Below are 54,723 nucleotides of genomic sequence, written 5' to 3' on the forward strand. Positions count from 1 at the left end.
CTCTGTGCTTTTCTTTAATCTTTTGTGCTTCATCGTAATAAGGTTTCTTTTGTTCTTCACTAAGTTTGTTCCACTCCAACCCAAGCTGAACACTGATTTCTGCATTGTTGGCTGCTGGGTTAGCTTTGGCTAGTGCTGGCCTGTGGATCCTCGCCCAAACCATAAATGCATTCATGGGTCGCTTCACATGACCATTTCTGTCCTTACTGAAGGGAGTATCTGGTATTCCTACATGACAAAAATTAAGACACTAAATTAACATGTCACAGACATACGCACAATTTCAAAGTGAAATGCACCATTTACATTGATTTTTTTTTAAGTAGCTGGAGCAAATACACACTTAAATAGCCAGAGAGTTGCCAGTGTTCCAGAACTCCTCATCACCCCTAAGCTCAGCATTCTAAACTGTAGCTAGGATAGCTCAGTACCTCAACATAATGTGTTGCTGAAGAAATTGTGGGGTAGTGTTGAAGACAGTAAATTGCTGGCTTATTACTTCTTTGGACTTTATCATTACCTCTAAAAATCATTAACATTTACTTTATTTCCCACTAAAAATATTCTATTAATGGGGGACAAGAACTATGATTTATTAATGACTATAATCCTAGCACTAGGTAGTTGTTTTCAAAATGTTGAAAGGAACTCATTTATATGCTGCTATAGTGTCCATTCAAGCAAAAATATTTATAATATTATAATATTAGTTTTATTCAATAATGAAGGGGAAGCTCCTGTCAAAATGGGTCACCAACACTATTCCCATGTCCTGGGAGAAAATTAATCAAAGTGACTTTTTAAGAGTCACAGATCCAGCTGAAATCAAAATAAAGAAAGTTGATGAAATTCGCATCTCTTATATAATTTATCAAAAACAATTTCTATAAACTTCTTATATTGTTTCTTTTTTAGGGTTACTTAATATATAAATTTTTTAAAGTGCACAAAGAATGAAATAAGTATTGTGAAGAAAGTCTTCCCTTTCTTTCCTTTAGAAAATAAAAACATTTAAAAACTACTGACGATAAAAGCAAGAAGGTGGGGTAAGAAGAATCAGTAAAGAAAATAACAAAAACAATAAATATAAAAGTTCATGAAAATTTGAAGATTAATGACTTCCCAAGACATTCATTGGCATAGTGTTTTATCTGAATTAAACCTTAAAATAAGAATTTTCTAACTCTATATTTGGAAATAATGGATAGAAATAAAATATTTACTTATAGTTGTTACCACAGTTAACTATAGTCATTTCTTTGAAAACAATTTTTCTAACTTATTCTATAGTACTTTCATTTTCCAAATTTCTCTAAGTCCTTAGCTTTTACAAAACTGAAATGTTACTGTCTTCTCCTAAAAGAATGTTTACTATAAATTTTTAAAGAAGAAAAATAAACTCTAAGTTCAGTAAAACTTCCCCGTTTAATAATAACCGTTTTTTCATTAAGCACCATTTTTCTTCTGCTTCTTGTTACACATAAAAATATTGAGCTACTATAATACAATATTTTAATTTTGTTATCTGCAGCATATAAACCAAGGGTTTATATTATACAACAAAAATATTTCTATTTTTGTGTGTAAACTTTAGTCACATCTAAATCTCAGCTACAATGGGTCTTAAAACAGATTTAAAAAAAAATGTTTGGTAATCTTGAACGTGTTAGTGTATTTTACTGGAATATGTACAAGTCAATCAGAAGTGATACCTGTGCAGGCTTTGCCCTGAAAAGAATCGGTTCCATGATTTTATTTTTCTAGTTTAGGCTTCTGAACCGCTGACAAGTCAGCTATGGGGCAACACAGACGAAATCTGAAAACCAGATTCCCCTGGCGTCTAATACCTGCATCTGAGGGAAGCACGGTGAGCGGGACATCTTTGGTTTCAATTTTTACAGAAGGCTCCAGTAAGGATTGCATTTTAAGAGGCACTGGTGTCAAGGGGACCTTGGTCAATCGTATCAGCTCTGAAGGTGGAGGTCCCTGGAATTGGATCTGGGCCCCAGGGGAGACGGTGTGGACAGTCAAAGGGATCCTAAGGTCTTGCTGGTGCGGCCCAAAGGCGCCGGACGGTTGGGCCAGGAAGACCTCCTTGCTACCATGGAGCAGCCCATTGGACGCGGGCTCCCTGTCAAGCCTGCAGTCCTCGTGGAGTTTCTCAGGCTCCTCGGTTTTGATGATTCCTTCTCTGATGGCCGTCAGACTTTTGCCTTCCCAGCCTTTCTCCGTGTTCTTCATTACCTCCTCCGCGTCCAACTTGCTCTTCTTCCGGTCCCCTCGGCGACTCTCCAGAGCCGACCCAGGGCCTTCGGCCTTGGCCGTCCTGGAGGTCCTCGGGCCCACCTCGACTGGCCTCCGAGGCTCCACCGAAGGATCCAAGTCCAGCCCGAGCTCCTGCTTCTCCACCTTGACCTGCAGCGCCCTGGGCTGCAACGTGTGCAACTCGGGCCTGCAGGGGGCGCCCTCGGATGTGGGCGGTGGCGGTAGCAGCAGCAGTTCGGGCCTGAGCTGCAGCAGCCGCGCCTGCGCGGGCGATGCCTTGGCATCTTCGTCCTGGGCCTGAGGCAGTGGAGGCCCTGGTGGCAGCACTAAGACCTGCTCCGACTTCACCTTTAACAGCCGCCTTGCTGAGGGCTGTACGCCCGACGCCGGTGCCTCCCCGCACGGCGAGGCCACAGTCGCAATGGCGGCCGCGCACGGGGCTGGAGGTGACAAAGGGGGCTCCGTGGCCGCTGCCCGAAAGGGGGTGCCCTCGACCAGCGGCTGGGGCGGAGCGGGGCGCAGTGGACGTGGCTGGGTGGCCCGTGGCAGTTGGCGTGGCTGAGGCGGCGGCTCCCGCCTGGCTCTCTCCATAGGGGCAGAGGGTCGCCCCGGCCTAGTCCAGGACCGGATTGTGAGCTCAGCCGTTTGTTGGCGACCTCCCCCCTCCCTCTTTCGGTTAAGACCCTTCCAAGGCCTTTGCTACCCAGAACCCCATGCGGTTCAAAAAGAAGCCCTCTGTTGTGGCCTCGCCCAATCACAAGCGTCCCAGTCCCCCTGTACCGCCAATTACAGGCGCGTTCCTCGGATCCTCCCGCCCTCCACTCTCGCCTGGTGCGGAGCTTCGAATCACCCGCAATGGGCAGGGCCGCGCCCACGGCACGTGCTGCCCGTTTTTCCCATTTTTCTGTGACTCTCCCTTTCTTCCGGAGTTCTCTTAGGGCTGGCCGTTGTCCCTAGTTACCCCTCCCCCGCCCAGAGTGCCAGACAATGGTGTTGCCCAGGAAACTGTGGTTCTGTGTCGATGACCGCCAGGTGATAAAGTCGCGTGAGTCCCTTACATGGTCTGGGGAACCCGGCCTTGTACCTGGGGATTGCTTGCGCTGGAAGGGTACACGATGGACCCTGACCGTCACAGGGGCCTTTGGGTCTTTGCCAGAGGGAAAAGGAGGAAGTTTTACAACTTCTCAATAATCCCATAGTCAGTTCCCTTGCTGGGGAGGGTGTTTGTGTGATTGTGGTAGTTAAACTTTAATCTCCAGTCCTGTGGACCCTGTTTGCATATTACATCTCAAATTCACCCACTTCTTTCCGTTTTCTCACCACTGCTCTGTTCCAAGCATCCATCATCTTTCACCTGGATATTGCTGTAGCCCTGTGAATAGTATCCCTACTTTCTACTTTTGTCCCACCTGCCAGGAATCTTACAAAAATACAAATGCAGTTCTGTCACACTCCACTCTCTTCAATCTTTCCATGGCAGCCCATTGGCCACCTGATCAAGGTCTTCGTTACCTTTAGTAATGAAGGTAATGAACTTGACAAAGTACCTAATGTACTTGACAAAGCCCATAAAGCCCCAAATAGCTTGGGCTCTAGCAGTACTCCTAGTCACCATTCTAGCACTGGAAGGGGTCCAGCCACACTGGCTTTTAGTCATACTGTCTCCTACTTCAAGGTCTTTGGATGTGTCCCCATTGCTAGTCCTCCCCTAACTCCTTCAGCTTATCTTTCAAATTGAGCTCAATTGGCACCCATTCAGAGAAGTATTCTGTGACTCTGAAAATTGGGTCGAATCTTCTTTACCTCTAACCCTTCTTTTAAAGCTCTTACCACTATTATCACCACAATAGTATCTATTATTAAATATCCCCAAGGGAAACAAAAAGGTCTTGTCTTTTTTAACACTTGCTGTATTCTAAATGATGTACTATCTAAAAGCTATAAATTTATCTTGAAACAGATATTTTTAACTAAGACACGTTTTCTCTGAAAGTAGACCTGCCCCAATTCTCTTATTTATTTTGAAGACGTTTTTGAAAAAGCTTTACTGAGATATCATTAATATACCATAAAATTCATCCACTTAAAGTGTACGAATCAATGCCTTTTGTATGTTGTGACTGAGTTTTGCATGCATCACAAAAATCAATTTTAGAACATTTTAATGACCACCACCCCCCCCCCCCCAGTAAATCCTGCACTTCTTAGCCTCACCTGCTAATCCTTCATTCCCCCTAGCCATTGACAAGCACTTTCTGTCTGGATGGATTTGTCTATTCTGGACATTTTATGTAAGTGCAATTATATATTGTTATGTGGTCCTTTGTGACTGACTTCTGTCACTTATCATAAAGTTCTCAAGACTTGTCTGTGTTGTAACATATGTCAGAACCTCATTTCTCTTTATTGCTGAAAATACTCTATTGTATACATATACTACATTTTAATTATGTATTCATCAGTTGATGGATATTTGGGTTTTATCTCCTTTTGGCTATTATGAACAATGCTGCTACAACTGTTTGTGTACAACTTAGTGTATGACATATGTTTTAATCATATTTTTATTACATTTATCCCCCTTATACACTCTTCTACCTCCACCCTGCCCTCCCCCTACTTCCCCTGCACTTACCACACTGTTGTCTGTGTCCATGAGCCCTTTTTCTCTTTTTGCTCAATCCTTCCACCCCTCAACTTCCCCCTCAGAACTGTAACTTGCTTTCCATTTATGGGTCTGTCCCTGTTTTGCTTGTTAGTTCAGTTAGTTCAGAAATCTTGAGAAAGAATGACAAAGTTGGAGGACTCCTGATACCTAATATCAGACTCTTTTATAAAGCCATAATAATCAAAACAGCATGGTGCTGGCATAAAAACAGACACATAGATCAATGGAACAGAACAGAGACCCCAGAAATAAACCCATAACTTTATGGTCAATTAGTATTTGACTGAAGATGTAAGCACATAAAATAGGCTGAAAAGAGTTTATTCAATAAATGCTGTTGGGAAAATTGGACAGATAGGCACAGAAAAATGAAACCAGTCCACCTTCTTACACGACATACAAGAATACATTCAACATGGATTTAAGATTTAAATGTCAGGCCTGAAGCCATAAAAATCATAGAATATAACATAGGCAACAAAATCTGAGACATTGCTCATAGCAATATTTTATCTGATATATCATTCCAGGCAAGGGAAACAAAATAAAATAAATAAATAAATGGGACTACATCAAACTAAAATGTTGTTGTCCAGCAAAGGAAACCATCAACAAAATAAAAAGACAATCTACAGAATGGGAGAATATATTCACTGATACAGCTGATAAAGGCTTAATATTCAAGACTTATAAAGAACTTATAAAACTCAACACCAAAATAAAACAACCCAATTAAAAAATTGGCAAAGGACCTGAATAGACACTTCTCCAAAGAAGTCATAAACATATGACTCCAATAGACGAATGAAAAGGTGTTCCACATCACTAATCATCAGAGAATTGCAAATTAAAACCACAATGAGATATCATCTCACACCCAGCAGAATGGCTACCATCATTAAATCAACAAACAGCAAGTACCAGCAAGGATGGAGAGAAAGGGGAATCCTTTTGCACTGTCGGTGGGAGCACAGCCTGGTTCAGCCACTGAGGAAAGCAATATGGAGTTACATCAAAAAATTAAGTGTGTTGGACGGGCAGCTTAAATGAAGCTGCCTTATGATCCAGTGGTTCCATTCTGGTAAATTATCCAAAGAAACTCAGAACACTAATTTGAAAGAATATAAACACCGTATATTCACTGCAGCATTATTTACTATAGCCAAGATGTGGAGCAGCCCCAGTGTCCATCAGTTTCAGAAGAGTGGATAAGACAACTGTGGTACATTTACACCATGGAATACTATTTGGACATAAAAAATAAGAAAATTTTACCCTTTGCAACAGCATGGATGGATCTGGAGAACATTACGCTAAGTGAAATAAGCCAGTCAGAGAAAGACAAATACCATGTGATTTCACTCATATGTTGAATTTAATGAACAAACTGAACGAACAAGCAAATAAAGACAGACTATCTTTTAGGGAGGGAGAGAGAGAGAGAGAGAGACATCAGTTATTTGCCTCTCATAACATGCCATCCCCCCCAACTGGGAATCAGACACAACCTGGGCATGTGCCCTGACCAGGATTTGAACCAGCAACCTTTCACTTTGTGGAATAATGCTCAACCAACTGAGCCACAGTGGTCAGGGCTACCCCAATTTTCTTTCTTTTTTTTTAAATTTATTTTTTAAAAGATTTTATTTATTTATTTTTAGAGAGGAAGGGAGGGAGAAAGAGAAACTCTAATTTTCTCTAAATTTCTAATTTCTGTTGTCAAATGTAGCAAACAGGAGTTTTTACACTTGGCAGGTACACAGGGGTAGTGGTTCTCAAACTTTTCTATCTCATTGAAACTGGAAAAGTTGCTGTTTGTGCTCTCTGTCACTACCAGAACCAATAAGTAGACAGGGATTGAATCTTAATGGGCGCTTTATTCAGATGCTGTTGATCTGAGAATATGATGGGTTATACTCCCTAAAATTCATCTTAACATCTCACCTCAAACTGAACTTTTGAGAAGAAGAAAAGGGTAAGTAAGGGGTTCAGGGAAAAAGGTTAATCAGGTAAGAGGTGCAGTCTCCAGGCAATTTTACTGGTATTTATCTGATGATCAACAATTCATCTTCCTCACCACTGTTTCCTCCCTGGAACACCTTGACTCAGACCCTATTGCTTGCAGACCCCCTGGGGCACAAAGGTTGAATTGCTTGTCTACCACCTGGAGTCACATAGGTCCCTGGAACACCTTGACTCAGACCCTATTGCTTGCAGACCCCCTGGGGCACAAAGGTTGAATTGCTTGTCTACCACCAGGAGTCACATAGGTCACGTATTCCAGTTCCTGGACTAACAGCTTTCCACAAGTATTAGTCATATAAGCCTGTCAAAATACTACAGCTAAAATCTTTAACTGTTTATGTGGTGAATCGCATGTATTGATTTTTAAATGTTGTACCAACTTTGCATTCCTGGAATAAATCCCACTTGATCATGGTGTATGATTTTTTCGATGCATTGCTGTATAAAACCTTTAACTCTTTAGTTCCCCTATCATCCGGAAACTTTTACATGCCAATGATTGAAGAGTACAAAGAGCTTTTATTTATGTGGTTTTTATCTATCAGTAGTTGCTATATTATAAATAAAAACTGAGGACTTTAAAAATATTTAATTATCAATTAATTAAGATATCAATTACTAAACCATTACATGTTAACATATTTTCATGATAAAACTGTTTTCCAAAAAATTAGGAGAGTGGCATTGTGAGTCTAATGTCTGGCTTAATTAAAAAAATACAGTTGTATTCTCATGTCTGCTTCCGCTTTCAATCTGTTGTGATTCACATGTCATATAGGCTCTAGAAAGCTTCTTTGTACATTCGTGACCAATTATAGTGAAAAGGCTAATATTATTTTAGAATTATCATGAAAATTGTGTTAACATAGTGAACTAGGGTTTAACTGATAAAGCCAAGCATGGGCATAAACAGAAGCTGATAAAAGAGGCAGAGAAATAAATTAAGTTAGTGTTGATTTGGGGCAAGGCCAGTTAATTCAATTTGAATCAGTAATTCAAAAAAAGTGATACGACAGTCCTCTGTGACAGCAATGCAAACAGTGAATGAGAAGTGTGTTTTCAGCAGAAAGCAATTTTTAAAATAGAAAACAGCTTTACTGAAGTTTGATTTATATAATTAAATGTAAAATTCAGTGAGTTTTAATAAATTTATGGAGTTCCGTAACAATCATTACAGTCCAGTTAGAGAGCGTGGTCTTTTTCTTGACAGTGTTTTGTAATTCCCAGTGAACACTTCTTTTGTTAAATGTATTCCTGAATATTTTTTGATGCTGTTCTGAATGTATTTGTTTTCTTTCTTTTTTGTATTTTATTTATTTGTTTTTAGACAGAGGGGGAGGGAAGGAGAAAGAGAGGGAGAGAAACATCAGTGTGTGTTCGCCTCTCACGAACCCGCTGCTGAGGACCTGGCCCACAGCCCAGGCATGTGCCCTGACTGTGAATTGAACCGGCGACCCTTTGGTTCACAGGCTGGCACTCAATGCACTGAGCCACACCAGCAGGGCTGTAACTGTTTTCTTAACTTCATTTTCTGTTGGTTGTATATTTTCATTGCCTTCTTGCACTAGATAAAACCTCCAGTTCAGTGTTGAAGTGATGAGAGTGGACATCCCTGTTTTGGATCCAATGTTAGGGGGAAAGCATTATCTTCAATCTTTACGTTTGATGATAATTGTAGGTTTCATGTAGAAGTTTCCTTCTATTCCTAGTTTGTGGAGAACTCAATCATGTATGTTTGTTGCATTTTATCAAATGCTTTTTCTACATCTACTGAGATGATTATATGGCTTTCTACATTATTCCAGGAGTCAGCATCATTTTACAGAAAGAGACAAACAATAAAAAGTTTTCTGGTTTTGTGAGCTCTGTGATCTCTGTTGCAACCAATCAACTCTGTTGTAGCATGAAACCAGTTATAGACAACATGTCAATGAATGGGTGTGACTGTGTTTCGGTAAACCTTCATTTACAAAAATGAAAGCATGCCAGATTTGGCTAATGGGCTGTAGTTTGCTGATCCCTGCTTTATCCTATTTATATGTGCATTACATTAATTGATATTCATATATTATGCTAACTTGCATTCCACTTGATCATGATGTATAATCCTTTCTATACATGACTGGATCCAATTGCCATTCCTTTAAGAATTTTAGCATTTATATTCGTGAAGGGTATTGTTCTGTAGTTTCTTGGGATGTCCTTGTCTGTGGCTTTTGTATCAAGGTAGAATGAGGTTGAAATGTTCCTTTCTATCATTTTTGAAAGGGTTTGTGTTTGATTGGTATTATTAGTTCCTTAAATGTTGATAGAATTCAGGCCCTGGCTGGTGTAGCTCAGTGGATTGAGCACAGGCCTACGAAGCACAGGATCATGGTTCCATTCCCAGTCAGGGCACATGCAGACCGGTTGCAGACCGGTTCTCTGCAGGCCAGTTCCCAGCAGGGGACGCCCGAAAGGCAACCGTACATTGATGTTTCTCTCCCTCTCTCCTTCCCCTCTAAAGATAAATAAATAAATAAATAAAATCTTTAAAAAAATGTTGATAGAATTCACCAGTAAAGAAATCATAGGTGTATGGACTTTCCTTTGTAGGAAGTTTTTTTAATATCTAAATTAAATAATTTAATGTCTTTGTTAAATGTCTATTCAGATTTAATATTTCTCCTTGAGTCAATTTTATCTTTTCTGTCTACAAATTTGCCCATTTCAACAGTTGTCAAATTGTTGGCATGAAATTGTTTAGAATATTCCTTTATAATCCTTTCAGTTTTAGTAGGGTTGAGAGTGTTTCCTCTTTCATTCTTAATTTTAGTAATTTGTATCTTTTCCCCTTTTTCTTAGTCATTTTACTAAAATTTCATCAACTGCATAGATCTTTTCACAGAGCCAACTGTCAGTTCCCCTGATTTTCTTGTTTCATTGATTTTTGAAAGCTGATTCTGCTATGGTCTCTGAATTTGAATTGGGAAATAATTTTTCCCAAGCAAATTACTCAAAAATGTATAGATTTTCTTTTAACCTTAACTTTTTTTCCTTAAAAATGAGTAACAGCATAAATAGAAAAGCAGCTCACATTCCAGATTCCACTTTTATATGGATAGAAGGCGAATTCCTTCTTCAATAAACTGGCCGAGCCATTGGAAAAGAAATTGAAAAATACATCTGCCTGTATAAATTTTACTACCAACCTATGGCACATTCAGGGCCAGGTTATTAGGGGTCACTCAATATGTAGCCTTATAAATAAATCCTGGTTAGTTATGTGGTGAACATGGTGCTGTCTCCATATGAATAGTAACATCTACGTTATTTCAAGATGTCTTAATGCCTTTGTTTCTAAAAAGGATTAAAGCTTTTTGTGATTTAGGACCTCTACCTATTTTCTTTCCTTTTTCATCATCTCTTCCTTTGAGTCAGTGCCGTGTATCAGAAATAGCGAAGTAGAGACCCTCAGTCGGCTGGCTGCCTCCGGGTGTCTTCACTCTCATCCGCCCTTCACACCGGAGCCAGATTAACTTTCCATCTCTCTGTGGGTCTTCACGCCGCTCAATCTACCTCGAAGATATTACACACATTCCTGAATTTATCCAAAATGTCAAGTTCATCTCATCTGTGTGAATTACTTTTTGATCCAACTCCATCCCAATAAACAAGATGTTGAGTTGGATTTTTCCTGTTGTTTGGAAGTTATACCTAAGGCCCAAAATTGAGACGGTAAGATGTGAAGTAGCCCACTTCTAAGTTCAAAGAACCCCTACAAGTTTAAGCCCTGAAACACTTGTGTTAAAAAGTCCAGAACCAGATCTGTTATGTAAACCACCTTTCTATCCTGAGGTGATGCAGGCTCGAAGGGGACTGAGGGAGAAAGCTGCCCGCCTTGGGGGAGCCCAGTCCTCTTGACCAGCATTTGAATACTGACACTAATACATTTCACTGGCTGGGAAGGTATGGGATCTGCTCAAGATTCTTTATGGGAATTGCTAACCAGCAGGAGAGGAGGACGTGAGGGAGCAGTTATTAGGGGAAATGAAGTCATTTATTTTTACCCCAGTGAATTAAGATTTCTAAAAACCCGCTTTCATTTACAAAAAAGGACTTTATTGTCATAATTTCTCAACTAATATTTGTTGATTGCTTCCCACGTGTCTGGCACTGTTCTAGGCATAGGGGATACAGCTTAGGAAAACGCTGAGGTCCCTGCCCTCCTGGAACTTGGAGGAGTCTAGGAGTAGTGCTGGCTCCAGGCGGATGCTCAGTGTCATCAGAGATATTTTTTTCTCCATCTCTCAGATTTTTATCCATTGCTATATAGGCCTAACTCATGGGCAGACTGTTCCCTCTTGAAGGCAATGTGGCCAGCGGTGTAGCAATTCTAATAGGAAGAGAGACTGTTTTTCCTGGTCATTCCAGCAGAGTATCCAGATGGTCTCACTGACCTACCTGGGACCGGTGCACGTCTCTGAGCCGACTGGCCAAGTCTAGGTTACTGGTGAGGCCACCAGAAATATTTGTGCAAATGTTCAATTCAAAGAGCACAAGCAGGGCCTGAACTCCAATTGGGGAATACTTACCAATCCTTTGACTGGGGCACTACTATGCCTGCTGGAGAGGGGGCCCTTTTTGTAACTCACTGAGGCACTGCAGACACTAAGTGGTCTGGTCATGGGCTCACCTCAGAGCAAAGGTGAGATGGTGTTATCCTCATATAAACCAGATGGCCTGAGGGTGGGGAAAGGACAACTGGGGTGCCATTGCCAGAAGACAGGACAAGGGATCCTCGGCAGGCAGAACTGTAAGTTCAAAACCATGACAGAACAGGCAGTTCATTCCTGGAAGCAATACTGTGTATTACTTCCAGCCAGAAATTTGATTAGGGTGATTCAGAGTGGGGAAGGAGACTTTAGAGACGAATTAGTCGTTCTTCTTACCCCAACCATGAATTTCATTTACATAATGCAGCTCTTAGTACAAATGAAATGAGTCAGCATCAGGGAAGACAAATTGAAATATGACTTCCATACCAAAGGCAATTACTTTTCTTTCTGTCAGCCTCAGTGAGTAAGTGATCTCCTAAGTAATACAAATTTTTTGAAAACAGAGGTCAGCATCCAGTTAGGTCATAAATATCTGTTGTGCGCAGGATCTTTTTAATTGTGTAAAATACATATAACGTACAATGGAGCATCTTAACCATTTTTTTAAATGTATTCATTTTAGAGAGGAAGGGGAGAGAGAGAGAAACATTGATTTGCCCACTTATTCATGCATTCATTGGTTGCTTCTTGCATGCGCCCTGACCAGGGATGGAATCCACAACTTTGGTTCATCAAAGCAGCGTGCTAACCAACTGGGCTCCCTGGCCGGGGCCTACCATTTTCACCATTTTAAGTCTACAGTTTGGTAGTGTAAAGTGCAATCATGTCGTGCAACCAATCTCTAGAACTTTTCTGATCTTTCCCAAAATTGAAATTTGACACCTATTACACAACCATTCACCTTTTCCCACTCCCCTTAATCCAAACAGCTATCATTCTACTCTGTTTCTCTGTGAATCTGATTACTCCAAGCACCTCTTTGAGTACGCGGAACCATTCGGTATTTGTTTTTTTGTGACTAGCATTGTTATCTGCTCCCGGCTCCCTGGCCCAGAACAGGCCAGGCTCACTACTAAAGGGACATGGAGCAGGATGCCCTGCGTCTGCCCTTTTTCTCTGCCCCTTTTCTCTGCCCCCACTCCAACAACCTGGAATGGAGTGGGAGTATGGACTGGTTCTGAGATCCTCTGGATCAGCCCCCTCTTTTCAAGGCTTAATTCCCATCCCGTTGAAGGGTGGGCCAGGCTGTAGGTGAGTCAGAGGCCTCCTTATGTAATTGGCCTTTCAACCTGGTGGTTGTCTTCTCTCTTCCTGCTTGGCATGGTGCCTGGTTGTCCTGGGGCTACTCTTGGAATCAGCAGGATCTTCCTTTGATCCCTTGAAGAGGAGTAGCCTTGCTCTCTTTGGCTCTTCCAGTTCTGTCTCCAAACCCTCTTCAGCAGGATGACTTCACCGGCAACTTCTAGCTCCTCCCTCCTCCTGCTCCAAGGCTAGGGAGGACCTCAGGGAGTTCCCCTATTCTTTCCTCAGCACATTCCATTGCTGCTCCTTCTCATCTACTAGCTTAGATGGCTCTGGAAAAATCCAGGTGTGACATGGTCAGTGGTCTCTACATTCACATATATCCCAAACTTGAAGGGATCAGGAGAGATGACATCTATCAGAATCAGTGACTCTCTTGGTGCCCTCCGACAATGGCAGCACCAGGAAAACTCTGCAGCATCCCAGCTGGCAAGTGAGGAAGCCGTCCTCTCTACTTGCCTCCCCTTGAAGGCTCCACCCTCTGCCACTACTCGTTCTGGGTGTGGGGTGGGTGCGGAAGGCAGGCGGTAGAAAAGAGACATGTGGGAAGTAACATCCAGTTGCTCTGACATACATGCTTATATATAATATGTACTTATGTGTATCATCTATATATCTGTATCTCTCCCTGGATGGTTGTGTAAGAAACAGGAAATAGTAATTGCCTAAAGTAGGGAGTTAGGAGCTAGCAAGACACTTTCCACCATATATCCTTTTATATTGTTTGAATAATATTTTAAGGATAAAACCAATAATGTAAGTAATGAATCCAAGAGATTTATAAATCATAAAGCATAATACATAATAGTTTTTATTGTTACTATTGCATTATCTACCTACGGCAACAGTAAATAAAACATTGGGTCTTGGATTATTTAATTGTGAAAATGTTGACCAAGTTAATTTAGAGTCCATTTTCTTTGAATATTTAATGACATTTGAAAATACTAAAGGTGAATGGAAAAATATAAAAAATTATATGTGTATTACAGGTTTGTGTGGTCCCTGTGTAAAACACACCACAAAGAGAAAAGAGACTGGAAGAAAGCTTCAACAACTTTGACGTGGAGAGGGGAGATAAATGAAGTATTAATTATGCTTTTCTGTATATCTTACATTTTCTTTTTTTTAAATAACACTCATTTTATGTTTTACTTTTGGCGGGGGGCGGAGAGAGAAGGGAAGGGAGGGAGAGAGAAACATCAATGTGCAGAGAGAAATACATGGATCCATTGCTTCTCGCCTGCCCGCAACTGAAGACCTGACTCATGACCCAGGAACATGCCCTGACTGGGAATCCAACCAGAGACCTTTCGGTTTAGAAAGGTCAATTCACTGAGCCACAGCCAAGGACGTGTATTTTACATTTTCTAAAACAAATTAGTAAATTCTGCGACAAATTAGTAAATTTGAAAGAAAAAAGTCGTTAACACTTCAGACTTGGAAATTTCTTTTTAAACTTCATCACAACGATCTGTTGTAAGATAGGAAAAAAAGCCACAACCGCGGATCGTGGGAAGGGAAACACTGGAACCCTCCTTCCAGGCTCGGAAGTAGATTAAGGACTACAAGGAGAGGCGAGAAATATACCGACCTCCTCTAAGGCTAGAGAGGCCACGAAGGGACGTAGGAACTTCCGGGGGCGGGCTCTCTGGTGCTTTGGCGGGAGGTGGGGCGGGGAATGTGGGCGGTGTGCGCTGTGAAGGTTCGCGATTGCTGGGCTTCCACTTATGTTACTTTGAAACGGTGCCTGAAATTGGGGGTGATCATGGCAAAGAGCAAGTTTGAATACGTGCGGGAATTCGAGACGGACGACACCTGCCTGCCCCACTGCTGGGTAGTGGTGCGGCTGGACGGCAGGAATTTCCACCGGTGAGTGAGCGCGGCTCTGGGCCGCGCGGCCCGCCGAAGCTTCCGGGGAAATCCGACTGGCCACTCGGGCCCGGATTCCTGGTCACCGGAGTAACGCAGCAACCAATGAGCGCGCGGCATTGAGCGTCATTCTAGGTGCTGCCTATGACATGCTTGGACGCGAGCTGGTCTGGGTAGTAAAGGCGACAGGGTGTCCCGCTGGTGAGAAGCGGGCTGGGGTACTTGTGAGCAGAAACCTGGTGGCAAGGAGCTTGTGGGAAAAGTCACTTTCGGGCACAGTACGTCAGTTCTTCAGCCGGTTGCCCTGCTGTTTTTTTCTAGCTCTGACTGTTCAGAGGCCTACTTAGGCCTTGCAGTGGGCAACACTTGACAGTATGTTCTTGTTTCATTCTCAGTAGCAGGACTCACGGACTGGGCTCAGGAGGAAAAAAGTCAAAAAAGGCAGAAGTGTAATAAAGGTGGGAGTATAGTTTTTTAAAAAGTCCTATTTTAATAATGATTATTGTAATAAACACTTATTGAACACTTCTAAGAAGCCAGGCATAATTACATTTGTTACCTTCTCTTAATCATGAGGACAATTCTATAAATACTCTCTAATCCCAATTTTATAGAAAAGGGAATTGAGGTTTAACAATTACATCCCCTTTTCTTAGCTGGTCAAGACAAGAAAAACCTGAATTCCTAAAGTGATGGATTAGGTCGTGGCTGGTGGAATGTTTGGACTCGAGGCACCTTCCTCTTTGAACAGCCTCTTTGATCTATGGTGTCAATGATTAGCTCTCCTACATCCATGCCCTTTTCTCTTTCTCTCTCACGAAGGTTTTCTGAGAAGCACAATTTCACCAAACCTAATGACAGCCGTGCCCTGCACCTAATGACCAAATGTGCCCAGACGGTAATGGAAGAACTGGAGGACATTGTGATTGCGTATGGACAGAGCGACGAGTACAGCTTTGTGTTCAAGCAGAAAAGCAATTGGTTTAAGAGAAGAGCTAGGTAATGCAATAGCCCAGCTCCTTCAGAATCTGGTTTCTGCTTATCTTAAACTCAGACTCGCAGACCACAGATGATGCCTGTGGTATTTGCAAGGGCACAATGTTGTGTATTCCTGTTTGGACTGTTGTACTTTGATCTGTTGTCTGAGCATTCCATATCTCTTTGTATCTAATTCTCTCTGCTCCATTCCCCACCATCTCAGATTCGGGACTGATTTGGCATTGAACATTAGGACCAGAGAAATAGACCATGGAATATGATATTATGATTCACAGGGTTTGGCTTTAGCCAGTGACAGTCTACACAGGTATTGCAGTATTGCTTAAACTTTTAATAAAGGAGGATTTCAGACAAAACAGACAAATCTTGTATTTGAGTATTTTCAACTCTTACAGGAAATAAATCATATAATAAATTGGTATTTTTTATAACAATGATTTCTCTCCTTTCAAGATTTAGAAAAAAATACCTCTTAAACTATAAATTCACATTATATTGTACAGAGGAAAAAAATTCATGTAAGTAAATTATTTATAGGACTAGGGGGAGAGGCAGGCTACATTTCAAATATATAACTGAAATATTAAAGCAGTTTTTCTTGGTTCCTCATATTTTATCTGTAGGTTTGCTGGCCAGTTTGCGTAATCTCTCTGTTGCACCCACAGACCCTATCAGGGTGTTGAGTTAATGTTGTGTCTTTTCTCCTTTCTTGCTCCACCCACTGTGCCTTACACTCGCCTTATACTTGCAAGTAAGTTTATGACTCACGTGGCCTCCCAGTTCGCCTCCAGCTTCGTGTTTTATTGGCCGGATTACTTTGAGGACCAGCCCCTTCTGTATCCCCCGGGCTTTGATGGAAGAGTTGTGCTGTATCCTAACAACCAGACCTTAAAGGACTACCTCAGCTGGCGGCAGGCGGATTGTAAGTGAAAAGAGTTGAACAGATGCAGTTACACCACCAATTCCAGACTTGAGAGGTGGTGGTCTGGCACAAGTTTGGCTCACATGTATTTTTGTTTGGAATGAAATATTAAAAGTTTTTTCAATTAGTTGAAAGTAATTGAAAAATTGGAAGATTTCAGGTAAATACTATTTCCACCTTTTTTTAAAATTGGAAGTAGGTCTGTATTTCCACTTACCATTGGACAAAACCTCTGCAGTGGCTGCCTCCTTACACACACACACACACACACACACGCACACGAGTCAGTGTGCCACAGCCTCCACCAGTCCCTGTTCCCTCTCTGGGCGGGAGGCTGGTCACCTACTCCGGCAGTCTGAGATGTGACTCCTGCCCTACATGACTATATTGAAATATTTGTGAGACTTTCTCATTTGGTGTATCTTGATTTTGCCAGAAGAATTGGAAAAGAGGTGGGAACAGTGTAAATCCCATAACCTGGAAGGCATACCTAAGCTTAGTGCACAAGTGAACAGGTTTGGGTAAGGTATAACTGAAATGACAGAATAAAAACTCTTAGGAAATGAGTGCGTTTCTGGTTGCTCACTTCCCCCTGTGTTTCCTGTGTATGGTTTTGGGGAGGTCTCTTTAAATATCTCTTTAAATATCTTCGAGATCTCTTTCCTTTAAAGAGAGATCTCTTTCCTTTAAAAAAGGATAGAGGTGGGCCTCTTGGATTCTTTGAAGCATGAATACTGAGTAAAGATCGTATATGTATATATGTATAAACAGTGCTACTTTATTCTCTTGACAGGTCACATCAATAATCTTTATAATACAGTTTTCTGGGCACTTGTACAGCAGTCGGGACTAACACCAGTACAAGCCCAAGAGAGATTACAGGTATAAAAGTCTTACTGCAGTTAATGCTTAACTGCAGTCTCTACCGTGATATTTTGCATTCTTTTAAAGCTCCCTCTACAGCTTTTTTTTGAAAGCATATAGACATCAGATTAGTGGCTGCTCTGCTGCTCGCTTGTTCTGTGATGCTCTGTGAGTTATTTCTACTCCCTGAGCCTCAGTGTCCCGCCCTGGGAGATGGAAGCAGTGACATTGGCCCTGCATTCCCATGTGGTAGCGCTTGGCCGGAGCTGAGCTTTGACTGCCCTCTTTAGACAGGGCATGTGCGCTTCTTTTTCTGCCAGTCCCACCTGACCTCTGCCCTCATGGCCAGGAGCTGCAAGGCACCTGCAGTTTCTCAGGTCTGGGACCCCAATGTGTGGTAAAGCATCTAGGCTCTGGGAGTCAGGTAGTCATACTCATGTCATGTTCCTGTTTGATTTCATCCCTGCTGACTTAGGTTTTTAGAGGTAAAATGTAAAGAGTAATAGTTCCAGCCCCATCAGTTATGGTGAGAATTAAATGATGTGATGCATATAAAACACATAGGCTAGTGCAAAGCACATTGTAAGCACTTAGTAAACACTGGCTTTTGTTATTAGATGACAGTGCGACTTGTAGTATAACTAACTCTGAAATGAAATGATGAATTGTAACAGCTCTTAATACAATGTCTGGTCCTTTAAAATCAGTAAATGGTTACCATTACGAAAATGATGATGAAGATTTATATACAGGGTTTGGCACAAATACTGCCCCCTTTTTATTACACAATCATAAGCATGTGAGTATGTAACACAACATTATCACATTCAGGCACACTACATGACATTTTAGGTGAAATGTTCTAATTAAAAGTGTAAATTACTACACCCATACTATTACCTGCCAACCACACTCCAGCAGGTATCACTTCTGCTGTGTGCTGTGGAGCAGTAATAGGAATGCTCCAGCTTGGAGCATTCCATCCAGTAGACAGACCATCTGGTAGGTCTGTCCAGCTTGGAAGAGCCAAGTTTAGATTTTGATTCTACTTGGAGGAATAAGAGCAACCGATAGTCTTGGGCAATTCCTGTAAACTCTCTAAGCTTCAGAGTCCTCATTTCTAATGTGGAGATGGTTATGAGAGTCAAATAAGAAAATAAAGTGTCTAGTACAGAATAGGTTTCTCACTATTCCTGTCCCCCATCACGGCCATGACTTGTGAAGCCATTGTCTGCTACAGAAGAGATTTTTTTTCTTACAGTGAGTATTATTCTGTATTAGTTTCAGGAATACAGCATAGTGCTTAGCCGACGAGAATTTTTTGAATTTATACATCCAAAGATTGGAACTGCTCAGAAAATGCCAATTCTTCAGTATCAAAAGATGTTTGGTAAAACACTTCCCCTTCTTGGTTTGTTTGTGGCAGTTTAGGCCGAGGTGGAACGGTACGGTTAGGGTAGAGATAAGCCATACAAAGCTTTGTATATCTGTACTTTCGCAGGGAACTCTCGCAGCAGACAAGAACGAGATTTTGTTTTCCGAATTCAACATCAACTACAATAACGAGCCGCCGGTGTGTAGGAAAGGGACCGTGCTGATATGGCAGAAGGTAACGCTGTTGCGCCCTGAGAAAGATGGAGGGCAGGGGAGAAGGGTCGGGGCCTGTCCCCAGTTTGCCTTCCCTGCTCCCTGTGTGCTGCCGTGACGGCAGTTGCTAACACGGGTTAGATCCTTCGCAAAACGAGAAGCTGTAGATTACTATTCCAATGTGGGGTTTTTTTTTGGTCCAGGTTCATTGTATCAGTTTGTCAGTGAAATTTGTGATCTTGAATCTCTCCTGTAAGTAGAATCTCAGAATTTTAGACCTATGACACTTACTTTTCTGTATCATAATCTCTTCTCAGATCAAATAAAACCCTGTTAAAGGGTTACAGTGCAGGTGTAAGGAGTGTTGCATTCCTAACACATTTCAATAATGTTTTCTCCTACACTGGATAATACCACTAAATAGTCCATCCATCCTGTCATAGGGCACCTGTAATAGGAGGCCCTAGGAGATGTTGATGTTGATGTGGGGTTCTTGCAGAATACTCACGAGATTCCCCGGACATTCATACTTACCTTAATGTTCCGTAATGAGTCTGTGCATTTACCTAAATCCTCCACCAGTATTTTCCCTCTGTGACCAGCTCCTGGCCACAGTGATTTTCTCTAAATGTATTTCCTTCCATCCAAAGTAGTTTTTCTGAAATGAATGTTTTCAAGTATGTAAGGGGAACCTTGGGAGCTAGTCTGTCCTTCCACTGGCAACTGCAGCTCTTTTACTAGTTTTTTTAAAGCACATTTGTTCTTTGGAGACTTCTTAATGCAGGTGGGAAAACAAAACTACCATTCTATAGTTATTCTTAAAAATTTTATAGTTACTGCTAACAAGGAATAAGAAATCTCTGTTCCTAAGATGTTCTTTTAGAATATAGCAACATAACTCTTTCTGGAAGTATTTTTAATTATAAAGCAATTCATGTGTGTCAAGATATATGTGTATCTGTATATCTCTGATAAATACATGTATGTCAAAAGTATATAAAGTAAGAAAGCGAACCTCCCTCACATCTCCCCCTTCTCTCCCAAGCCCACTCTTGAGTTCATAGTGTCAATATTCTAACTTACCTGCAGGTGGGCGAAGTCACGACCAAAGAAGTTAAGCTGCCCACGGAAATGGAAGGGAAAAAGGTGGCGGTGACGCGCACCAGGACGAAGCCAGTGCCCTTGCACTGCGATATCATCGGGGATGCTTTCTGGAAGGAGCACCCAGAGATCCTAGACGAAGACAGCTGACCCTTTGCTTTCCTGCTCTGCTGCTCTTAACCACGAAGGCCCCCAAGTCTTCTGGCCTTAGGTGGCCCTAGTATCCCTACCACCCAGAAGAGTTTCCCGGATGTTACATGACTCTGGCTGGGAGGGGAGCAGGGAAAGAAGGCATGGAGGGGGTGAGGGGTCTTGTTCTTTAAGTGGAACACCTTTTTTGCAGTGTTAGAACGTGGTTCCTTTGGTAGAAGTGCATTTTTAAAAAAAATCATGGTACTATTTTTATAAAGTGAGAACTATTTTATGCCTTGCCGAATGAATCATTTTTAGATCATGGCACAATAACCTGCCAAGCTCTTTCCACCTATGATACAAGATGAGCCCAAAATTTACTCTGGCACACTTGTTCTTAACTAGAGAATCCAATGACCTTAAATCTCACCTTTCCCACCCATCTACTTGGCATTCATCTTTGGCAGATGGGAGATGAATGTAGGCCAATGCCTGCAGGCTGTCTCTGAATTCAGGAATTCCAAAGAAAACTTGGCTTGGTGTCAGTCTCCAAGTTGGCAACCTTGGCTGAAATAAATGAGTAGTTTGGATGTCCTTCTTAGACAGGCCATAGATTGATTTTGTGGAGTTAATCAGCATGACCATTGTCTTGCCAGGGGCATTGTTTGCAAGGCTACTTACGTCTTTCTAAGAAGAGTCATATGTATATTTGAGAAGAAAATGTGTGAGAATGAATGAACTAGCAGGGAGAAACATTCACTCCATGTCCTTTAGATACTTGTTTTTAAAGTCACCTTGTCACATGTTGGACTTGGTGAAAAAGATTCTGAGGTCACTTTTGTATAAGAACAATGACGTTTGAATTTGGAGAGCAGAGGGGTCAACACTCCCACTCCCCCCACACCCAGGTTACCCAGGGCAGGTGTCACTGGAGTCCCAACATCTCCACCTGGTGCTGGCCAGTGGAGGTGGCATGGGTGAGGTTCCCCGGGAAGTTGTCGTGGTAATTTCATGCTGCCCGGCTGTTGGCCTCTGAACTGGGAAGATAGTGGGGACAGGTGGTAGGAGAACTCACATTGCCTCTTGTCCTTGTTTCATATTTTAGAGGAAAGAAGTTAATTTGGCTTTATTGAGAGCTAATTAAGACACAGCCCATGTCCCAGTGCCTGGTCTTGCATTGCAGAATTTACAGCCAAGCAGAACATGTATCTTTGAAAGTGCAACGGCTGGTCTCATGCCTCACCAATTGATGCCCCATCTGTCCACGCCATGTTTTCCTTTCCTGTTCTTACTCCACAGGAACAGGAGATGTGGTTCATGTTTAGCAATTGATAAAATCTGTGTGAGAAGGAAAATAAAGGTTTCAGCTCCATAGGCCTAATTTTTCATTTATTTTTCTCACACAGTATATGAGTCCCACTTTGTGTGTGTGTGTGTGTGTGCCTTCGTAAGCCAGAACATACATACCTTTCATTACCGCAAGGGTTCACAGGTTTCTGGGTGCACAAAGGAACTTGGGATGCTTGTTTAAAATGACGACTCCATATTTCCCCATGAAGATAAGATTGGGGGTTCCGTAATTTGCTTTTTAACTCTAAAGAGTCCTGATGCCTATGGTCATCGATATACCACATTCTGGGTCACAAGGTATACTGTGATAGGGGAAGTAAGGCAATAAATAATGTAGCTCCTGACTAGCAAATAAAAGTGGTAAGTAAATTTATAGCACTTCATATCAAAACAGGCATTAAAGTACGAGTTTTCAAGACAAAGCCATCCAAAGAAAAGTGCTTTCAGCGGATGCTGTGTAATACTGCAAAGGCTATCATTTGATTTTGTCGTAAGATTCGGGGACAAACACTTGTTGCTTGAATTGCCAGCATTTTTCAGCTTTGGGTTCTGTTTTGGCACAGGGTTTTTGAGCGAATGAATATCCTGGACTTAATACTCATGCCATAACTAAATCTATAGTGCTATTATTGCTTGATGGTTTTTGTTATTTTGTGTGTGTATTCATTCCAATGTAGAGTGCAGTTTATAATCATTTTCATCTTGCTCTTTTAGGATAGAGAATAGTATTTTCTTGGGCTTCCTTTCCAAATCTAAAGAAACTAAGATACACAAAAAAGCAGCTGGTGTGGAGTTAATACTAGTTGATAGTTTTGAGGAGTGGTGCGATTAGATTTTTGTGGCCTGTGGGTAACTGGAGCATCTCATCTCTGCTGGGTGAGGGGGTAATTAATATCTGGGCCTTTAGAGAAGACTATCACTTTAATATTAAAAAATGTTTTGCTGAGCAGAGAGTATAAAGTACACCCAGTCTTGTGAATCCTTCATCCTGTGTTCCAAGAGCAGGATCATTTTTCCCAGTTGCTCAGCAATGCTTAAAAAGTCAGTGATGATAATGACTTTTCTTTAATACTAAGATTTCTGTGTTAGTGCAAATTACTTTTTAAATAGGATGTAGGAAATGGAGGACTGGAATCCGCCCCCTCTTCATTATTTCATTGTGCACTTAACCGGTATTAGCTAACATTCATAGAGCATTTATGCACTCTGCACTATATCTTCCTTGTTAGGGCAATTCTAGGACGTAGCAACTATTAGTCATATTGAAGATGAGAATGTGAAGACCCAGAGAAGTTAAGTAATTTGAGTCTAGGGAGGCTTAACCCCAAAGTACTTAGCATGAAAGCAAACAGGGACATTTCTAGCCCTCTTCCTGCCAGCTCAAGCTAGGAGTAAATAGCAGTCCCAGCGAAGAGACACGCCCGCAGAGTTAACATACTGGTCCCGGACTCGACCCCAGGGAATCTGGAGTATTAACGAACACGCCAAGTGATATACAGATGGGGAAACATAGCATTGAAACAGATTAACCCGTCATCCCCGCGCTAAGGCCCAAAGGAGCCCTGACGAGCCGCAGCTGCGCGCCACGCCTCCGGGGTAGCTGACCGCGGACAGGTGCTGCCCTCCCGCGGTCGCGCCGGCGCAATGCGACCCCGCCCCGCGGCTGCGCAGTACCGCCCTCTGGCGGCCCCGCTCCTCCTTCCCATCGGCCTCAGCTTGCGGGCCTTTCAAACATGGAGGAGCGGGAGCGGGGGGCGAGGTCGCCTGGCGCCGGGAGCCCGGGGCGCCCGCCCAGCCCGCGGTTGGATGTCAACTCGGACAGCTTCGACCCGCTGCTGGCCCTGTACTCGCCCCGCCTGCCTCCCATCCCCTATCCCAACGCGCCCTGCTTCAACAACGTGGCCGCGTATGAGACCTTCCTCAGGACAGGGTCCCGGGGCGGCGGGCGCGGGCGCGGGCGGGCGCGCGGCGCAGACCCAGCCTCGGGGGCCTCCGCCGCCGCTCGACCGTCCAGCAGGACCCGCCGCCGGGCGGACGCCCCCGCTCCGGACCCCGAGCGCATTGAGCGCCTCCGCCGCCTTATGGTGGTCAAGAAGGAAGGGGACGAGGCCGACCGGGACGGCCGCCGGCCTCCGGGCCGGAGCAGAAAGGCGCCGCGCAACGTGCTCACGCGAATGCCCTGTGAGTCTGGCGGGCGCGGACGAGGGACTGGCCGGCCGGCCGCGAGGTGGCAGCGGAAGGGGCACTTGCGGGTCGATGGGGGCTTGGCGTATTAGGTGGGGTCTGTACATTCTAGGGGGAGGGCCTCGTGAAGGTTTCCGAGGTAGTCAGCGACTGTTGGGGAGGGAGGTTGTGGCTGGAGTACTGTGGGAAATGGGAGCGGTCGTCCAGGGTGATAAAGGGTCCGCACCAGCCCTGAGGCCGAGTGGGAAAAGCCGGAGAGGGCATCGGGAGCTATGGGGAGGGTCTGCAAAGGTGGTGGGGTGAGGAGGAACCTACCGAGAGCATCCGCAGGAATGGGAGGGCGGGTCTGGAGAAGTGGGGCCTGGAAACCATAGGAAGGGCTTGCAGAGGTGACAGGGGGTCTTGGGGACCACAGACGGAGGAGGTGGTGCACAGCCAGCGTTAGGGGAGTGAGCGTTTGGGTCAGTGGGGTGTGGGGACGATGGGAGGGAGTGTGGGGAGATCTGTTCAGATGGCGCAGGGGACAGAACCTCAACCCCTGCACGTTAAGTGACGGCCCTTTCTTCGGTGCCCTTGGTAGAAGGGCCACAGGCTCTCGATGTGCACCTGTTCGCTTTGCCAGATCTCAAGTGCTAGAATGCAGCAGGCACAAATGCCACTAACACACAGACACTGTTTTACAGCTCTTGTAGCCTCCTAATAGATCCTTAGAGCAAAGCTGCACACAGCAGAGGTTGCTAGTGTGTGAATTAGGTCTTGTGTGAACGGAATAAAAACAGCCGAGGGTTGTATCTTTAGGCATCTGGCAAGCACTTCTGACATCTGCCGGGTGAGTGCAATGACCTGCTTAGCCATTCAGAGCATCTATATCCTGGTAGCTGAATCGTGACTTTATTAGATCCCTGCCTTCGGAATGGAGGGTTGTGCTAATAAGCAAGGGTGTATTTTGTTTTATTCCTAGAAACGTGTTTATTTAGACAGAAACATCCTGAAAAGCTGTGTGCTGTTGGGGGTGCCTCTGTCAGGCGATTCACCTAGCCAGAACATCCTTGCCCAAGCTTAGGGTTCACTCCAGGTTGCTTGTCCCACAGTAACACAAAGATGGGGGCGAGCATCATGTTCCTAAAGTAAAAGCAGTTTGGGGGACCTCATTTTGCCTCTACTTTCTGTCACATCAGGTCTTTGAAATGCGCCCCAGGTATCAGAATGTAACATTCCTTTCCATTTTTGCCAGTTATTGCTTTGCTATTGAGATTGTCAAGGAAAAGAAATATTTCTATGTGGTGGATGACTTTAGCTTTTCCCGGGGAGACCTTTGCTATATTGTTCTGGCACAGTGTGAAGCCCAGCTTTGTCAATTTACCACTTTAAAATATATGCTTGGAATCAAGGCCTCAGTTTGCTCTGAAATTTTTAGTCATGCCACTGGAACCAGTAGTGTGTGTGTGTGTGTGTGTGTGTACATGACAGAGATGGGTAGGCATCACAGAGAGTAATGACCTTCAGAAAGAAAAAAAAAAGCAAAAAACGAAAACAAGCATGGATGAAAACTAGATTTTTTCAAGAAAGAGTTTCTGTAAGTCTTTAGGTCTTCAAGGCAAGGAAGATCATGATTCCAGATAACAGTAATTATTTGAAAATCAGGCTGTTGAGGTGTAAAATACTCAACATATAGCAAAATACTCCCTTTCCATGTATTTTGAAATCACCACCACAGTTAAGATACAGAATACAGTTCTATCACCCCAAAATTTTCCTTATGCCCCTTTGTAAGCCAGGTGATAATTTTATTGCTGCTAATTGTAGCTACTATTATTGAGCACATGTGTGCTCTATATTTTGCTAAGCCTTTTAAATGCATTATGTCTCATTGTGCCCTTAGATACAACTTTGTAGATGAAGAAACTGAGGCTCAGTTATTACCTTTTAGAGCCTGGGTCACACAGCTGGTTAGTTTGCAGCTGAGAATCCTGGGTTTGTCCAACCCCGGGGCCTTTGTGCTTACCCTGTGCGCTCATCTCAGGGGAGGGGAAAGAGAGGATGTCATTCTCGTGTTTCCTTGAGTGCTCATTTTTGGTGTGTGGAGGGTGCTGTTCGTGTGAGGCTGAGGGCAGTGAGAGCAGAATTTGGGTCCAGAGAGGGACTTGTTGCTAGAATCCATGGAAGAGCCAGCCCAAAGGGTTTCTGTTAGACTTTGTGATGATGGAGAGTGGGAACCATGGAGTGTACTCTTAAGCAAAAGCTCTTTCAGGGCGGATGTTTCTAGGAGCTAAGTTTCTGGTGGTAAAACGCGTTTGGGGGTGGAGAGGAACGTCGGTCTGACGGCCTCTGTGTGAGCACCAGCTCCCCCACGGATAGCTGTTTTAGTTTAGGGGAGTCACTTAGACTCTTCAGGGCCCCAGCTTCTTCACCTGCAACGTGAGGACCTCGATAGACTCTATTGTGGTGAGGTTTAAATTAGTTAACACCTTGAAAGCATTTACAGCAATAGTCTTCCTTGACCTGCGGGATCATTCTCCGAGAATGTGAGCTGTCCCTGGTTGACTATCCTCAAAAGCTCTGGTCAGGGCGTGTGGGCCCTGCCTCTATTGATGGTTGGCTCAGCTGTTTACTAGGTAGGTGGGTAACTTTGAGCAAATTATTTCAACTTTCCTAAGCCTTGATTTCCTCATCTATGTATTGAGGGGAAATAAGGCTACTTATGTATTAGTTGTGACAATTAAAGAAAATAATGGTACATAAAGTTAAACTTAACCACAGGGTGTGGCCCATACTGAGGGCTTAGGAGTTGGTGATAATGATGGTGACAGTGATGATGGTGATATGATTGGTTGTGACGGAGAAAGATGAGTTACTGAGAATCTGTTGTTTGAATTTGGTAATGGCCATGAGCAGGGAGAAAAGAGTGGAGCTTAAAAAAGTGACCTGGATTTGGGAGGGTGGGGCCCAAGCACAGTGGCAATGGAAAGGGGGATTTAGAAGAAAAGTTTTCTGCAAAAAAGAGGCGTTTTTTTTTTTGCCTTTGGTCATATTAAGTTTTTATTAGCTTAGTTCATACTTATTTTGAGTTTGTCACAGAGGCTGCTGGAAAGAGGTTCAGAATGTGAAGCTCATTTTCGCCTTGGCAGGTTGCTCTGGTAGGTGGTGCTGGTGTTGTACCTTTGATCACAGAAGGAGAGAAATGCTTCCTGGAACTACACCTTATTACATTTTTGGAAGGAAAAAAAATGAAGGGAAAGACACAGATGTGAGAGACGAAAGACCTGAGTTTCCTATTGGTTTAATTAGAATAAGGGACTTGTTAAGCTACATGCTTGCCCTTCCTCTTTGATTTGGGGGTGTGCAGGGAGAAGCAGTGCCCTATTTTCTTTCAACTTAGAAACAGAATGGTCTTTCCACTCTTTGTGGAAACACATGTGTAAGGGAGTGAGGTGGGGGCTGTGTACGTGTAAAGGCAAAGCGAGTAATCCAGGCACTATGATCAGTTTCTAAGGGATTGAATTATGGAGATTTATTCCTGAATCTAGAAGCTAACTAGTCCTCTCACTTCATTTTATGAATGAGGAAACTTGGGCTTGTAGAGAGAAAATTATTTACCAAGGTCACACTGAAAGTTATTTACAATGTTGGGTTTAACACAGTTTGTAACACATATCCAGACATGTACACACACACACACACATACATACATACATCAAAGGGTCAAAGAATTGTAGACTATTGCTAGAGGAAGGGTGGATGATGAAGGTCAGACCAAGGCTCTCACGTTCCTTTCCAAGGCTGCTCTTTCTGCTACTCCGTATCATCTGTGCCTTCTTGTTGCATCTTCAGTCTGACATAAGCTCCTACTTCTCACCTTATGTCACTTCCTTCTAAGAGTATTTTCTTTTATTAATTTATCACTGCCATCATTTATAAGCCCATCCATGAGTGAAGAATGAGGTCAAGAAGGATGAGTTATCCAAACTGAACTGCAGAACTGTTGTTCTATTTTTGTGCCACTAGAAAGAAAACAGTCCTTTTTTGTTTGTTTACTTTCAGTGGCAGTAACCTCCAAAGAATTCTGCCTTGCAAACTTGGGAGGGAGGGAAAGACTGAGACTGTGTGTGCGTGAATGCAAGAGAGTGTGTGTGTGAGAGAGAGAAGGTGTATGTGTGATTTTCTTTTGAGAAGTTGTATACACTATGTAGTATAAGCAGCAAATTGTGAAGGGTAAATTAACATGAAGTAATAGAAAAATTCATCTCCGTTCCCAAGCTTTGCAAAAAGAATCCATCATAGTAAAAGCTGATAGTATAATCCCAGCATTCTTAGGCATCGCCACACTGCTCTTTTTACATGCTGCTCATCAGCAGTCTCATGGGAGCCAAATGTTCAGCAGGTGCCTTTCCCCCAGCAAGGCTTGGAATACAAGTAGGTTCGTGACTGCTAGTGTGAAGGTGATGTACATTGAAACACTTCAGACATATGAACAAGATTTTCAGTGATTTGGAGGGTTCAAGCTGGATATGTGGCTTATGAGAATTATCCTAAAAAAGGTTGTCTTAACAAGATACAGAATGAGAAGAATCTAGCTGCTGTGTACATTTAATGTGGGGTTTTTTGCCCAGAAAGGTTTTAAATGATGATGCATCTTAGAATCATAGACTCTGGGATGTACAGAAGGTGAAACTTTTGGATGATAGCCATTCACATGGTTTATCCACATTGTGGTGGAATCTGGTCTCATTCCAGTGTGTGTCGCCTATAACAGCCATATTGCCCATTGGGCCTTTCTGTTCCCACAATGTGGGAGGTTGCCACTGCACAGTGCTGCCTTGTGTTGCTGGAGATGGATGGGTGGTCTTGGTTATTAGTTCTGGGAATGAGAGCAGATGTTCATGCTATGCTGACTATTCTTCTCGTGTTTCAGTGCACGAAGGCAGCCCTCTGGGTGAACTCCATCGTTGTATCCGGGAAGGGGTGAAGGTGAATGTTCACATCCGCACTTTCAAGGGACTTCGGGGCGTCTGCACAGGCTTCCTCGTTGCATTTGACAAGTTCTGGAATATGGTAATTGAGCCTTCCTCAAGTGGCTGGGAGAACCTCTGGGGGATTAAATGTTTTATAAATTTAAAGGTCCCGAGTAACCTTATTCAGCAAAACCTACAAAATAACTTCCCAGAAAAAACAGAATCTTTACACTCTCTTGGGAAGCAACAAAAAGGTTCTTTTTATTGTTTTCTTTTCTCTAAGGCAGTGGCTTTCAGTTGGGTAATTTTACCCTCCTCTCCCTCCCAGGGACATTTGTCAGTGTCTGGGGACATTTTTTTAATTGTCACACTGTGGAATGGGGTGCTCCTGGCATCTAGTGGGTAGAGGCTGTGGATTTTGCTGTATGTCCTACAATGCAGGCAGCACCCCCAACAAGAAAAATGTATCCAGTGCAGAATGTTTTTAATGCCAAGGTTGAGAAACCCAGCCTTAAGGAATAAGATTTACTTCACCTGTTTAGTAATTTTACATTGATTTCCTATTAAAAATATTTATTGGCATCTCACTTTTGCTGGGCACAATGCTAAGTACAGAAGTTTCAGAAAGGAACCATCACTCTTCTGTTTTTGGAAAGATAGAAAAAATACAATAAAGATTACATTTTAAAAACAGAAGGATAAGGTTAGAGGGAATGCAGACATATTGATAAGCAAGATACTTTGCATGGTGTTTGCTTATGAAGAAGTGTACACACGCCCCCAGTCTTCTAGAGGCTGTTGTTTACTAGATACTTGAAGGAAGGAAGGGATATGTTGTGTCTTAGCACAATGTAATGTGAGGCAGGTAAAGTAGGAGCCACCCAGGCCTCCTAGTGTTTCTCTTCCTATGGTCGTCTGTCTCCAACTTTTCTTCTCCCTGCATACATGCATTCCCCTGGATAATAATAGTGGTTGCTAATACTTAGTAAGTGCTTATGTGCCAGATACTATAATAAGAACTTTACGTATATTATTTCAGTGGATGAATTGTAGATATGTTTCTGTTTCATTTCACAAATGAAGAGATTGGTCCAGATCACACTGTTAGTAAGTGGAAGTACTAGGACTTTATTTTAGTTCTTTCTGACTTTTAAAACCATGTTTTCAACCATCATGGACTCAGAAAACCTGGGTTTGAATCCTAACTTTACCACTTGGTAACTGTGTGGCTTTAGGCAAGGTAATTTCTGAGGCTCAGTTTTCTCACCTCTAAAATGTGAAGAAATATATTTTATTATTATAATTTTACTTTTGAAGGAAAAGGACTTAAGAGAACATATATAATGACAGGTACTCATGATGTTGTCAGCTTATATTTGTATGGTGATTGACACTTTTCAAAGCAGTTGCTCACACAGGATCTCCTTTGATTCTGACAGCTGTCCTGTGTGGCTGATCTCTCAGTGACGAGAGTTCACCAGTAATTCTTTGTGTAACTCTGGTCAGTCTCTCTTAATTGCTTCATAAAACTTAGAAACTGGAAAAGGAGAAGAATCAATAGTGTAGTGTTTCTCAAAGTGTGTCTGAAGCCGTCCTGCAGCAGAGTCACCTGGGATTTCTGGTTAAAACAGAAAGTTCCTAGGCTTCATCCCGACCTACTGAACCTGAATCTCTAAGAGAGTGGTGGCCTTGGAGTCGTACTACTCTAACGAGCGTCCTAGAATTCATGCACAGTGAGATTTAAGGACCTCGCCGTGGTTGGAAGGGCCCTTACCACAGTAGAAATTTGTCTTACATGGTCGAAGCCACTTGGAAATCCTACTCAGAGGGTGGCAGGTATTACCATTTTTTTTTCCTGCCCAGTAGCTGAGTCACCTCTTAAGTTTAATTATGCTACAATTAGATGTTATTCTGCCTTAAAAAATTTTTTTGAGAGCTATGGAAATAATATTTTTAACTCTGCTTTTTTTCCCCTTTGGGCTGTTTCTCTAGGCACTTACTGATGTGGATGAGACCTACCGAAAGCCTGTTCTGGGCAAAGCATATGAGCGGGATTCTTCATTGACTCTCACGAGGGTAGGCCATTTCTCCTCATTTCCTGGGCACCAGTATGCTTTCAGCTTAGGAATTAAAGTCACTGAGCCCAGTGAGCGTGTTTCCTAGTGGGAAGGCCCTAGTGCTGTCAGCCAGGTGTGTCTGGACCAAGGTCTCCATCAGTTAGTCTTCTTATGCATCCAGCTAATCTCACTGAGTTCCTGCTTCTGACCTGCAACAAGTTACCTCTTATAAGGCCTAAAAGTCTTTCTCTTTTACCCTGTAGAAATGAGCAGGTGCCTTTTCTCTTGACATACTTGCTGATTTATCTGAGTTATGGGTAGAAATAGAAAATTCATTGCTAACTTTTTAAAAGTTGCAAAGCAAATTGTCCACAGAGCACAATGAAAGACTTTGGTCTTTTTTTCTGTTAAGGGCTAATATTTGTCATTGCTTTCTTTGTAGCTATTTGATCGACTAAAACTTCAAGATTCTTCCAAGAAGGAGGCGGATTCTAAGTCTGCAGTTGAAGACTCCACTCTGTCCAGATACTCCCAGACATCCACTTGGAAGGTAGCTTCAGTGTGGGGAAGAGGAGACACTGACCGGGGTTCACGCAAACCTTCCCGCTCCAACCCTTCCTCCCTGCAGGCATCCACAAGGGAGGAGTCCCGGTCAGAGCTGTCAGGGAGGACTCTGCGGACAGAAGGGTCTAGTGTGGGAGGCACCTTCTCCAGAGCTACCACACTTTCTCGGGGCCAGTCCCGTAAGAAAAAGAGAAAGCCCAAAGTAGATTACCAGAAGGTATTCACTAGACACATAAATCAGATTTTCATTCGAGGAGAGAATGTCCTGCTGGTTCATCTGGCACAGTGACCAGCCCAGCCTTGAGCTTTGGCTTTTAGAAATAAAATGCATGAACTACTGCCATGCTGTGTCCTAATGTCCCAGTGAACCCTGAGTTGGAATGATTCCCTCTGGTACTGCATGTGTTGAGGAGGGAGCCAGGCTTGGGCTCTCTGGGAGTTGAGCACCCTCAAGGGGAGACGGGTCTCGGGAGAGTGGGCGTTTGCATTAATGTCAAGGCTAAAGCTGCAAGCTGCACATGGGCACACACATCTGATTTGGGATCATGGTCGACTTCAGACACTCAAACCAAAGATAAGACCTTCCGTTTGAATCAGGATTTATGATGTCAGTTGAGTTCACCCCATGGATTCTATAGCATGGGGGAAAGAAACTCTCATCGTATAAGCTGGTGTGCTGAGTACTCATGAATTTGAATTTAAGAGGAGAAGTATACCCTGCCATGGAGCCCTGCACCCACATTTTGTCTCTGACTGTTAAGTTTTGCTCTATACTGTTCTCTTTTAATCAGGAACTGTAATCTCTAGATATCTATGAGCTAAGAAAGCTGCCAACTTAGGTCAGAGTAAAATATGAATAGTTGGTGTGCTTAAAGCAGCCAGCAATGAATGCCCTGTTTTTATCCCTCTCCTTATAATGGAAAGGAGTAGGAGACCTCAGTGGTCTTTCCTTACCAGCGGTAACTTCTGTGAATGGCATACCAGGTGGGACTATAAGATGCTCACGTGGTGGCTTCTTGTCCTTCTCTCTAACTTCTGTGGCATGGTGCTAGTGCATGTACCCTGTGTATTGCCCCTTTGTGACCTGTCCTGTGAGCTTTATGGAAAGGGACTGGAACCTTTATGTCTGGCTTCAAAGAGAGTGCTGCATGAACTCAGTAATATACGTGCATCATACAGCCGAGAGTCCCCTTTGCAGGCAGGGCTGGCCCAGTGTGGAATGCCTTTCAGAACAGTTTTCCAGGAGACAGTGCAGGTAGTTTCATTATTCCCTTGTGTCAGGCTGAAGAGGTTCTCACAGGTGACAGTGGGTGCTGCCTGGAAGGGACCCCTTGTGCACAGCCTGGCTGCAGTCGCAGGAGCATCACAGCGCTCGCTAATACTGCTCGAGTCATAGTCACGGTAGAATAGGCAATATCTTGACACAGACTGTTAGGCAATATTGATTTTTTGTTTTGTTTATATTTGGTTTTATTATAGGTGACTCATGTCTAAAGCGAAAATAAGAAATAGTTACTAGTTAAAATTCTTGAAAAGAAAAATTTCTCCTGCTCTATTTGTTGTGTAACTTAAATAAGCCTTTGAAAAGTAGGGTGAGTAGAGTTTGTGGAGCTAGGATGCCTTGCCCTTCTGCCAGCTGGGTCATGGGCTCATTGTATAACGGAAGGAGAGCAGGCTCAGTCCCTCTGCGCCTCAGTTTTTCCCCATCAAACACTCACCTGACAGGAGCACAGAGACAATTTTAGGAAGGCATTTCAAACATTCTGAACATGTATAAGTGCCGTGAGTAGTTTTTATTAGCTTTATTTCATAATTCCGTAAGGATTCTTATGAGCAAGGCAGGTGCCACATAAGAAGTGATCTTCGTAGGTGTCATAGTTATGATCTGGCTGTGGTCAGAAGGCAGTGGGATCTTCAGGAACTGTTTCCCATGTTCCATTCCTTTCTCCTAAGGGACAGTGGATGTTTCAGAAGAATGTCTTCGGTAAGAGGAGAGTAGTGTTTCATTGCCACTCCCCTGCGTCCTAGCCCCCACCCTTTTCTGGTCATTATCAGAAAGAGTTCCCCTGCACTTCTTTGGGGTTTATATGACCGTACCAGAGGGAGAATGGGCATATAAAGACAACACATCTCCACAAAGGAATTTGTAGGAACTGTTTTGTTTATTTGTTTTTATTTTAAAATGTACCTTAAATATGCTTTTAGGGCCAGAGCAGACCCACTAGACATTCAAAGAGGTTCCACATCACAGACTTGGAACAGTCATCTTTGGGATCTGCCAGTCTAATCTCTGCTAAATAGTCTGTCTGAAGTCTTTGTTCTCCAGTTAGCAGTTGTGTAACCATCCGCCACCCAGGCCCTGCCTCTTCATCAGTCTCCCCGTTCGGCCGTCCCCATCTGTCTTCCCCCTTGTTCCTCAGCTGGAAGCCGTGATGGTTACTAGATTCTCCCAGTAAAGTAGAGCTTTGAAATGAAAAGGAATATAATCAGTTTCTGTTCATTCTAAAGAGTTAATCATGCCTGATTAAATCTAAGCTGATTTATTTTAAACACATGCTTTCATTCATGTTTGTGTACAATTTTCATATATCCATATAGGGTTGATGTACTTCTTTTCTGCCCAATTTGACAATCCCAGCTCTGAAAATTATTTTAAAACTGTGAGCTGTTTTATGTGCCCATTTATTTGTTTGGTTTGGACAGTGATTCCAGAATGAAGGAAGTGTCTAGTAATGTGCTTTTTGTACGAAGCCTACTTTTTTAGAGAAGTCAGTTTATAAAAGTCATTGCCTTTTTCCTTATTATTGGAGAAATTTTTCTTGAGGAAGAAAAAATAGGTCCTAACAATGTATATGCTGCTCCAAACAATGTGCTGATCCAGGCCTTACAGTGACTGCTGTGGAAACAGCTGAGTCTCCCTCAGGAGGAGAGGGGTGTCCTGGGGCCCCCGCCACTTACCCCCGGGGCTCAGAGCAGCTGCGGAGCAGCACAGCTGGCTTCCGTGTTCTCCGGAGACTTGGATTTGGGGAACGTGGTAGGAATAGCACTGATTTTTGAACATCCAACTTTGGGCCTTCATAGTAATCCCTAAACTTGGGAGTGTGTTTTCTAGACATTTTCACAGGGCATACCTGTTTTCCTGTTGAGGTGCTCTCAGGAGTTTCCAGCTTTGTTAGGGAGAATAAGGGATTGAGAAATGGAGGATAATGGTTTCAACACCCAGAAACCACGTGCACTCTTTGTACGTAGAAGTAATTCTGCTGGCCACCATGAGAACTTGCACTTCAGGTTGTTTGTTCTAGTGTCTGGGACGCATTTCTGCTTCCTTTCGGGACCATCTTATGGCAGAGGCAGGCCGTGGAGGAGGCGGCCAGAGTGAGCGGTGTCATCAGTACCCTGCTCTCTGTGCAGGGTGCGTGTCAGGTCAGAAAGCCCAGACGCCATTAGCGGTGAAGTGTAGGTGCATCGGAATTCTAGCTCTGAGTTGTCCGTGGATTGAGAAGGCTTTTTATCTATTTCTGTGGTGAAGCAGTCCAGGAGCACTTTCAGAGACTGTCAGGTCATGAGCTGTGAGCTGCCCTTAATCCACAGAAGCCTTTCAGAAATGTGGGTGTACTGCTTCTGTCCCTTGAGAAAAAATAGAAACCTGATTCAATGAAGAGGACATATTCGTGTTCCTGTTTGCACTTACCTACAGCAGCTGACACAGGTAAAATTGTGGAATAGACCAGATTCCGTAAATTACTTCTTTAAATTTTGTCTTTAGGGAGAAAAATAAATTATTCAAAGACAGCTGGCTGTCACTGGTGCTGCTGTAAAGTTTTCCAATCCTTTGTGTATTTTTTTATGAATGAGATGATTGCTGTGGGAAGGTCAAGGTTTATATAAGGGTATAATGTTATAAATATAATGGTTTCCCAACTGTTCTAATTGTTCTTTTCCTTTGTCAAATATAGGATGCAGTCAACCCCTTTTCAGTAACTTCTGTTCATCAGCCCATCTTTTTCTGGGCAGTAACCCCAGGAGGCTTTTCTTAGTGATTGTAAAGCAAGAATATCTTATCTGGGCTTGTGTTGCAAAGGTGTGTGGTCTGTCATTGCTTTCTGGCTAATTGAGTTGATGGATTTAAGATAAGCCTTTGGGGTTCCTTGTCACTGTTTCCTGGGCTCTGAGAAAGGGTTGGGCCTTCTTTACTCTCAGTGTTTTGAGTATTTTTTCAAATGTTTGTAAGTTCTCGTGCACCCCTCTAGTAGAAAGGAAAGCTCTCTGTCAAGAAATGGCTTTGGATGGTTTGGAGATTGGGGGTGGGGTGGGGGTGGGAGGCAGAATAAGTACACCTGAGACCTTCAGTTGGTCTTTTATTTATTGATAATAGAAAGTAGTTTGATGAATAACCGGAGTTGGTGCTTCTTTAAAAATACTCTGAGCCCTGACTGGTGTAGCTCAGTGGATTGAGCGTGGGCCTGTGAACCACAAGATCACGGTTCGATTCCCAGTCAGGGCACATGCCTGGGTTGCAAGCCAGTTCCCAGCGGGGGACACATGAGAGGCAACCATACATTGATATTTCTCTCCTTCTCTCCTTCCCTTCCCCTCTAAAGATAAATAAATAAAAAATCTACAAAAAAAATACTCTGAAAAGATGAAACTGCCCCTCAGGAAAGCTATAAAAGCTATTCCCAGGACATTGCAATTGCCTTTGATTTTTGGTCCTTTGGAACAAATGTCTGATGTTATGTTTTTAGAGCTGCGGGGGGAAATGTCTGAAAATATTAAGGGATTTTATTTAAACAATGATTATGTGGCTGAATTTTGTGGGAGCCAGGTTCTAGGGCAGCTGTCCAGTTCTTCTGTCGTCCTGGCAGTAAAGCAGATAGTGAGCGACACCTCGGAAAGTGACTCACTTATTTCATACTGACGCCGTAAGACGTTAGCCTTCGAGGCTCCCCTGGGGATACTCCACTGCACCCTGACCTGTTACTGTTTTTCAGGACAGGACTAAACCTGGATGACTCTGAATTTAGAGTTTTTCTCTTCATATACCAGCTGCTAAAAGAAAAACTGTGACTTGTAATCTTGTCTTGAAATTACTCCTAATGTTAAGTTCACCTAACCCCTTCCTGTTTAAGGGAGGATCGCTGCTAGTGACGTCAGTTTGCTTTGTTCTGCTTTAGATATGTGCCATATGGGAGTCTGGAAACTGGAATAAATATGATTGTATTAATGTACTGACTGCTTTGTCTGCTGATTTTGGGGGGAGGGGAGAGGAGGTGGGGAAGTTTGTTACCAAGAGAAGATACTGACCCAGAAAGTTAAAACGTTTCAAGCAATGCCATTATTGTAACCTTGTACCTTTTCTTTACCAAAGCCATGCATCTAGATTTCTATCCTTGGGGTAACTTTGTTTCTCCAAGTTTATTTATTTAAAGTTCATGCTTAGAAAAGAAACTTGCCCCACATTGTGAACTATCTCTTCTAAGCCCCAAGCAATGGTGATTGCCCTGTGAATTCATTCCACTCTAATAGCTCACCGGCATTAATCTGCTGTCTTCACAATCTGCTGAGGTCACCATTGACTGCTCCCTCGGAATGTTTTACTACAGCTAATTGATCCTCACTGCTTCCGGGGATATCTGAATTTGCCATCAGCTTTTCTCTGCCTGTAAAGAAAGTTGAACTGTGTAGAGATTTGCCACCCTGATTACTTGATCTCCTTTGTGTACTTCCAGAGCCAAGTTACCGTGGGAAGATGGACAAACAAATCAAGTTGATTATTAGAGAGGGAAACCTCGAGTTTACTGTCAAGACCCAGTTCTCCACTTTGAAAGAATATGGTATTAGGTTGGGCTCAGCTGACCTAATACCAGGAAATTTCTAACCACCAAGGAAGTGGAGGAAAGGGAGACAAGATCCAAATGCTCCAGTTCTGGCCGTTGCTTTTTGTTTTGCATCCAAGGTGCAAATGAGAATGTCCTCATTAGTCAAAAGCAGAAGAATCAGCTAGCTTGACATTTAAAATATACAGTGACAGTTAAATTTTGGCAGGAGAATGGAGGCCAGTGGAATGACGTGTATCTATCATTGTTTCCCTGTGCTTTCTGAATAGGAGTGGTAAGGAAAGAAAGTCTCTTGCCCAACTAAATACATTCTCTCCTTGGATGAAAGTGAAGCTTTTTTCAGTCTGCTAAGTTACCACTAGGTGGCAGTAGGTTAAAGAGAACTGCTTTCCTAGAGGTCCCAGAAGGACCTCCTTCTCCAGATCTCCAATCACTGCTACAATTAATTGTTAAATGCTCACCAGTCTGGACTGAGATAATCAAAAACAAGCTATAATCAACCCAAGTGTCGATATAAATGTTTCTTACCAATACTGAATTTACCTAATTTGAAGCTTAGGAAGCCTGACCAGTGGCAGTTCATGAAGCCTGAACATGCTTGGGAAAGAGTGTTTAGGGGAGAAATTGCCCAGTGTCCACTGTTTAGGGAGTCTCTCGCTGTTCTCACATCGTGGGGTTCCTCCTTTCATCTTGGAGTGCCATCAGCCTCACCTGGCCTCTTCCCACCTACTGGCCAAGAGTCACGGAACACTGTCTTCATGCCCCTGGTTCTCAGCAGCTCTATCAATTTTGGAAACAATTCAGTTCACCCAGTCTCGATGCCTGGGAGCCCATTTGTGAGAAAGTTTGCAGCTCTCTTGTGATTCCACCACCAGAACTGAGCCCCCACAACTGCAAGCAGATAGGCTGTGGATTCAGAGGGAAATTTGAAATAGACACAGAAAGTCTGTAGTTTGAGGCTGGGCACTGGGGCAGAAGGTGTGGGTGGACAGTGGGAGGAAGTCTCAGCACTTCATGTCGAGGCCTTCGACAGACCTTCCCCTCTTTATTTTACCTCCACACATAATTTCCCAGTGGCCCATGGTGAAGAGGAATACAGTATGTGAAATAATAAACAGACATTGTCTTCAGGTGAATAACTAAAAGTAAGATTACAATAAAAAGCTTCGTCTCATGTGTTTGTGGACCCTGGCAGCATATTCTATACTTCACTCAATCACACTCTGACAGGGAAGAGGACAGAACGTTCAATAAGAAACACTATCATTTTGAGCATTCCAACCTGTGCCAAGCGTATTACATGTGTTACTTACAACCACAGTGAGAGGAGGAGTTTTGTCCCTGTTATGTATGAGAGGGAGCTGAGACACGGGTTAAACTTACCAACATCTCTTTGTTAATGGCAGACTTGCAGTTCTATCTAGGTCTGACTCATAAGTTTATTGGTAGTCAATTGCACCTTAAAAATACTTAGATTTCTTAGGCATTGACCAGACAACTTTAAGGGCAAACTGAGCTATCGCCTTAGGCTAACCAGATGCCAGAGGGCCGAGGTGAAATGTGGCTGGTTGGTGTGCCCGAGTTTCTCCAGTCTCTTCCCACGCAGGCCGTTGTTTGATGGGAAGTGGCTTCCAGAGAGGACCAGGGCAGAGGGGTGGCTGCCAAGTGAGCGCCAGGAGGTTTTTCACCCACCCGTTAGTGTGGCCGTCAGAGGGGTATCGGTCCCGTGATCTTGTTACAAGTCCATGGAGTGACTCGTGGCCTTTCCCAGCTCTTCAGTATGCGTTGAGAAAATTTGCCATCCCTTCCTTTCTGGTATTCTCCAGCACCTGAGAAGAATGCACTCTCTTTGCCTTGACTGTCAATTCGCCTGACTTAAAAAGCTCGTCTGAAGGCTAAATTATGGATGTGCTAAAGGTACAGGGGGAAAAGGGGCCCATAGTCTTTCTCCTGAGACCTAAAAGGGGACCAAGCAGAAAGGGCCGGCAAGTTGTTTGTTCATCTTGTAAAATTACCCATCAACTTGATGTGTTAATTTCCAGAATAAGGCAATCCTGAGAAGAGCCCACTGTCCCAGGCTCTTTCACTAGTTACTTCAGAATCCCAGTTTCTGGACCTCTAAAACAGGCAGAATACCTGCCTCATAGGGTTGCTGCTAGAACGTGCTCAGTCCAGACAGCAAAGACTTATTGTCATTCTCACTGTGATGAGCTTGCTGTGTGATGTTCAGCAGCTGTCTTTGCTGCCCTGTGCTTACATTTCATGTCCTGAGACCAGGCCTGGCAAACAAATGGACAAAAAATAGCATGTGGCCATCATTTATTCTGGCTCACAGGTGTTTGAAAGATAGTTTCCAGGCTGCCTGAGTTCTCCCCACTTCCTCAGCTCTCCCCAGGTTAAAATTTCAGAATATCATCAGCTTCCCTACTGCTGGGAGAGCTACGTGCTCCCCCAGGAATGACATTAGGCTCCATGGGACATTCATTAGTTGAGGTTACGAAAGGACCACAGGGCACTGGAATGGTAATTTCCTACATGGGACCCCAGTGACCCAGAGCAAGCTAGCTCAGCTGGCCTGAGCATGTGGCTAATGAGGGAAGGGTCATGGTTTCACTCCTGTGTGGGCCAATTAGTGTCACGTGGAAAAGCATGCTGCAGGGGCATCAGACAGCAGCCTCACATGTGTGTGGCACTGGTCACCAGGATGGCTCAGTGTGGCCATCATCGCTATTGAAACCCCAACCTAGAGCCTGCGTTTTTCTTTCTTATTATTACGTAGCCCATTGTTTCCAAAAGTTGGGTCATTCTCAGAACCCCTTCATGGTTTTTGCCTTACCCTAAGCAGACCCCTTGCATTTTTATTTATTCAGTATCTTTCTATAAATTGATTTAGTTTTTAGGTTGCACTTTAAAGTGATGGTACATCACTCTCATCAATGGAAAATTGGGAAATTTATCCTGAATTTAGAGTACACATTAAAATACAACTATTGAAATTAAAATGTTTATCTTCATACTATCTGCAAACACCTGCTGAGCCACAAGAGACCAGTGTACTGTGTGTTAATAAATGTTGCAGGTATATAAGCTGTGTATGTGATAATAATACATTGTTTTATGATCAGATGGTCACATCAGCAAAAACAGTAGTTATAAAGCAATTGCTTTGTGGTAAGAGTGGGGATCAGTGACGGGAGTTTCACACTTGATGTGATGGGATTATTCTTGCAGGAATTTTAACACCAGACGTCTTCCTAATGGCCATAAATTTGTAGCTATAAAACCTAAACCCTGAAGAAGTCTTAATTTGCATGTAGCTTTAGCTCAAAAGTCATGGCTTTTGTTTGCACTCTTCGCCGGTATCATCATTAACACTGTGCATCTTACACATCCTCATCGTTATTGTCTGTTTTATGATTAAACAAAGCATAAACATGCAAAGCAGATGTGTTGTCTTCACAACATCCTTGTTCCCCTCCAGTAACGCCCCAGACCATGCTAATCTCCCCAGCTGGCCAGTTCCTTGTGGAGGTGAAGAGACAACCAATAGTGGTGTTGGTAATACAAATGTATTCTTCAATTAATTGAGCATGTCACACCCAGTCCAGTTATGAAACTGCGCACTGGAGGACAGACACACAGAAAACAGACACACACACACACACACACACGGGCTTCTTCAGGGTGCAGAGAGGGCTCAGCCACTTCCATTTTTGAGGCTCCCAATAAATTAAAAAGTGAAGCAATATCAAAGCAAAGTGATAAAAGTGGTGTATATTTTGCAAATTCAGGTTGAATGATGGACGGCTTTCAGTCCTTTCAGTAATGTGGAAACACAAGGTCGTCTGGGGTGTAGAAGGGTGAGAAGGTGAATAGCTTTCACAGATCTCCTCGTGTTCCCCATACCTTGTGGATTCATGCTGCAGTCACTCAGTGTTTCCTTGCTGCCTGGGTTATCACGCTCTCATAACTTTCTCATCATCCTTGGAAAGTCATTATTTGGTGTCAGGAGAGCCAGACCAATTGCGTAAGTGCCCAGGCTTACTAAGACCAGAATATCAAACACGAAGAGGCAGGACTGCGGTGGCAGCTTTCTTCCACTGCACAAGGACATGAAGACCACTCCTCTGACCACAGAAACTGCTTTGAATGACACCCCCACACACACACACAGACACCCACACTCCCACGGTGAAGAGCAGGGAAAGGACTCCCTGCCATTAACATCTGCGATGTTCTCAGTGCTTAACACGTGGTGGAGCAGTGAGGCTGGGTCACTGGGAGGAGTGGTATATGTATTTATATTTATAGTATAAACATTGGATTTACTTGGGAATGATCTATTAGGATTCTGTTTGTGTGGCCTTCTAAGATTGTTGCACACTTGTGATCTTTGTCTCTGAGGGCAGAGAATGATCAGTTCATTTGGTATTCTGTGTGAGGAACTTGAGGCTCACATTACGGCCTCTTCCGTATCCTTGCCAAGTCCAATTACACCTCGGCAAGGCCTCTCGCCCCGTCCTCCCCGTCTCCAGAGTTCATCTGAGCACATCTGTTGCTCCATGTAAAGTATTTTGGCAGAAGCTGCCTTTCCCTGTGCTGGGAGTCATCTGTCCTGACCGGCTTAGCATTGTTTGTCGTTGCTGCGTGTGTGTGTGTGTGTGTGTGTGTGTGTGTGTGTGTGTGTGTGTAGAGAGAGAGAGAGAGACATTTGTATGCCTTTATGTGTTGTTTTAATAGAGAGATCAATGCTCAGACATCAAACAAGAGTGATATAACAAATTCCTAAGTGGTTGGAAGAAACTGGTTTAAACCCTCACATTCCAGAGGAAGAGCCCAGGATTCGGAATGTTTCCTGCTCACTCCACCTTTCATGTCAGACCTTCCTGGGTAGAACCCTCAATGACTATACCTCAGCTCTAGGCTGTCTTGCATTGAGTGGGAATTCAAAAGTTAATGCTGACTACTTCATTTTGAAAGATATTACCAATGACGTGCTAGACTTATCTTTGGTCACAGAGAACTTACCAGAAAGTAACATGTCCAGGAACTCATACTGCACAGGACCGCCAAATGCTAAGCCATGGCATCTTGAGTTGTATAACTAATGCCTCAGTTCTTGGGGTAGCTAGAAGCTCTGGGCCAGTCACCTCTAACCACAAGTGTCCACGACTTCATCAGGATTCCTCCGGGAGACAGGGGTGGTTGAATGGAACAATCTGCGGAGGTGTGGCCCACGGTTATGTGAACATCGAACCTAGTGAAGCTGATGCCGCCCAGGTTGTTATGCTGCATGTCGAGGAGCTGAGTGCAGCGGGTAAGTTGCTTCACATCTCGAAGGCCAGTGGTAACATATGCCGGACCCCATCGTGGACAAAGGCACAGGGGAGCTGCCAACGGATTTCGCATTCCAGGTGCCCCAGATGTCAGCACCGCCCCTGGATAATTTGCAAGGCCCAGTGAAAAATGAAAATGCAGGGCCGTTTGTTCAAAAATCACTTCAAGATGACAGCAGAGCATTAGACTAAGCACTGGGTCCTTGTAAACACCCAGGAAGCCAGCCCCACAAGAAGCACCGCCCCAGGCCAAAGGAGAGCCAGTAGGAAGTTCATCGGGGCGGGAGGGGGTGGGGGCTACCCTGCGGGCACAGCGCCGAGTCTGTCTGCACGCATCCTGGGTTCTCCCCTCTGTCCGTGGCTCACAGGCCCTTTCAGTGGTGTCCGGGCTGGCTGTGCTCAGCAGCCGCTCTGCCCACGCATGGGAGGCCTTCCCGCTGAAGTAGTACCATTATTTTGAAATACTTTGAGAAAGTTCCCAAAGATTTGAAATCTAGTCACACAATCTCAGAAGTGTTCAACAGTGCAATTGTCAATGGAAGAAAAGAACTGTTAGATTCTTTAAATATGACCCAAATATTGTAAAATTTGGAATGGTTTAAAAAAATGTGACTTTTAAAAAATATTACATGAACAAAGTTTATAGTTAGTGATGACTATCAAGAATTCAAAGAGACCATCGTTAAAAAGTCTTGATTGGATTAAAAATCTTTATTTGGAGTTGCTATCTCAAGCATAAAATCTGATATTAAAGAGCTATATTCATAAAAACATGCAAATTTCTCATTAAAAATTAAAGAGATTATGTTTTAGAATTTGTATACAGATTTGGTATTTAGTATCTTCCCTAAATTTTGAATGTTATTTCTTATAATTATGTAATATAAAGATGGAGGCTTTTTCTAAGTCCCATATGGATACTCCAAGTCCCCTTCAATTTATACCAGTGTGGACCTTAAACTGTTATCATTTTTTATGTGTGTTATAAAGTGAAAAATGTTGGAAGCCCAGTCTAGCCAGCAGCTTTCTGGAAGAGTCCGAAGTAACTTCCGCTTTGGCCCACTGGTGGGGCCAGAGACTGTTGAGATTTGACTTAGGAGATCGGGGCATGGCTAAGCCAGGATTCGGTCCTGGTGACAGCTAATACAGCTGTTGGAGTGATGACATGAGACAGTGTGAAAATGCTCAGAACAAGCCTGGAGTATAGGAAATACTCAGTGTGTGGCAGCTACTACTACCTGACACCTCGGATAACTGAGCAGTTAACACATTCTGTTGACTCTGTGACTACAGTGCCTCATCTCTGTTTGTGACCTTACTTTCCATTCCTCCTAGCCCTCCCCACCATAATTTAGCATTTTATCACTGCTCATCAGACAGTTATGTTAGGCTCTTAATGTGTGTTTCAGGTTCCAGTGTCTTAGTTTTAAACCCATTTGGTTCAGTGAAGACACTTTAGGTGGGAAGTAACAGAATACCCAACTTCAACTTACTCTTTCATACATCAATACATTCAAAGTTTCCAGAGTTGGTTCGGCAACTTGGCAATATCAGGGCTCAGGTTTAAGGACTCTGCGTGTGTGGTTTGGTTTGGTTTGTTTTGCCTTCCCTGCCGTGGTCTCAGGATGGCTGCTATAGCTCCAGTACCACCTCCACTCATGATGACATCCAAAAGCATGGAGGAAAGGGTGTTCTCCTGTCCACTCTTTTCTGAAATTCTTCCAGAAAGCCTCTTAGAGTCCCTGAGGACATATCTACCTCCAGCCAGTCATAGGCACAGAGCAATGCAATCACAACAGTTGGTTCAGATGTCTCGTCATTTATCCCTGGGCTGGGCCTACGTCCCGTGAGCATAGTGCTAGTGCGGTACCCAAACAGAACTGGGGTTCCACTAGGCAGGAAACAGTCAGGGCTGTTGATAACCACCCAACAGTTTGACCCAGTTCTTCCTCTACAGCATTGGCAGGTTCATCAAGCATTTCTCCCTTGAACAAGATGTCGGTCTGCTGAGCCCCTTCACTTGGAATGAAGTGTTTGATCCCTAATCTGGCAGATGAAGTCCGATTTTGTGAGCCAGATCCTCTTGGAGCATCCTATACTCTTCCTTCATAGCCCCTTGTGATTATGCATGAATTTAGAGAAGTGCATGACTAGTATCTCTACCCACCTAACTTCAGAGTGTGAACTCCATTAGGATTGTGTCAGTCTTGTTCATCATTATACTCAACACCTAACACAGTAGGTATTCATAAATATTTATTGAGCGAATGAATGTCTCTATACCTGTCAAAGGAAGCAAGCAGAATTTCAACAGTTAGACATTTAGTCTGGCAAAAGCAGGTTTCTACATAGCTATCAAAAAACATTGAAAGAATTTGGTGCCTCAACATCACTAACATTTTGTTAAAGAACTAATTGCCAAGCCCCGTGTGCACGTGGGACCATTAGTAATTCTGCATCTATGCAAATTAAAACAGTGATGTATGATTTATAGCTTTAATAACATTCTGAAGGCTCTTAAATTTTAATCACTTGCAACATCCTTTTTAATATTCAATTACTTTATTAACTAATTAGGTCACTTGCTGAAAAAGCACATGAGGCTGGTGCTATTTTAATATCAGCTGATCCTCACAAAATACCTTTGAAATTGTGCAAATGGTTTATTTATTTTAAACAGATCATTAAGATGCTATAATTAATAAACCAATTACAAAAAAAGGTCTGATAGTGATAGACGCACAAGTACAATAGCAGTGTCCAATGCATTTGTCATTTTTATACACATACATCAAGGGGCAGAACTTAAATGAAAAGCCACTGTAAAAAGTGCTTTCCTAAATAATTCATTTGTGTGATGACTGATAACCCTATCACGGCAAACCTAACTTGAGGCTTGTTCATTATGCAAACCTGTATTGTGCTCTTTGTTTCATCTAATGACACTCACGATGGAAAACCCACGGCACACTCAATGCGGCATTCCTTGATTACTTACAAGGGCCTTAATTTGCAGACAGAGTTGGGTACTTCGTGACTTATCAGTGCGTTGGAGTAAGCCAGGCCTCCCGGAGAATCAAGGCGACATGTGCGGGGTCAGCGGCAGCCTTGCTTATTGATTTTCCGGCACCGCATTAAGGTCTTCAAAGCAAACAAAGTGAACAAAGAAAGCTAAGGCCAAGTGTGTGGGGATTTTTCACCCAGCATCTTCAAAGGAGATGGTGGATCTTAGCACTAAGCCCACATTGCTCATACACAGAGATATTGGGACTGGGGCTGAGGGTGGGTAGGGTACAGTTATTGGGCTTTGGGAAGAACTTTATTCTAGGATTAGAGTGAGGTGGGAAGAACCAAATTGTTTTGCTGGGCTAGGAAACAACATCAAATTCTAGGAGCCAGGTAATTTTTCTGTCCCAAAAGAATATGACAAAAACACAATAGCCACCATTTACGAAGTGTTTACTACCACTAGACACTATGCTAACTGTCTGAGTTCCCCTCTTGGGTAGTTGAGGAAATCTGTTTCGGTGACATTTGTTTACTAGGCACCTCTGGGGCCAGACACTGTTCTAAGCAGTGGAGATACTGACGGTGGACTGGTGCTTACATTTGACTGGGGAAGAGGGACAGAAACCATACATGGCCAGGAAACAGCACAAGCAATAGCTTTAGGCAGTGCAAAGTGCCATGAAAAAACTCAAACAGGAGAATGGAAGACTGTGGCGGGAGGGGCCTGGGGCAGCTTTGGTGACTGTGTGTCACCGGAGAAGGCCTCTCAGAGGAAAGGGAGATTTGCAAAGGGGCGGGAGGGTCTTGAGCAACGTAGAGGTCGTTCTTTCCCCAGTGTCATTGGTTTTTTCTGCTTTGTGTCCTCCAAAGTTAGTGGAGGTGAATGGGGAAGGCAACCGGGGAGAGAGACAGGGAGGCGGGACGGGGGCCAGAGTGTCAGGTAAGGGTGAGACTGAGGGGAGATGGGACGCAGCATCCTTATGTTGCCATCAGCATCATCATTCTTTCGAAAGCACGGCCACGTTTCTGCAGTCAGACGGTGTGGCCTTGTGTGCACCTGGTTGTTCGTGTGTGCGTTGGCAGGTTCAAACTGCAGAGGTGGTTGTGTCTCATCCCCGTGTCTTCCTGCCGCTGCCGTGCTCTGCAAGTAAAATATTCATCAAATGTCCACATTGTCCCATGGATGCTAAATTCTCTGGGAAGAGCAACCTGGCCCCAACAAGAAACCTGAGGTGGAGCTGCTCAAATATGTGGGGGAAAAACGTCATTCTGCCTAACAGGAAACGTCAGAAAGGGCCTCCATAACCTGTCAGTTGTGAAACAACGGTGGTCCAAACATGTGCCCTCTCTTCCTGGGCCCCTTACCTGGTGGATGGCTGGGGCTTTTTTAGCAGTCATGGGTCCCAATATATACCCAACTCCCAGCCTCAACTGAATTGTCTCTGAGCAGTGTCTTAACATTCTTTTCAAATGCAACAAGATGTCCATGGCTATACCCCCCTGAACATGCCCGATCTCATCTCATGTCATCTCAACTGAGACAAGAAAAGACGAAATATAAGCAGACCCATATACTAGTGGATAACTGCCTTGGGGGTGGAGTTCCACCCCCTGCAGCGGGTCTCACTCAGGAATGTAAATGAAAGGGGTGTGCTAGTGGTACTTGAGCATTCAGGAAGAGAAGACCTGTGAGTTTTGTGGTTAACATGAGCAAGAAAAAGTGAGTTCTATGCATTTTTTATGTCCTCAAAGCAGACTAGGTTTTTTGAAAGTCTTCACAAAAGTCTCTTTCTTATTCTTGTGGCTTTCTGTAACTACCACACTGTTCAAAATAAATTATTTTTATTCAATTTTTGTCCCATTTAATCACTAGCATTGTAGTGGCATTAAAATCTGTAAATTGTCATTGCACATGTATATTTCTGCCACGTTAAGTATTAAATAAATCTTTTCTAAGAAAATGTATCATTGTAAACTATTTTTTCTGGAAAAAATAAAAAATACTAAAAATTTGGGATACAGTCCATCTGTGGCCTGGGTCTTCTTTCCTATTTAAAAGTTGGAACTGGAACAAGATGGTTGGGTTTTCAGGTCTGCAAAGGACTGTAAAACAACAGCCTGTGAGCCTCCACGTGTGAGGGTGACCTGTGGGACACACATCTTTTACTCAGGAGTGGATGCTGCGGGTCTTCTGCCCTCTCTCGGACAGATAGGGTGAGAGAGGACAAGTGTGCCCAGAGGGAACAGTCTCAGACACACCAGCAGTGGGTGTGCTGGGACTCAGCCACTCCTTTCTCACACCTGGTAGTAACCAAACCTCCTTGATTGACCTCTTATGCATAACACAGTGTTTAGTGTCCCGCCACAAATGTATATATTTATAAAATCAATATCTATTCCACAGTCAACCTATATGGGTATATTAATCATTAGTAAATCCATTTTTCTATATTTCAGGTAAAATGAATACAAATAGATATTCCACCCTTGTCACGCTGCAGCAGACCCTCTGGCGTTCTCTCAGCCCCATGCGAGCCGACTGGAAGATCACGGCTCTGAGCAATTGAGGTAACCCGAGGGAAACAGGGTATCTTGCAGGAATTTGCTCTGTGTTGATGGGGAACAGATCTACTGCTAGGGGCTCTTAAGAACAGTTGGGGGCATTTATTGCATAAGAATCTGGATGCAGAATGCATGAAACAGAACATTCTGGCCTTGGATCTTCCCCGGAGCTTCTCTCGGGATCACTGGTCCAAGCTTTCAAAGGGATGTGCAGTCACTTCGGACGCCAGTGTGTCCCCAGGGCTGCCTTTCTCATGCCACCATCGTGATTCTGGCTCATCAGAGTGCCATCGCATGGTGACTTCAGAGGTGCGTTTCTTTGAATGTTCTCAATTCCATTTAAATTCTTATGTTTGCAAAGATCCTGTATATTACGTAAATGGAATGCCAGACTCACTATAAACAGAAATTTAAAAAATTAAGCAGGTGATTATTAAATTTATAAAAATCACAGTGAGATATTGCTTCACACCTGCTGGAATGGCTATTATTAAAAAGACAAGACAGCGGAGTGTCGGTGAGGACAGTAGTGATAGAGAAAAGGGACCCCTTGCATACTGTTGGTGGGAATGTAGATTAGTGCAGCCATCTTTTCAAAAGTTTTAAAGTGTGTTTTTACATCCACCAGTGAACTAAAAATCCTTTAAATATGGAAATATGAAGCTACAACTGACAGGAATTTGAGTAATTGACTTAACATTACTGCAGAAGTTTGTGAGCCACAGCACCGATGGCTGAATTCTGAAGATGCACCCCTGAGGGGAAGCCCATGGAAGAACCCCAATCTGGGGCCTAGGACCCACGCATGCTTGCTGTGTAATAAAAATGTTACGTATAACCTTGCCAGAAAAAACACCATCATCTCATATTGCCAACTGAACCCGTCATCTTCCCCAAACAGGTTTAGAAAGGGATAAGGTACAGGGAACAATAGAGAATTGAATAACAAAGGAGGTTGTTATGAGGGGTAAATGAGTATTATTATTTACATACTTGAGTTTAAGCCACTTTATTTTCTAGCATCTAAGGTAAGCAAGTGTATAAATGAGATGCATCACAGTTTTTTAAAGATTTTTTTCTTAAAAAATGCATTCTCCCATCACACTTGTACTGAAAATGACACAAACACGATTGCATCTGCCCTACAGCGCCTGCGTGAGTGTGGCACAGGCATCTGCCCAGTGCTCCCCTCACAGTCAGGGCTGGGGTGTACTGACTGCTGCGTACCTGGGTGTGTGGTTGGTTTCCTACTGGGTTGTGGTGTGCGGCACTGCCGTGTTTACACGCACGACACATCCTGTCCTCTACACACCACTGCCTCCGTCACCGAGCCGACCTGTCATGTGAAGTTTGGGGTTTTCGGTCTGCCTTCTGTGATGTTAGATGAGGTGGCAGTTGTGTTGGTAATTTTTGTGTGGTTCTGGGGGAAATGGGTCTTACATCCCCACAAATAAGGTGATAATCTCTGTGTAGGAATCCAAGGTGATGTTTTAGTAAAGTAGTGACACAACTGAGATTACAAGGTATTAAATATATACTCGATGCTAAGGGTTCTTTCAAAAACAACCATAATTCTCAGCTTGTGATAGAACACCACATTTGTTTAAAGAGAGAGAGAGAGAAAGAAAAGAAAGAAAATTACTTTCCTGTTGTGGGGAGTGGGTGGGACTTCATTCCTGTTTTTTAAAAAGTGCATCCCCACGGTGTGCGTGGGGACACAACTGAGGAGTCAAGTCTGAGGTTGCCCTCCAGCTTCTCCTCGGTGATGCCGAGGGGGAAAGTGGGGTCTGATCGAGGACCCTCCATCCTACTTACTCCAGGGTCTCACGTGGACCAGTTATCAACACCTGAACGGCTGCCTGCATGGGGAGTGAGGGCTTCCCTCAGAAGGACCCCACGGTTCCCAACCTACCTGCAGATACATATGTTTCATTTTAAATGTTTTCCCATTCACTGGAAGTTCATCTTGCACTGATTTGATCCTATTTCCTGCCTTCCCCACCTGGAGATGAGTTTGTTTTAAAGAGTCTTGGCAAACTAGGGTTTAGTGGGACAAAATAGAAGACATTCTGAAACATGTATGTTGTAAGCCTCAGATCAGGTGATTGGGAAAGTTGCACTTCACATGTATGGCCGCCCTCTTGAAAAGAGTGTCAGCACAGTGTAGAGCTACAAAGACACAGTAGATAACAGTTGTTGTTAACCTCCCAAACTCGATTCAATGTGACAGTGACACTTCACAGCACATTGCATCCAATCTCATTTGAAGCTGACGAAGATCACTTCTGCTTTACATCTATTGGTTTATTAATGGTCTACAGCTTCTTAAGCAGATGCATATTCATTAGGTAGCCAGCTGTTAGGAGGTTCCCAGATGTCGAATGTAACTCTGTCTTGGAACATTTTTTTTTCCTTATCATGAAACAAAGTAATTGAGGCCTTATTAAAGAACCAGTTAATTACTAAAGCGGTACCTTATGGCACCCTTTTTATCATTTAAATCTTAGAACTCTTGGGACATCTAAAAATTTGGTAAAGAGACAGTATTTAAGAGCCAACCTGGTAAAGAGACAGTATTTAAGAGCCAACCTTTATTATATATTCATATAGACAGGTAGTGTGTGTACTGCAAATGTTATGTACACATGACTTACTTCCATGTTGGAGGATTGTGTGAAAAGTTCTTAACTGAAAAATTTTCAGCTATAATACTCTTCCCTTGGTTCATCATAGAAATTAGATCCAAAGGATAACACCGATAAACCTAGTAAATTAATTAAAAGGAAAAATACTTTAATATTTCTTTTATCTAATCTTATCACTTTCCTATAGAAAATGACTTGAAAAGTTGGTTGTGTAATTTATGCCTCAAACTTCATCTTATATTTTTCACTAAAGTTAGTATTTTTTTCCCTATCAAAAATAACAGTTTTAACTACTGGCAGTCAAACTAGCGTTTTCAAACTTCCAGGTATTTCTAAATGCCCTTTACAACCCATTCAAAAGATACCAATTCAAATATTTCCTTGAGAACAACTTAGATGTAGAAATTCCATTTCTATTTTTATTGGTGGCTGGGCATCTTGTATGTGTTTCTCAAATCAAGAATCACAGATTCAAACGAAAAGTTGCAGAGAGCACCCAGTTTTTAGAAAGCATTGTGTGCACGTTTGGAAGTGGATGCCTTAAGGCAAGCCGTCCAAGGCTGTCCACCTTGCCTGCAGCTTGCTCTTAACATGCCTTCAGAAGCCTTCGTGTTATACTGTTCCAAAGCTGCTGAAATTGGTCTGCTTTTGAGACTTGGTTAACATCTTATTCTAAGTTATATCACCATTTCTACAAAACAAACAAAAGGGTTACTCTTCAGAAGAGATCAGCTTCTATTTGCTCTGTGGCTCATCTCCTATTGGTGACCTTTAGAAAATGTAAATAGATTCCATAAACATTCAGGGCTTCCTTAAAAACATGTTTAGAAACTATTCATTAGTTGTCTGTTGTGTGGAGTGTTACACGGCATCTGGGAAAACATGGTCAGAGATCAGGGATATGTGAAAGAAAGTGACAGTTTATCTGAGTGGCATGTACAATTTTTAAATTAAAGGGTCTGCAGTATTAGGGGAATGAGGGGCGGTGGGATGACACTGGATTTGGGTCTCAAAGACCTGCCCCAGGAGACCTGGCTTCCAGCAGCTTCCGTCTGGTGGAGCCTGTCTCCTCATGTGTAGCAAGGGGGCGGCTGCTGCCTTCTCAGCTGAGGGCTGCTATGGGGTCTGGAAGGAAACGAGTGTGAGGCGCCCTCTCTGTGAAGGACAGTGTGCAAGTGCATGTTAGCCCTGTTTGAAACACTCCATTTTTACTTGTAAGTGGCCCCTTAGACATAAAAAATTAGTATCTTTCATATATAAATGAACTGTTAATGTACTTCAGTGTTAATTATTGACAGTTAAATAACAACTGTCATACGACTTTCCATTCAAGTTTTTTAAAGTCCAATTCAATTTTTTAAGGGGGGGTCTATGACAGCTGTGGCCATGAAAGCAAACGGAGCCTTCAGAACATACCATCCCTGGTGGTCACAGTGCCCCCTCCGAGGAACTTTGGGGAGAGTGAAGTAATTACCTACCTCGGCCCCCTAGACACCAAGTGTGTTACCATCACCTGGCCCCAGTCCTACCCCTTTCACACGGAGCTGCAGCCACACCCACCAAACTCCACAAGGCACACAGGTCAGCTGGCTGGCTCCTCCTCATCCTTCAGATCAGCGGCTGTTCTCACCCAGAGGCCTTCTTGAGTTACCCTGTCCAGATTAGGCCTCCCTCGTTTGTATGTAATAGCAACTCGGTCATCTTCAGAACGCTTACACGTGCACACACTCCCAACGTGATCGTGTGGCCCGTTGCAGGCGGTGTGGCGCGTTGCCCGTAAGGAGGGTGAGTAGACACAGGGAAGAAATTGGGGGTAGTGTCCTCTGGTTTAGTAGCCCATTGCCCTGGGCACTTTCATTCCCTGGCTGGGAGGGTTTGGATTTTCTCCATTTTTTATCATGCTGTTTTAGCATTGCTTTCCTTGATGTAATTTTTGATGACTGAGAAGTGAAAATACCATTTAAAAAAATCTAGGAATACTGGAACCCAGTTCACAACCTAATATTTTAGCTGCATTTTACGAAATAATGATTTAATGAAACTGGCATGAGTTACCAGACACAAAAGATCACATCTTCAACATCTCATTCATTAACAAAAGTTGATTTTGTGCCTACGATATGCACCAGTTTCCAAAACGAAGCTCCTCCGGGATGAGAAGGAATTCTGCCTGAAATTCCCTCCCTGTTCCATAGCAAGAACTCTGCCATTCTTACTGAGGGCTGCCGATGGTGACCGGTTAACCAACTGTCTCCTCAGAGCCACTCGGGCTGTCTCTGTGGGACTTGTCTGTTCTGTGTCTGTCCGAGGGAGGGCACAGCTTCCTGGGTTATAAAACGAGGGAGGGAGCTGAGGGATGGGAGGAGCCCATGGAACAAGGGAGACCTTGCTGGATTCCTCCAGTGCTGGCATCCAGTGTATCTGGGATTTACAAGGAGCTTTATGAATGTGGATGCACTCTCTCTACAGCCATGCCCCTGTGAAGTGTTTGCCAGAGGACACAGTACACAAGGTGGCCAGGCCCCCTTGCAAACAAGTCAAAGTCTTCGGGTTTGACCCATTGTACTCCTGCTTCTCAAAGGACAGAACAGGAGGTTTACCAAGCACTCGACTCCCAGTCTTTCAGGCTAAGTTTTTCTAAAAAATCCAAAGTAAGAAATGTGCTTCTTCCTAATTATAAAAACTAGTAATTATGTACTATTTATCAGAAGAAATAATCTAAAAAACTGAGCAAAAGCTATGGTGTCATCAATTTAAAAAAAAGATTTTAATTTGGTTTTTATAGAGGGGAAAGGGAAAGAGAAACGTTGATGTGTGAAACATCAATCAGTTGCTTATACTTCCCCAACCAGGGGAACCTGGCCTGCAACCCAGGCATGTGCCCTGACTGGGAATTGAACTGACAACCCTTGGGTACAGACTGGTGCTCAACCCACTGAGACACACCAGACAGGATTAATTTTTAATATTCAGTTTCCAGAGAGCAATTTCATTGTGACAGGCCTTCAGCTTTTAACTGAAGTGAAAGGGAAAACTAAATTCTTTGTACTTCACGAAGATCACCTTATAAACAGAATAAAACGAGCAAGTAACTATTGCATAGTCACTAGGCAATAATCTTACCTGTTCATTTGTGATAGCAATTCCCCAAGTGGAGCCTGAGACCCTTTCAGGAAAACTGCAAGGTTTCAACCTTTGCAACCATGTATCCCTGAGACTGGACTTCTTGCATATACTTCCTTCCACATAACAAAGCAACTTAGATTGAATGCAGAAGCAGATAAGAGAATCTGTATTTTATTCAGCCAGGCAATGAAGAGATTTTCAGAGACATAAAAACAACACCACTCTTTCCACAAATTTCTATTCTGGAAAAGTTTTTTATAAAACTGTAATTTGATAGGTAATGGGTTACTGTAAAATCAGTTAATTTTAAAGTTTTTCAGTTATTTCAAATACAGTAAATACCAATAGATACGACCCGTGTAAACAAGCTCGTTGGGATCCTTAATAATTTTTAAGGCTGTAAAGAGGGTCCTGAGACCAAAGTCCTCGACACACCAACTCTGAGCACTCATCTCACTCTGGAAATGGAGAGTGTGCCTGGAGCCTTTAAAGAACACGCTGCAGAGACGCAGTGAGGGAAAATCGAACCAGAAGGAAATGTAGGGTTCCATGGTCCAGGGCTCATTTAATGCCACTTACCGTAAAGAGTCACAAATGACGCCAGTTAGTCTGTATGATCCCTGCTGAACCCCTGGGAAGCGAAGCTTCGGAACTGGCTGCATGAAGGTTCCCTCACTCCCTCCCTAGTTCTCCCTCCCATCTGCACTCTGTGGTAAGTGGAAGTGAGTCAATACAGCACAAAAACAGATCATTTATAATTTCCTTT

The 54,723-nt window shown here is 43.3% G+C and overlaps 3 protein-coding genes across 5 annotated transcripts; 2 read left to right on the top strand and 1 right to left on the bottom strand.

Moving 5' to 3' along the window:
• Positions 1-3: 3 nt before the first annotated feature.
• Positions 4-2,856, bottom strand: LOC118983503 (transcription factor SOX-30-like; the record flags this gene model as incomplete). The annotated part of the gene is made up of 2 exons (XM_037041142.1): positions 1,848-2,856; positions 4-228 (listed from the first exon to the last, which is right to left on the bottom strand). Coding segments are annotated over exons 1-2 (1,234 nt in total), but the record flags the coding sequence as incomplete, so codon positions are not given.
• An 11,672-nt stretch (positions 2,857-14,528) lies between these two features.
• THG1L (tRNA-histidine guanylyltransferase 1 like) lies at positions 14,529-21,711 on the top strand. Of its 2 annotated transcripts, XM_037027522.1 has the most exons (6): positions 14,529-14,730; positions 15,553-15,729; positions 16,482-16,651; positions 17,445-17,533; positions 19,017-19,124; positions 20,192-21,711. In XM_037027522.1, exons 1-6 carry the CDS (start codon positions 14,540-14,542, stop codon positions 20,351-20,353), a joined length of 897 nt encoding a protein of 298 aa, XP_036883417.1. In that variant the 5' UTR covers positions 14,529-14,539; the 3' UTR covers positions 20,354-21,711. The 2 variants fall into 2 exon arrangements, with proteins under 2 accessions (XP_036883417.1, XP_036890775.1); XM_037034880.1 differs by lacking the exon at positions 14,529-14,730 and having other exon boundaries at positions 15,663-15,725; positions 16,573-16,651.
• A 1,692-nt stretch (positions 21,712-23,403) lies between these two features.
• LSM11 (LSM11, U7 small nuclear RNA associated) lies at positions 23,404-35,859 on the top strand. 2 transcript variants are annotated; one of them, XM_037041258.1, is made up of 5 exons: positions 23,404-23,866; positions 28,782-28,921; positions 30,814-30,897; positions 31,321-31,428; positions 33,648-35,859. In XM_037041258.1, exons 1-5 carry the CDS (start codon positions 23,419-23,421, stop codon positions 33,741-33,743), a joined length of 876 nt encoding a protein of 291 aa, XP_036897153.1. In that variant the 5' UTR covers positions 23,404-23,418; the 3' UTR covers positions 33,744-35,859. The 2 variants fall into 2 exon arrangements, with proteins under 2 accessions (XP_036897153.1, XP_036896376.1); XM_037040481.1 differs by having other exon boundaries at positions 31,321-33,738.
• Positions 35,860-54,723: the final 18,864 nt, after the last annotated feature.

This window comes from Sturnira hondurensis, unplaced genomic scaffold (genome assembly GCF_014824575.4).
Source record: "Sturnira hondurensis isolate 20B ecotype Veracruz unplaced genomic scaffold, ASM1482457v3 Scaffold0000022, whole genome shotgun sequence".
Classification (NCBI taxonomy): Eukaryota; Metazoa; Chordata; class Mammalia; order Chiroptera; family Phyllostomidae; genus Sturnira; species Sturnira hondurensis.

What these genes read in the sequence shown, in the direction of transcription:
- LSM11 (XM_037040481.1), top strand. Translation starts at nt 23,419, where the DNA reads ATGGAGGAGCGGGAGCGGGGGGCGAGGTCGCCTGGCGCCGGGAGCCCG. An exon ending in CGTGCTCACGCGAATGCCCT is followed by an intron (nt 23,867 to 28,781) that starts GTGAGTCTGGCG and finishes CTCGTGTTTCAG; the next exon opens with TGCACGAAGGCAGCCCTCTG. An exon ending in CTTCATTGACTCTCACGAGG is followed by an intron (nt 30,898 to 31,320) that starts GTAGGCCATTTC and finishes CTTTCTTTGTAG; the next exon opens with CTATTTGATCGACTAAAACT.
- THG1L (XM_037027522.1), top strand. Translation starts at nt 14,540, where the DNA reads ATGTGGGCGGTGTGCGCTGTGAAGGTTCGCGATTGCTGGGCTTCCACT. An exon ending in GACGGCAGGAATTTCCACCG is followed by an intron (nt 14,731 to 15,552) that starts GTGAGTGAGCGC and finishes TCTCTCACGAAG; the next exon opens with GTTTTCTGAGAAGCACAATT. An exon ending in CCGTGCTGATATGGCAGAAG is followed by an intron (nt 19,125 to 20,191) that starts GTAACGCTGTTG and finishes ACTTACCTGCAG; the next exon opens with GTGGGCGAAGTCACGACCAA.